General features: G+C 35.6%; 1 protein-coding gene, 1 long non-coding RNA gene, 5 other non-coding genes and 1 pseudogene across 7 annotated transcripts; 4 read left to right on the plus strand and 4 right to left on the minus strand.

Moving 5' to 3' along the window:
- Nucleotides 1–299: 299 nt before the first annotated feature.
- LOC134328355 (zinc finger protein 271-like) lies at nt 300–18701 on the plus strand. The gene is made up of 2 exons (XM_063009459.1): nt 300–518; nt 16650–18701. Exons 1-2 carry the CDS (start codon nt 300–302, stop codon nt 17979–17981), a joined length of 1551 nt encoding a protein of 516 aa, XP_062865529.1. The 3' UTR covers nt 17982–18701.
- trnan-guu (transfer RNA asparagine (anticodon GUU)) lies at nt 5571–5644 on the plus strand. Its single transcript has one exon. It is a non-coding gene; the product is annotated as a tRNA-Asn (tRNA).
- Nucleotides 5840–5912, minus strand: trnak-cuu (transfer RNA lysine (anticodon CUU)). The gene has a single exon. It is a non-coding gene; the product is annotated as a tRNA-Lys (tRNA).
- On the plus strand, nt 6582–6655 carry trnai-aau (transfer RNA isoleucine (anticodon AAU)). The gene has a single exon. It is a non-coding gene; the product is annotated as a tRNA-Ile (tRNA).
- A 3306-nt stretch (nt 18702–22007) lies between the features above and the next one.
- trnan-guu (transfer RNA asparagine (anticodon GUU)) lies at nt 22008–22081 on the plus strand. Its single transcript has one exon. It is a non-coding gene; the product is annotated as a tRNA-Asn (tRNA).
- Nucleotides 22082–33571: 11490 nt separating this feature from the next.
- On the minus strand, nt 33572–35688 carry LOC134329164 (uncharacterized). Its single transcript, XR_010014818.1, has 2 exons — nt 35548–35688; nt 33572–33686 (listed from the first exon to the last, which is right to left on the minus strand). It is a non-coding gene; the product is annotated as an uncharacterized LOC134329164 (long non-coding RNA).
- A 21890-nt stretch (nt 35689–57578) lies between these two features.
- On the minus strand, nt 57579–57651 carry trnam-cau (transfer RNA methionine (anticodon CAU)). The gene has a single exon. It is a non-coding gene; the product is annotated as a tRNA-Met (tRNA).
- Nucleotides 57652–59011: 1360 nt separating this feature from the next.
- On the minus strand, nt 59012–59120 carry LOC134329671 (5S ribosomal RNA; annotated as a pseudogene).
- Nucleotides 59121–63773: the final 4653 nt, after the last annotated feature.

Here is a 63773-nt window from a genome sequence, read left to right on the forward strand (position 1 = left end):
CCAAGGACAATCGCAACAATGCTATATATGTAATTTATATGAACATCAAGTTAAAGATTGCACTAAACTCAAGTGTTGGAAGTGTGGTGACTTTGGACATAAGGGAAAACAATGTACTAACAGTGAGACATGTAATCTATGTGGTGGACAAGGCCATACGTACTTTGGATGTCCAAAATCTTATAGTAACAAAGCAAAAGCTGGACAAGTAAATGTAAAGCACGTAATTGAAAACGACTCTAACGAGACTGCAAAGGAAAAAGAAACAAATGAAGAGAAGCTTGGAGAAGAAACGAAACATGATGATGGCGTTGAAAGTTCCAGCAACAGCAGTGAATCATCTAGTGGAGACTCGAGTGAATCCAGCACCGACGATTCATCAGAATCTTCTGGCACGGATACAAGCAGTGAAGACCCGACATCTCTCACCAAACAACCCAACGAACATCCGACTCAAGCAAGGAGCGGAACACAAGAAGTGGCGGAAGAAGACGCCGGAAAAGACTCTAAAGACAAGGGTGAAACTTTTTTATCTTCTTTAGAAAATGTATTAAATACAGGGACACAGGAACATCCTACAGTTATACAGCCAAAAAAAAAGACGTAAAAGTACAGAATCGTCAGAAAAAAGTGTAAATAAAAAAGCGAAAAGTAAAAGATCGCTTTAAAAAAAAACAAAAAAAAACAAAACAAAACCTTTTGAACAATGCCGGTTAATAATATTAAAGTCGCTACATTAAATGTTAGAGGTATTCAATCAACTGCTAAAAAATTTGAAAAAATAAATAAATTAAGTAAAGAAAATCTAGATATTTTAAGCATTCAGGAAACACGTTTGTCTAGTATTTCTGATATGAATGTCACAGAGCAATCTTGGGTGTGTGGAAAATCTTTCTTTTCTATTGGTGAGAGTAAAGCTGATGGTATAGGGATCTTATTTTACACGTTTGATGTTAAAGTAGTTAGACTACGTGAAGTAATTCCTGGTAGACTTATGTATTTGGATTGTTTTTTATATGGAATTAAAATGAGAATAATAAATGTATATACAGCTCAAAGCAGGGCTAAAAAGATTCAATTATTTAATTCATTGAAACCTCTTCTATGTATTAAATTACCAATAATTCTATGTGGCGACTTTAACACTATTACAGATAAAAAAGATAAGATAACTCTTAAGGAAAATAAAATATATAAAGAAGGTATTGTATTAAAGGAGATAATGGAAAATCATGACATGTATGATATCTTTAGAACTATTTACCCAGACAAAATAGATTTTACAAGATTTGATAATACCTGTAAAACTAGAATTGATAGAATATATATAAATATAAATTTTGACGTAATAACATATAATGCTAAACTTTTGCTAGAGACCGATCATTTAATGGTAATTGGAGTCTTAAAATTTAAATGTAATGATGTAATAAGTTATTGGAAATTAAATACACAAATTTAAAAAAATTCACAAGTAATTATGGACATAAACAATGAAATGATATAAAATCAAATCATTAGAAGTTTTAACTAGTGGTGAGAATGAATTATGGGAGGTATTTAAGATTAGAATGAAAAAAATATGCAAAGTTAAAAGTAAACAAATAAATATAGAAAAGAACAAAAAATATGATTCTTTGATGAAAAGATACATCGAATTAAAACTTAAAAGTGATTTATGTAAACAAGAAGAAAATGAATTAGAAACAATTAAAAATGAGCTCAAAATGTTTAACGATGACCCGTTAAAAAATCTACAAATGCAACTTGGTATTGATTCTGAAGAAACTCTAAATGCAACACAAATCGTCTCTAATTTTATACAAAGAAAGAAAATATCATTTATTGAATCTATTATGAATAAAGATGGAAAAATAGTTACAGAAAATAAACAAATAAGAGACACAATACATGAGTTATGTGCAGAAATGTATAAAGAAGTAGAAACAGACGACGATAAACTTAAATCCTTCCTCAGTTACAAATATGACAAAATGGATGAGTTGTTAAATAATCCAATTACAGAAGAAGATGTTATAACGGCTATAAATTCTCTTAATGTTAAAAAATCACCAGGAAAAGATGGTTTACCTTCTGAATTTTATTTAGCATTTAAAGCAGAAATAGCTCCCTTTTTGAAAAGATTATTTAATGAAGGAATTAAGAGAGGTTTTATGTGTGACACATTTTATGAAGGCATTTTGACTTTATTATATAAAAAAGGTGATATGTCAGATATAAATAATTGGAGGCATATTACAATTATGAATGTAGATTATAAAATTTATGCTAAAATAATTATGAATAGATTAAATAATGTTTTAGAGAATAGTATTGTCCAAGAACAGACATGTGCAGTAAAGGGAAGATTAATGTGGGATAGCCTTAATACATTAAGAGAATTAGTATGTAGTTCTGAAAAAAACTTTTACATTGTAACATTAGATCAAAAGAAAGCTTTTGATTATGTGTCCAGGAAATATATTACAGAGGTTTTAAGAATGTATGGTTTTTCTGAATTTTTTATTAATATGGTTATGTGTTTGTATGCCAAATCAATGGTACAAGTTAAAGTAAATGGTATTTTAACTGATCCTTTTCCAGTTTTGAGAGGGGTTAAACAAGGATGTCCACTCAGTGCAGCATTATATGTACTTGCAATAAGTCCGTTAATACAAAAAATAAAAAATGATGACAGGCTAAATGGAGTACAATTAAATGATGAAAAACTTATTATAACTGCCTATGCTGATGATATTACTGTGTTTATTAAATCAAAAAAAGAATTGGATATAATTTATGAACATTTTAAAAATTATGAAGAAGCTTCTGGTGCGCAATTGAATCTACAAAAGTGTGAATGTGTTTGGATAGGAAATGAAGAACAAAAATTTCAAGTTAATATTACAGAAAGACAACAAATAAAAATTGTAGGTGTTTACATTGATAATCAAAAATGTGTCGACTACAATTGGACTGAAAAGGAAAGGTGTATAAAAAATGAAATAGGTAAGTTTGCTAATATTTCTCTGAGCTATAAAACCAAAATCGCAATAATTAAAACTTTTGTTCTTTCAAAAATCTTGTTTTTAGCATGCATTTTTCCACTCAATAATACATGGGTTAAAAAAATTAATAAACTCAGTTGCAACTTCATTTGGGGAACAACTAGAGAAGTTACTAAACGAGAATTATTATTTAAAAGTAAGGAATTTGGTGGATTAGGTGCAATAGATTTAGGAATTAAAACAAAAATTGCATTTTGTAAAATTATTGCATGCGGACTTCACAGACAAACTAAGTGGATTGGAAAAACCTCAAATTGGAAGGAAAAAAAAGGGAAAATAAGAAATCAAATTCCGTACTATAAAATAGTTTTTTCAGATTTTATCACAAAATTTAAATGTTTAAATATTGATTGGGTTAATTACTCTAATAAACAAATTTACAAATTTATTATAGATAAAATATATGGAAATCTAATAGATTATAGAGAGCTTCAACCCCACGAAAGTGAGGAAGTAGTCAAAAGTATAAATAGTAAAATGCCAGAAACTATTAGAGATGTGGTATGGTTAATCTCTGTTCGAAGACTTCCAGTTAGAGCAGTTGTCAGTTGGAGTTGCTATGTTAAAACTAAGAAATGCCCTATGCCAAACTGTTGCGAAGACGAAACTTTAGAACATTTTTTATTAGAATGTTCTAGATCTAGAGAGGTCTGGACAAAAATGATTCTAATAGGAGCTGATATACAAATAAATATGAAATATATTGCTTTTGGATTGTTTAATAAAACTCTCTCAAAGATGGAAAAGGAAATATTATGGTTAATTATTAATATATATATATATATATATATATATATATATATATATATATGTATATATATATATATATATATATATATATATATATATATATATATATTAATTATGAATAACCATACAACAATAACAAAAAATCTTTATCTCTATATCTGTTTTTTCTCTTTCTATTTTATTCAAAGAGCTTAATTAGTGTGACTGTTGTAGTACTTACAGTATTGCTAAAGCATTGAAAAGACAGAATATGAATGTATATTAAATTTTGGATGTTTATTAGCCGAGAATGAGCCGAAAGAAAGTCGAATGTCCAATATAAAACTAACTTTACCACTGTCCTAACACCTACTTATTTTACGAATGCTTACACAGATGAAAGTAGGCTACATACTACAAAAACTATTTTATAATAATTTTAAGATTAAATGTATTTATTTAAAGAAAGATTAAAATGAAACCGTTGATCAAGCGCCAACTTCAGCTAACGCGTTAGGGAGCGTCATAAAACAGAAAAACGTAGGAAACATTTCATCTGCACTTATTACAGAGAAATAAATCCATTAACGTCTTTTAATATATTGAGGAATCATGTCAAACTATTTTTTATAAACAAATATTAATGTTCCTCACAACCTACAAACCTTGTTTTATAGTTACTGCTTTTATTTTTGTATTATTTATATTATTTATAGTTAAGATCAATGAATCCATAACAAGTGCATATAAGGGATAAATCAATTAAACTCAGATGTAATTTAATATAATAAAGTCAAACTATTTTTAATATAGGGGTCGGGCCTGGTTAGTACTTGGATGGGAGACCGCCTGGGAATACCAGGTGCTGGAAGCTTTTATCCACACACACCCACCTTCACTCCAAACCTCCTGTTACACACTGACCCAGCGACTTTTTCTTCATCAAAGCTACACAATGACACAAAGATCAGCTCAAACTTTCATTCTTACTACAGTAAAACACATTCAACTGACTTTTAAAGTGAAGTTTAACATGTTGTACAGACATCGTCTCCATCTAGTGCTGCTAGAAATAAATTACAGCTTGTTGCTTGGGTACAGATTTTATAATATATAAAAATTAAAGAGTGTTTATGGCTCTTCTGTCCCAAGTGTTTTTGTAACGTGTTGTAGACCTGCAATGGCGACTGTTTTTGGTATACAGGAAAGAAAAGGCCGAATGCAGGTGAAAAAGTGCTATATGGCAACCCAGCACTGTATAAATATTGGACAGAACACATGATGGGTTATTTTACCTTGTTGGGTTGTGCAGTTTAACCATTGTGCTGAGCTGTGAGGTTCTTTTTACCATGGATCAACTATGTAACTTTACTTTATTTAAATGAAAGGTTTACATTGCTGTGTTCAGGATTTCCTCTTTAGTGATATTTAATGTTAATATCTGTTCTGATCTAAATGCTGCTGCCTTTGACCTTTAAAACTGAGTAATTTCTGAGATCATTAAAATAAGTGAAATGTTTATTTTGTACTTTGGTTTTATATTATTTGTACAAACATTTGTTTTATGCAACTTTAAACCTGTAATAATACATTAAAAATTTAAATGTGTCTTTATTTGCTTTAACTAAGCTAAAGTTTTTAACAGGGACAAAAATGACAGTTTGTGTAGCAGGTCTGGACACGTAAATAAAATGTTATACTGTTTATTAGCATGAAGTAAACATTAGCAAGTCATGTGACTCGTGTGTTCACTCATGGGAAAGTGCTGCGTGTGTCTCTGTGGCGCAATCGGTTAGCGCGTTCGGCTGTTAACCGAAAGGTTGGTGGTTCGAGTCCACCCAGGGACGAGTGTCTTTTATTGCACAACCTGCCTGTTGATCAAACAGATATCAGACACAACAACAATTTGTAGTCCCACAGAATAGTGGAAATAAGTAACTGAAAACATCCAGTAAACAACAGTCCTACAAGCACAAATATCCACCTGATAAGTCACTGGAGACCGGCTGTTTTGGTTTCTGTAGATGTTAAATGAAGATACTCGCCCAACGTGGGGCTCGAACCCACGACCCTGAGATTAAGAGTCTCATGCTCTACCGACTGAGCTAGCCGGGCTTATGCAGCAGGTCAGAACAGACAGCTCATCGGTCAGACCATCAGAGAGATGTAGGTTTAATTCACTAACATCACGACCAGATTAAGAACTAATTTACAGTTTACAAACAAACACAATTCAGAATAAGCAACAGAAACAGACACAGACTTACTGTCGCCACAATTACTGAACCCGCTCCATTATGCTTCAAACCTCAGTGTATATTATCTGGAAACTGATGCTCTTCATATAGAAATATACTTTACATTTGCTTGTAAATTAAAATATCAATTCAGGTTCTTTTTAGTTCAATTGAAAAAATATTAACAGTAGCTCAACTTCCTAAAACCCAGAATCTACATGTATAAATCCTACATTCATTCCACAAAGTTTACAAACTACATGATTTAATGAGTGAAGACTTGATGTTTGGAGCCCCTCTGGTGTGCAGGCTGGTACTGTGTATCAGCACTACTTACTGTGTGCAGGACCTGAGTCGTATCTGCTCCAATCACTGGTTGGTGACATTAAGCTCAGTCAAGAACTTTAAGAAATATATAGTTTAGATGGTTCACACATATAAGAACCCACAAAACCTCTTAGATGTGTATTAAGAAAGTCTGTTTCAGCTGTTGAATTGGGTCAGTGTAGAATTATGTACAAGGATCTAAAGAGAGAATAGATGTACTGGCCGGTTAGCTCAGTTGGTTAGAGCGTGGTGCTAATAACGCCAAGGTCGCGGGTTCGATCCCCGTACGGGCCACACCCACTTTTGGACTTAAACTAACAAACAAGTAATCCTTCTCTAACTAGCAGGTCCTATTAACCTGGACTTCAAACATTGTCTCTGACAGTGTGAGGTATTTTACTGCCCCTCTCATTCAGGTCAGAAACATGCCATTATCTCAATTTACCAAACTTAATGACTCTTCTGTAAATGGTTTAATGTGCACACTGCTGCTACTGGCTTGTTTTTCTTTTCTACAATGTAAGTTCAGACCTTCAGGTTCATGTTATTTGAGATCTCTACATAGATTTCTTCCTCATGTACAGAAAGACGCAGTTCAGTTTGAGAAGCGCACAGCGGGAGAGCGAGTGAGTCTGCGCGTTCAAATGAATCCAACGAGTCGATTCCTTAATCCGGTTCTTTAAGTCAAACGACAGGAACAAACTCGAAAGAGTCGATTCACTAATTTGATTGTACTCAGCAACGAGCAGTTGGAAGCTAAGGGAGTCGATTCTTGTTGATAAAGTCAACATTTTATATGTTATACACAATACTTAAAAGAGTCGGATCACTATCGTTAGCTGTCATTTAAAAATACAAAGACAAACCATCTCATCTAACAAAATAGAATAACATAATGTATAACAGTTTAATGATGCACCATACATACAGTGAAGCAAAAATAACATTCAAAGGTCAACAACATAAAAATACATCAAATCACCTAAATATTATCTACATAACACATACAGCAAAAACATGTGAACGTGGAACCATGTGTGTGTGTGTGTGTGTGTGTGTGTGTGTGTGTGTGTGCATGCTTATGAATATTAATAGAATAGATACGTATAGATACATGAAGTACGGTGGCCGAGAAGTGCAAAACAAATTTACATTTCAGAAAACAAAATTACAAAAAAACAAAAACAAATTTACAACAAAAGCAAAAACAAATTTACAAGTGCTCGGGTACCCAGTGTTTGTAAATTTGTTTTGGCATATGTAAAAGTGTTTCAGCACTTGTAAATTTATTTTCGGCATATGTAATTTTGTTTTCTAAAATGTATATTTGTTTTGCACTTCCCGGCCGCACATATTTGACGGAAAAGGCAGGGACAATAAACCCGAAGTGCGTGTTGCTTACCTGCTGTCAATCAAACTGTTTCTCAGCGATAAAGTGAACGGAGTTTGTGATGGTGACGATAAACAAGGTTTTGTCTAGTTTGTGGAAATCATTTTATCCAGTTGACCCGCTATTGTTTTTCTTGTGGAAAGTTTTGTGCAGATGTTTAGACGTGGCGTGTGCATCTCTATCTACCGTCCGCTCTTCTAAACATCTAAGGAATTCCCACAAGAACAACAAAAGCGAAATAATGAAAATAATTAACACAAAATGGACAAAACATTGTTTATTAGGGACGGAACATTTGATACCGAGGCTTTAAAACTTGTTTCACTTTTGTAACACTGGACTCAGTGTATCGGAGCTTATATTAAAGCAGCATGTGCGGGACTGATGAAGCTTTGTGCTGAGTTTTATCTCACTCACTATATAAGAGACAATCAAACCAGGGTTACCCACCGTCCTGTAACATACACAATCCTGCTTTATCTGGAGACTAAACACCGCGTTCAGTACTGAACTGATACAGGACGCTTTGTATTTTTATCAATGGGAGACTGAGGGAATTATATTAAGTAGTGTTCACTTTTATTCTTAGTAACGGTGTGTGTGCGCTGGTTATAGCAGCAGGGGGGGACCTTACACAGTCATGAGAACAAAGGTTTTATTTATGGTGTTTAACATTTATTATTTTCATTCTTTATAATAATAAGTCAGAACCATATTTTAGGCAAAACAACGCACTCCGCCCACTGTGCTACACATACAGCGGTTTATTAAACAGGTTATGTCACGTTACTAAGAATAAAAGTGAACACTATTTAATATAATGAATTAAGCAGCAGTTTCCTTCTGTTTCATACACCACACCGTCTCCCATTGATAAAAATACGGAACAAAGCGTCCTGTATCAGTTCAGTACTGAACGCGGTGTTTAGTCTCCAGATAAAGCAGGATTGTGTATGTTACAGGACGGTGGGTAACCCTGGTTTGATTGTCTCTTATATAGTGAGTGAGATAAAACACAGCGCCAAAGCTTCATCAGTCCCGCACATGCTGCTTTAATATAAGCTCCGATACACTGAGTCCAGTGTTACAAAAGTGAAACAAGTTTTAAAGCCTCGGTATCAAATGTTCCGTCCCTAATAAACAATGTTTTGTCCATTTTGTGTTAATTATTTTCATTATTTCGCTTTTGTTGTTCTTGTGGGAATTCCTTAGATGTTTAGAAGAGCGGACGGTAAATAGAGATGCACACGCCACGTCTAAACATCTGCACAAAACTTTCCACAAGAAAAACAATAGCGGGTCAACTGGATAAAATGATTTCCACAAACTAGACAAAACCTTGTTTATCGTCACCATCACAAACTCCGTTCACTTTATCGCTGAGAAACAGTTTGATTGACAGCAGGTAAGCAACACGCACTTCCGGTTTATCGTCCCTGCCTTTTCCGTCAAATATGTGCGGCCGGGAAGTGCAAAACAAATATACATTTTAGAAAACAAAATTACATATGCCGAAAATAAATTTACAAGTGCTGAAACACTTTTACATATGCCAAAACAAATTTACAAACACTGGGTACCCGAGCACTTGTAAATTTGTTTTTGCTTTTGTTGTAAATTTGTTTTTGTTTTTTTGTAATTTTGTTTTCTGAAATGTAAATTTGTTTTGCACTTCTCGGCCACCGTAATGAAGTGATGTAGACACACATATTAACTCCTCGGCAATAGAGAGATACAGATGTGCTAGTGGAGATTTATTATTGCTAAGCTGCTGTTCAACTCCAGTCCAGTTGGTGGCGCTGGTGCGTCTTAAGTTGTTCTGCCATCTGCCATTAACCATCATAAGAAGAACAAGAAGCTGCTGTGTTTGTACTGTAGATCCTCATCTGTAAGTAAAATATGTATTTAATTATAACCCTTATATTTCATTATAATACATTCTAATTCATAATAAAACTAGAGTTTGTAATACAACATCAATCCTCAAATGTGAGGATTTGAGGAGCTTTAACTCCACTTTCATTTAAACACACAAACTATTAGCTGCTCCGCTAACTGTTAGCATCACACATGATTCAGTACTGATGAACCGATTCATTTCAACCGATCCACCAAAAGGAATCAATTGATTGGAACTGAGTTTCTTCATGATTAAATCTAACATTTTTATATAAACACGTGATATTTTTTTAACGTTGTTTATAGTTGAACTTTGTAAATAGTTGAACTTTGTTTATAGTGGAACTTTGTTTACAGTTGAACTTTGTTTATAGTGGAACTTTGTTTACAGTTGAACTTTGTTTATAGTGGAACTTTGTTTATTGTTGTACTTTGTTTACTGTTAAACTTTGTTTATAGTGGAACTTTGTTTATAGTGGAACTTTGTTTATAGTGGAACTTTGTTTACAGTTGAACATTGTTTACAGTTAAATTTTGTTTATAGTTGAACTTTGTTTACAGTTGAACTTTGTTTATAGTGGAACTTTGTTTACAGTTGAACTTTGTTTATAGTGGAACTTTGTTTACAGTTGAACTTTGTTTATAGTGGAACTTTGTTTACAGTTGAACTTTGTTTATAGTGGAACTTTGTTTACAGTTGAACTTTGTTTATAGTGGAACTTTGTTTACAGTGGAACTTTGTTTATAGTGGAACTTTGTTTATAGTGGAACTTTGTTTATAGTTGTACTTTGTTTATAGTGAAACTTTGTTTACAGTTGAACTTTGTTTATAGTGGAACTTTGTTTACAGTTGAACTTTGTTTATAGTGGAACTTTGTTTACAGTTGAACTTTGTTTATAGTGGAACTTTGTTTACAGTTGAACTTTGTTTATAGTGGAACTTTGTTTACAGTTGAACTTTGTTTATAGTGGAACTTTGTTTACAGTGGAACTTTGTTTATAGTGGAACTTTGTTTACAGTTGAACTTTGTTTATAGTGGAACTTTGTTTACAGTGGAACTTTGTTTATAGTGGAACTTTGTTTATAGTGGAACTTTGTTTAAAGTTGTACTTTGTTTATAGTGAAACTTTGTTTACAGTTGAACTTTGTTTATAGTTGAACTTTGTTTACAGTTGAACTTTGTTTACAGTTGAACTTTGTTTATAGTTAAACTTTGTTTACAGTTAAACTCTGTTTTCAGTTGAACTTTGTTTATAGTGGAACTTTGTTTATAGTTGAACTTTGTTTACAGTTGAACTTTGTTTATAGTTGAACTTTGTTTACAGTTGAACTTTGTTTATAGTTGAACTTTGTTTACAGTTGAACTTTGTTTACAGTTTAACTTTGTTTACAGTTGAACTTTGTTTATAGTTAAACTTTGTTTACAGTTAAACTTTGTTTTCAGTTGAACTTTGTTTGCTACTGCCTGCCGCTGAAAGGCAGTGGGGAGAGGGGGGCACTCGGGCAGTGCATTTATCGCCGTATGTAATGTGTTTTATAGATGCATTGTGCTTTTTCAGCCTTTCAATTCAAAATGTATTAGAACCAGTCACAAATACACTATTGCCGGCCATGGTCTTCCCATGCTCTTTACAGTTAATTATAGTATTATAGTCTAATTATAGCAATTATTTTTTATAAAAATTATAAAAATAATAATAGAGTAAATGTGTATGTATGTGTGTTTATCTATTTATATGTGTGTGTATATTTAAAATTATATGTATATATATGTGTGGGTTTGTGTGTGTGTGTGTGTGTGTGTGTGTGTGTGTATGTGTGTATGGGGCTCTAGAGTGTTAGAGTGTAATCTTAAATGCAGTGCATTATATTATCTGCTTTACTGAATCTTTTACACAGATTCCCAAAATCGCTTGCGGTGCACTCACTGTGTATTTTGACTACATGTATTCTAATATATTATGGTCTTTTAGTTATTTTTATATTTTATTAACGAAAATATTGTCGTGTTTTTACTTTCGCTATCGTCGCACTTTATCGCTAGCATTAGCCCCTTGCTACTAGAGGGTCGTCTCACCTAGCCGCTGTCCGGTGGGGATGCTGCGGGTCTTTTGCTGTGCGGTGGTGGAGGTGTGGGAATAAAGGCACACAACAGGGTAGAGTCACTTTAACTGTTTAGTCAGGACTTAGGTGAGCGTTACAACACTTTAGACTGCCTAGCTCCAGAACCCGAACTTCCATTCTGGGGACATCCGGCGAGTCTCATACAAAACTAAACTTACTGCAGAACATCCGAACGCACATGTATAAACCGGGTGCTGCATTCTGATTGGCTGAGCTGAATGTTGCTTACATATCGCCGCTAGAATATTGTCCCGCCCTTCACTATCTCTGATTGGTTTAGACCATGTTATTGGCCTAATGTGTGTCTGTTGTTTTTCTTTTTCCTTCGGAAGCCTGGTCGCACCGGTGCGACCTGAGATTTTTTTTAGTCGCACCATTGAGAAATTAGGTCGCATGTGCGACCAAATTGGTCGCACTCTAGAGCCCTGATTGGAGTCACTAATCAGTAGAAATAATAAGAGAATGTGGATAGTGGGATTAGAACCTGTACTGTACCGTACTGTCCTGTGCTGCTACACTCCAGTCTGGATTTAAGTTTTAATCTAACTAGGATTTATTTGTGATTGTAAATCAAACCCACAACCTTCAGTTTCCTCCAGTTGTTGAGTTTCTTCTTCTCATATTGATGAATTTCAGGTGAAGTCACTTTAATCCCTCCGGAACTTGTAGCTTCTGTGGAACTGCTCTTCTCAGAGGACCAACAGTGTGGAGGTTTCCAGATGAAGCCTGTGAAGAAGGAAGAACCTGAAGATACAGATGAACTCAGTAAGACTTTTTTATAACGTTTTTTATAAAATAATTTCTCCTCATTTGGTCGTGTCTGAATTACTTGTAATATTTGTGTATTTTAGTGCATAAGTGAGCAGGTGAGTGAAATGAGGAGACAGAAGTAAAGAATATTAAACAGATCATGCTGACTGTACAGTGTGTAGACTAGTATATAATTACAGAGTAATGCCAGGTGAATACAAGTGGCTGAATGATTGGGTAATGAATGAGAATAAATAAAGTCGAGTATATAAGCTGATATATTCAATATATACATGATTGTTTGTGCTGATGGTCCTGGAGAGATGAGTCTGCAGCTTCTGTCCAGATCTTAACTGTCCTTATTGTGGGTATCAGACGTCTGATGACTGGGGTGTACTTGGGGAGCAGGAACAAAGACAGGTGATCAGACTGACCCAGGTGGGGGAGGAGTGTAGCTTCTGATGAAACTTTGGACGTCCAGATCTTAAACTGCAGTGATTAAAATCCCCAGAAACGATAAAGACTCCATCTGGGTTCACAAAGGTCTTTTATAGCTGCGTTAGCATTAGCATCTGGAGGGATATAAACTGCAGCAGTAACAATGCAGGAAACCTCTGGTGGTTATAATACCTGGTTATAAAGGGTTTACACATTATAACCAGGTATTCCAGGTCAACAGGCGTGATTCAAGTGAAAACACATCAAATTGGCAATAAACACTAGATCGCTAAGCCTGGTGAGACGCTCAGGTGCATGCGCCGCCATCTTGCCCAAAGGCGGAAACATGTATTGTGGTCAGATGAATCAGCATTTCAGGTCTTTTTATGGAAAAATGGACAGCATGTGATCCGGACCAAAGACAAAAAGGATCCAGACTGTTATCAGCAACATGTGCTGCCTTCAAGACGTCGTCTTTTCCAGGGATGTCCAGCATTTTTTAACAAGACGATGCAAATCCACCTGCTGCACACATTACAAAGGCGTGGCTGAGGAATAAGAGGGTACAGGTACTGGACCGGCCTGCCTGCAGTCCTGACCTGTCCCCAATAAAGAACGGTCCCAACTTTTTTTGGAATGTATTGCAGGCCTGAAATGCAGGAATGACATCAAATAAAAGTCAAAGACAATATAAGAAACTCTGTGTTTTTATTATTATTTTCCATACTGTCCCATTCTTGTTATTATTATTATTATTAAATCTGTTGAAACCCTGTTTGAACAAAGGTTTATAGATCGTCTTTTTTGACAGGTAGTATAGAAGTACGTGTCTGTTAGTTCTAACTTAAGTGCTTAATAAAGAAGTTGGTCGTTACTACCAACAATAACAACCTTATTATTTTTTCTTCACAAAACAAAAACATTTCAGGTGAAGGATCTTTCATCCCTGTGGAACACGTCACCTCTGAGGAACACCTCACCCCAGTGGACCAACAGTGTGGAGGTTTCCAGATGAAGCCTGTGAAGAAGGAAGAAGCTGAAGATAAAGATGAACTCAGTAAGATATTTTTTATCTTGAGTAAAATAAGATTTGGATTGAATAGAATCAGAGGCAGCTGGGATGAAGCATCATACAGTGAAAGCTTGTATTGTGCTCATGCAGATCAGTGTGAGCAGGAAATGATGAATGCAGGATGAATCACGTTACAGGACTTTAGCATCAGATCTCAGTTTAAGATTTACTAACAATCTTTATTATTTATAATGTTATTAATGTATTTGATTATTTATAATGTTATAAATGTATTTTATTATTTATAATGTTATAAATGTATTTGATGATTTATAATGTTATGAATGTATTTTATTATTTATAATGTTATAAATGTATTTTATTATTTATGATGTTATAAATGTATTTGATTATTTATAATGTTATAAATGTATTTGATTATTTATAATGTTATAAATGTATTTGATGATTTATAATGTTATAAATGTATTTGATGATTTAGAATGTTATAAATGTATTTTATTATTTATGATGTTATAAATGTATTTGATTATTTATAATGTTATAAATGTATTTGATTATTTATAATGTTATAAATGTATTTGATGATTTATAATGTTATAAATGTATTTGATTATGTATAATGTTATAAATGTATTTAATTATTTATAATGTTATAAATGTATTTTATTATTTATGATGTTATAAATGTATTTGATTATTTATAATGTTATAAATGTATTTGATTATTTATAATGTTATAAATGTATTTGATTATTTATAATGTTATAAATGTATTTGATTATTTATAATGTTATAAATGTATTTGATGATTTATAATGTTATAAATGTATTTGATTATTTATAATGTTATAAATGTATTTGATTATTTATAATGTTATAAATGTATTTGATGATTTATAATGTTATAAATGTATCTGATGATTTATAATGTTATAAATGTATTTATTATTTATAATGTTATAAATGTATTTATTATTTATAATGTTATAAATGTGTTTATTATTTATAATGTTATAAATGTGTTTATTATTTATAATGTTATAAATGTATTTATTATTTATAATGTTATAAATGTGTTTATTATTTATAATGTTATAAATGTATTTTATTATTTATAATGTTATAAATGTATTTGATGATTTATAATGTTATAAATGTATTTGATGATTTATAATGTTATAAATGTATTTGATGATTTATAATGTTATAAATGTATTTTATTATTTATAATGTTATAAATGTATTTGATGATTTATAATGTTATAAATGTATTTGATTATTTATAATGTTATAAATGTATTTGATGATTTATAATGTTATAAATGTATTTGATGATTTATAATGTTATAAATGTATTTTATTATTTATAATGTTATAAATGTATTTGATGATTTATAATGTTATAAATGTATTTGATGATTTATAATGTTATAAATGTATTAGATGATTTATAATGTTATAAATGTATTTGATGATTTATAATGTTATAAATGTATTTGATGATTTATAATGTTATAAATGTATTTGATTATTTATAATGTTATAAATGTATTTGATTATTTATAATGTTATAAATGTATTTGATTATTTATAATGTTATAAATGTATTTTATTATTTATAATGTTATAAATGTATTTGATGATTTATAATGTTATAAATGTATCTGATTATTTATAATGTTATAAATGTATTTGATGATTTATAATGTTATAAATGTATCTGATGATTTATAATGTTATAAATGTATTTATTATTTATAATGTTATAATTGTATTAGATTATTTATAATGTTATAAATGTATTTGATGATTTATTATGTTATAAATGTATTTGATGATTTATAATGTTATAAATGTATTTGATGATTTATAATGTTATAAATGTATTTGATGATTTATAATGTTATAAATGTATTTGATGATTTATAATGTTATAAATGTATTTGATTATTTATAATGTTATAAATGTATTTTATTATTTATAATGTTATAAATGTATTTAATGATTTATAATGTTATAAATGTATCTGATTATTTATAATGTTATAAATGTATTTGATGATTTATAATGTTATAAATGTATTTTAATATTTATAATGTTATAAATGTATTTGATGATTTATAATGTTATAAATGTATCTGATTATTTATAATGTTATAAATGTATTTGATGATTTATAATGTTATAAATGTATCTGATTATTTATAATGTTATAAATGTATTTGATTATTTATAATGTTATAAATGTATTTGATTATTTATAATGTTGTAAATGTATTTGATGATTTATAATGTTATAAATGTATTTGATGATTTATAATGTTATAAATGTATTTGATTATTTATAATGTTATAAATGTATTTGATTATTTATAATGTTATAAATGTATTTGATTATTTTCTGTTTCAGAACTGAACAAGGATTTCTCCTGCTCCTCATGTCCACGTTCCTCTACAACCCAAAATCAGCTCCACAATCACATCAAGAGCTGCAACCATGTTAAATATGAGACTCTGGTGAAGATTAAGACTGAACATGAGGATCTGACGCCCACCAGAAGCTCCAGTAATCAGCAAACGTCCTCTGGTACTGTCAGCATTAACACGTCTCTCAGTCCCACACAGGAAGAGGGAAACGTCTGCTCACAGTGTGGGAGGAGCTTCAGTACTCGGGGTGCTCTCAAAATACACCAGCGCATTCACACTGGAGAGAAACCATATCAGTGCTCACAGTGTGGGAGGAGTTTTAATCGACAGAGTAATCTCAAAATACACCAGCGCATTCACACTGGAGAGAAACCATATCAGTGCTCACAGTGTGAGAAGAGTTTTTATACACAGAGTAATCTCAAAATACACCAGCGCATTCACACTGGAGAGAAACCATGTCAGTGCTCACAGTGTGAGAAGAGTTTTAATACACAGAGTGATCTAAAAAAACACCAGTGCATTCACACTGGAGAGAAACCATATCAGTGCTCACAGTGTGGGAAGAGTTTTAATCAACTGAGTCATTTTAAAAGACACCAGCGCATTCACACTGGAGAAAAACCGTATCAGTGCTCACAGTGTGGGAAGAGTTTTAATACACAGAGTGATCTCAAAATACACCAGCGCATTCACACTGGAGAGAAACCATATCAGTGCTCACAGTGTGGGAAGAGTTTTAATCGACAGAGTAATCTCAAAATACACCAGCGCATTCACACTGGAGAGAAACCATATCAGTGCTCACAGTGTGAGAAGAGTTTTTATACACAGAGTAATCTCAAAATACACCAGCGCATTCACACTGGAGAGAAACCATATCAGTGCTCACAATGTGAGAAGAGTTTTTATACACAGAGTGATCTCGAAATACACCAGCGCATTCACACTGGAGAGAACCCATATCAGTGCTCACAGTGTGGGAAGAGTTTCAGTACACAGAGTGATCTAAAAAAACACCAGCGCATTCACACTGGAGAGAAACCATATCAGTGCTCACAGTGTGGGAAGAGTTTTAATCATCAAAGTCCTCTCAAAATACACCAGCGCATTCACACTGGAGAGAAACCATATCAGTGCTTACAGTGTGGGAAGAGTTTTAATCAACTGAGTCATTTTAAAAGACACCAGCGCATTCACACTGGAGAGAAACCATATCAGTGCTTACAGTGTGGAAAGAGTTTTAATCAACTGAGTCATTTTAAAAGACACCAGCGCATTCACACTGGAGAAAAACCGTATCAGTGCTCACAGTGTGGGAAGAGTTTTAATGCACAGAGTGATCTCAAAGTACACCAGCGCATTCACACTGGAGAGAAACCGTATCAGTGCTCACAGTGTGGAAAGAGTTTCAATGGACAGAGTGATCTGAAAAAACACCAGCGCATTCACACTGGAGAGAAACCATATCAGTGCTCACAGTGTGGAAAGAGTTTTAATCGACAAAGTGCTCTCAAAATACACCAGCGCATTCACACTGGAGAGAAACCATAGCATTGCTCTTAGTGTGGGAAGAGTTTTATTACACAAAGTAATCTTAAAACGTATCTGATTGTAAAAGTGAAATCTTAATATCACTAACATAATAACAGAACAAAATCTAAATACTGATTATATAGATTAAACAGCTCTAATACACAGAAATCAATACATATGTGATTTAAACATGCAGTACAAATGTTCTTTAGCTTTGTGTTCAGGATATTGGTATAACATCATTCTTAACACTATATCTCCAGTTTAACACAGTATTAAAATAGAAATGATACATAACTGGTAGACTTACCCGGACAGTCTGTCTGAGGATTTTATTCATAAACATTACAACATGTTGGATTGTCTTTGCTAGAAATCACTTAGTTCTTTTCCAAATTGGATAGATCTGAGATAAAGCAGACCCTAGGCAGGAGGGGGTTCTTTAAATGCATGAAGGCCTCAGCATAAAATTATACAGATAAAGAGAGAAAAATAAAGAATAATTCATGGAATAGTCCAGTCCAGTTCTCAAACTGTGGTATGCGTACCACTGGTGGTACGTGAAGCAGCATGAGGTGGTACGCCAGATAATCTCGGAAAAGTAATTACATGCACCGAAAAAATAAATCATTTAATAATTATTATTAAAAAAAATATGAAACTAAATGTGTAAATTACTAATAAAATCTGTTTCAAAGTTCTTATAATTCTATTTTAATAAAATCAGTTGAATTAAAACGAATGTGTTTTTAAAAATATTCGGGGCTACACAGACACTGTATTTCATTACGTCTATACTTCACGTTCGGGGTTTCCATCTCGAAATTTCCAAAGCATTATCAGTAAAGTTATCAGTAAAGGTATCAGTAAAGTTATCAGTAGCTCTCTCGCTTTTGTCAGAGCAGATCGGCGTTTGAAGCTCACTGATCTCGTTCCTGACATCACAAGGCTGCTCCGCTAAACAGGCGCACCCCTCTCACTCACATGCTCAGTGGTAACGGCAGATATACCAGTTCGCCAACGATCCGATTCTATTGAACGGATCTTTGAAATGAACGAAAGGAACCGAGTCTTTTATTTCTGCACTGTTCTTATTGGCTGTAATCTAATCAACCCTTTTCAGCATTGCATCAGTAGAGAGAATTAATCGTAACCCGTAATAAAAGCTGTTTATTATCGATATTCAAATCCGAAAACTTTCAGTATCACGGAGAGCGAGCAACACACACACACACACACACACACACACACACACACACACACACACACACACACACACACACACACACACACACACACACACATTTAATGCAAAGTTGAGAGAAAATTCAATCTGGTTTTAGTGTGAGTGTGACATCATTTAATGCATTAGTGCCCTGTTCACTGTGTACATACTGGAACTTGCATGGATGTGTGAGCTACTTACCCTAAAAAATACATTTAGGCCGTCTTTGATGGATCCCTGAGGCACAAGACCAAGTGAGAGGTGGTTATAGTTCTCAATCCTGGTTTTCTCAGCTCCACATCTACACACACAAAGTGGACATGTCATTTCTAGTGAAAATAGAACAAATGAAAGAACATAAACATTTAGTTTATTAGTGGTTCTCACCCTTTACATGTGATGATACACAAGAGCTGAAAGTTGAAGTTCTTTTTGACTGTGGATTCAACAGCCATGTCCCCTGCACCACTCATGGTTTGCTCCATTTCCATCAAACAGTGGAACATGAACTGCTGAGCATCCTAAACATTCAAACATTTCAATCTTACTTGCAACTGTGTTAGCTGAGTTCATTTCACATCTTAAAACACAAAACAATCATGTTCAGGGTGTCTGTGTTCTGTTTTCTTACATTCTGAGTGTAAGATGTAAATTCAGGGTTGTTAAGCGCAGCTGCCTCGATCAATTTCAAGACAAGAGAGTTCTTGGTGGACCAATCAGAGCTCTCTCTCATGGACCACAGCTTTGCAAAACATCTGCAAAAGCACAAAACACACTTTACCAGATCAGCATTCTCATCATTCATAATCTAAAATAAGAAATTGAATAGTAAATAATAAATAAACTGAGAAAACATTGTTTCTTCTTCTCTACCCGGTAAGGTTGGCTGATTCATCTGGCATGTCCTCATTTATGTTCTTCATGAGCTGTTTGCAGAAAGATTCTGCGCTGAACAGGCACTGCATACTGGCATTTACGTAGCAGCTGTTTCCCAAGTTTTCAAACCTGCAATTAAATCAGACAGACACAAACACAATACTGATCAGGGTTCATGTTCAGTATTAACCTTTATGAACGTACAGCTATACGCTGCTGCATTTCTTACCCTCTGTCCTGTATCTGCTGTTTTCTGTCGTCGGAGAGGACTGGTGTGGGTGTTTTAGCCTTTTCACTCTGGGCTTCATCCACCCTACATCTCATCATTATAAACCACATGGAAATTAGCACAACATGGCATATTCAACACAGAAGAAATGATTACACTTCTCTGTCTGTTTAAACTAAGAATTAAAGAATTTTACAATAAAAGATATAATAGAACACGACATGCTGTCTAGCTGTACTCAAGGCCATAAACAACCTTAAAAAAATACATGAACATTTTGCTCATATCCATCTGTTGCTTAAAAATCATTTATCTAAAGTTTTCAGTCTTCTGCACTTTTATTACCTTTCTGTAGTGCTGACAGCTTCAACATTTTCTTCTGTTAATGGAATTTTCTTCTTCTTCTACTCAGGAAAACATAAACACACGGTTATGTCCAAGTTCTTGTATTTGAATATGAGCTTTGATTTTTGCTTCTCAAAGGAATATTCAGTACACAGTATACAGTGGTGCAAAATGAAATATACAGTTTACATTAGTACACTATTTAGTATACAGTATGTATTCTTGCAACATGTAGTATACAGTGAATACTTATGCACTGTGTAGTATACAGTATGTATTTTGGCTGTACTGCACAGTATACTAGTGCAATTTAGTATATACTCGTGCAGTATATAAGTACGCTCTTCTACACACAGCTAACATTTGTTGTTTAAGCTATTAAATGTCCACTGATTGATTACTCAGCAGACACAACCAATCAGAGTTAAGCTTTGCATCATTCAGTCAAAATCACAAGAAAAGCATGATGGGTAAAAACACTAAAGGACATAAATGTAATCTTTTATACATGATTGTTGCATTTTCATTATCCATCCAGCTGTTTTAAGATGTAAAATCACTTGTTTCTTACTCTTCTGTCGCGCGGACAGTCTCCACATCATCATTTATTGGATGCACTTTACTGTTCTGCTCATGACAACAAACACATACAACAAAAATGTTGAATTAATACACACAAATGCATCATTCTGCACTAGTTTTGCTTTTTAAAGATATTTTATCTATCATTTTAAAACATGATTCAATGTTTTTTTTTCTATTTTTGAAATTCAATAAACAATATAAACATTTTCATGTTACCTAAAACATTTTATAATAGGCCTAATTAAATATAATAAGGGCAGCACAATGGCTAGCCCTGTTGCCTCACGGCAAGAAGGTCCTGGGTTCGATCCCTAGACCGGCGGTCCAGGTCCTTTATAGAGTGGGGAGTTTGCATGTTCTCCGGGAGCTCCGGTTTCCTCCCACAGTCCAAACACATGCAGTCAGGTTAATTGGAGACACTGAATTGCCCTATAGGTGAATGTGTGTGTGGGTTTGTGGGTGTGTGTGTATGTGTGTCTGCCCTGTGATGGACTGGCTTCCCGTCCAGGGTGTTACTGTGTGCCTTGTGCCCGTTGAAAAGCTGGGATAGGCTCAACAGAACAACAGCAGCACCCGCTGCTCGGTGAGGACAGTAACTGCAGAACGATATGTGCTTTCACATCCGAGTCTCCAAAAGTCTCCAATAACACCAGAAAAGTTGCTAGAGGGTCTGAAAACTCGCTAAATATAGCTAGCAACACTATTATAATGTTTATTAGCCTGACTTAAACGTTAGCCAGTCATGTGACTCGTGTGTACCGTCTAATGAAACTGCTGTGCTTGTGTCTCTGTGGCGCAATCGGTTAGCGCGTTCGGCTGTTAACCGAAAGGTTGGTGGTTCGAGCCCACCCAGGGACGAGTGCTTTTATTGCACAACCATGTCTGTTGATCAAACATACAGTGCCTTGCAAAAGTATTCAGCCCCCTTGAACTTTTCAACCTTTTGCCACATTTCAGACTTTAAACATAAAGATATGAAATTCTAATTTTTTTGTGAAGAATCAACAACAAGCGGGACACAATCGTGAAGTGGAACGAAATGTATTGGATATTTTAAACTTTTTTTAGAAATAAAAAACTGAAAAGTGGGGCGTGCAATATTATTCAGCCCCCTTGCGTTAATACTTTGTAGCGCCACCTTTTGCTGCGATTACAGCTGCAAGTCGCTTGGGGTATGTCTCTATCAGTTTTGCACATCGAGATACTGAAATTTTTGCCCATTCTTCCTTGCAAAACAGTTCGAGCTCAGTGAGGTTGGATGGAGAGCGTTTGTGAACAGCAGTTTTCAGCTCTTTCCACAGATTCTCGATGGGATTCAGGTCTGGACTTTGACTTGGCCATTTTAACACCTGGATAAGTTTATTTGTGAACCATTCCATTGTAGATTTTGCTTTATGTTTTGGATCATTGTCTTGTTGGAAGATAAATCACCGTCCCAGTCTCAGGTCTTTTGCAGACTGCAACAGGTTTTCTTCAAGAATGGTCCTGTATTTGGCTCCATCCATCTTCCCATCAATTTTAACCATCTTCCCTGTCCCTGCTGAAGAAAAGCAGGCCCAAACCATGATGCTGCCACCACCATGTTTGACAGTGGGGATGGTGTGTTCAGGGTGATGAGCTGTGTTGCTTTTATGCCAAACATAACGTTTTGCGTTGTGGCCAAAAAGTTTGATTTTGGTTTCATCTGACCAGAGCACCTTCTTCCACATGCTTGGTGTGTCTCCCAGGTGACTTTTTATAGATATCTTTGAGAAATGGCTTTCTTCTTGCCACTCTTCCATAAAGGCCAGATTTGTGCAGTGTACGACTGATTGTTGTCCTATGGACAGATTCTCCCACCTCAGCTGTAGATCTCTGCAGTTCATTCAGAGTGATCATGGGCCTCTTGGCTGCATCTCTGATCAGTCTTCTCCTTGTTTGAGCTGAAAGTTTAGAGGGACGGCCAGGTCTTGGTAGATTTGCAGTGGTCTGATACTCCTTCCATTTCAATATGATCGCTTGCACAGTGCTCCTTGAGATGTTTAAAGCTTGGGAAATCTTTTTGTATCCAAATCCGGCTTTAAACTTCTCCACAACAGTATCTCGGACCTGCCTGGTGTGTTTCTTGGTCTTCATGATGCTCTCTGCGCTTTAAACAGAACTCTGAGACTATCACAGAGCAGGTGCATTTATACGGAGACTTGATTACACACAGGTGGATTCTATTTATCACCATCAGTCATTTAGGTCAACATTGGATCATTCAGAGATCCTCACTGAACTTCTGGAGTGAGTTTGCTGCACTGAAAGTAAAGGGGCTGAATAATATTGCACGCCCCACTTTTCAGGTTTTTATTTCTAAAAAAAGTTTAAAATATTCAATAAATTTCGTTCCACTTCACAATTGTGTCGCACTTGTTATTGATTCTTCACAAAAAATTACAATTTCATATCTTTATGTTTAAAGCCTGAAATGTGGCAAAAGGTTGAAAAGTTCAAGGGGGCTGAATACTTTTGCAAGGCACTGTATATGAGACACAACAACAATGTCCCACAGAATAGTGGAAATAAGTAACTAAAAACATCCAGTAAACAACAGTCCTACAAGCACAAATATCCACCTGATAAGTCACCAGAGACCGGCTGTCCAAAGTGGAGGAACGTACTTTTGGTTTCCGAAGATGTTAAATAAAGACACTCGCCCAACATGGGGCTCGAACCCACGACCCTTAGATTAAATGTCTCATGCTCTACCGACTGAGCTAGCCGAGCTTAAGCAGCACATCAGAACAGACAGCTCATCGGTCAGACCATCAGAGAGATGTATGTTTAATTCACTAACATCACGACCAGATTAAGAACTAATTCACAGTTTACTAACAAACAAAATGAAACTGGGTGCTGCATTTGTTTTAGATCACGCTATTTCTACTTAATAAAGTTTTAGTGCACATCTAAACCTTGTTTTACGGTACGATGCTCTGACTTTTAGTACAGAGATTAATAAAGTTTTAGTGCGCATTTAAATCCTGTTTTACGGTACGATGCTCTGACTTAGTACAGAGATTAAAACAGAAAGAAGTTTTACAGTTTAATAAACGTATCGAGTCTTGATGCACACAGATGTACCAGAAATAAAGTCTGTTCTAGTCTAAATGTAGAACAATCTACATGTTCCAAATTCAGACCTTCTTTGGTATTAAAAATAAAGAAACCTGCTTTCAGTTAAATCCACTATATTTAAATAAGTGTCTAATTTACTCATAATACCACATCTTCTGTTTTTACCTTGATGATTTAAAAAAAATTAGATGGCAAAATGATGCAAATGGCTACATTTAAAACTCCATAAAATAAGCAAATCAAACTATCATATGAATTCATCATATTTATGAAGAGTTTAAGGATTTTACTGTAGGATTATGAAGTAACAGAATGGTAAACTTATATAAAGTGTTTATTCAATTATGTATAATCAGGGGTGCACATAACATTTTTGGTCTGGTTCTCAAAGGAGCATCTGAGGTTGTTGCTTGGTGCTCACCTTGTACAATGCACGGCTCCCTGATGCCCACAAGTCCCGGGATCTAGAACGAGCGGCCAAGAGCGACATAAACACACGCAGGCGACACAGACTTTATTCTCAATCGTGTATTAAATCTGTTATCTGATATACAATGTAATGCACTGTGTAGGGAACATAAATCTATTGTCTAATTTACTGTTTAGTGCACTAAGTAGGGATCATAAATTCATATCTAAAATACTATCTAGTGCACTATGTGGGGAACATAAATTATTTTCTAATATACAATCTAGTGCACAATGTAGGGAACATACATTTATTATCTTTCACACTATCTAGTGCACTATGTAGTACACATTATTGTGTTTGTGACACAAACAGTTAGCATCTCCTAAAAGTTCTGTTATCACCCAGATCCTTCGGTGTGTGCAAGAGTTTTTTTTTTTTTTTTAGCTTTTTTTGAAGTTGTGGGGTTTGCAACTTGTAATGTCTGATGTAATGTTGTGAAATGTAAAAAGAAGCTTAGTAACTTTACAATGGAGCAAGTAAATATCTCACAGTACGGAAGCATGCAATCAGCTGACTTGGCGCAGTTTTCCAGGGTGTGGGCGGTACACAAAATATGCAATATCCCCGATCGCAACCATCTGACGCAATTTGGGAACAACTCCGTTGTAAACCATAACGTTGACTACAGCTCCGTCTGTGCAAACTGAAAACAACTTTGTCTTTTGGTACGCAAACGCGCTTTTCGTTGTAATGCATGGTGCGCGTCGTTAATTTTGAGCACGCATGCGCACCACTTATGTGCATCCCTGTGTATAATTATGTGTACTGTGTTGGACAGTATGCTCTCAATGGTGCAGCGGTAAAAGTTTGTGAGGATTTGAGGAATCCTCAAGATTTTTAGTCTCCTCAAGAAGTAAACACGCTGCTGCACTTTCTTCACCAGACAGGAGGTGTTGTGGGTCCAGGAAAGAGCCTCAGAGAAGTGGACACCAAAAACTTGAAATGTTGCCCTCTTGTGGCATTTTTGAAGAATTGTAAAAAAGTAATATGATATGGTAATCTCATTTATTTTAAAAAGGTTGTTAAAAGTGTATTATTACTTTAGGAGACATGAGTTCATTAAGTTTTAGTGGTAACGATCACGTCATATTACTGACTTCATACACAAAATGATGAAGAAAAAAATCAGCTATTGTAAAAATGAACATCCAGGCACCTTCATATATTCAGTGAGATAATTTATTTTTTATTTAATGTTATAAGATCTTGAGGCTTGTTGATCCTGGTCATTCATGTTCTACACTTCTCATACAGCTGTGTGGATCAACAAGGGCGGCACCTCAGTGGAGTTCCTCTAACCAGTCACACACAGATACCCAAAATGCATCGTTCTGGTAAAAGAAGAGAGAGAGAGAGGATGGGTTAGAGAGAAACATCTGCAACAATCATTGAAATGTGAAATTGAGATGTAAGGTTTCCTGATTGGATGGCGCCACCATCGTCCCTCCTTTTCACACGACGACGTCTCCTGCTAAATAAAACAAGAAGAGGTGTAAGAACATTCCAGAAGCTGTAGCGTTTGGACAGATGAGCATGTAGAGCAGCATTTATCAGGTAAAATACACTGATTGTGGGAATGTATTTGTGGGAAATACGACTTCAGAGTCAGAGTGTGTCACCTGCCAATGTTAAGTATGGACTCACTCTGAGCAGCATTGGTGAGAACAGTGATGATAACAGTAACGAGTTAATCCAACTAAATTCCTTTAATCCAATCTCCCAAAATGAACTAACTGTGTTGATTAAATCATCGAAGTCATCATCGTGTATACTCGATCCTGTTCCAACTCATTTACTTAAAGATTTACTCCCAGCTATTGTAGAGCCCCTGCTTACAATAATCAATGCATCCCTTAGCCTTGGATATGTACCTAAATTGTTTAAAAGTGCTGTTATTAAACCCCTGATTAAAAAACCTAATCTTGATCCACATGTTTTATCTAATTATAGGCCAATTTCAAACCTTCCTTTTGTCTCAAAGATATTAGAAAAAGTCGTTTCCAAACAATTATGTTCTTATTTGAATGAAAATTGTATTCATGAAAAATTTCAATCAGGATTTAGACCCAACCATAGTACCGAAACCGCATTAATTAGAGTAGTTAACGAGTTGTTAATGTCTTCTGATAATGGATGTGTCTCTTTTCTTGTTCTATTAGATCTTAGTGCAGCGTTTGATACGGTCGATCATAACATTTTACTGGAGAGGCTAGAAAATACAGTAGGTGTTAAAGGACTCGCACTCTCTTGGTTCAAATTTGACTGACCGCTCTCAATTCGTTTATGTAAATAATAAATGCTCGGAAACTACAAAAGTAAAGTATGGTGTTCCACAGGGGTCGGTACTGGGACCGCTATTATTTACACTCTATATGCTTCCACTAGGAGAAATTATTCATAAACATGGCATAAACTTTCACTGCTATGCAGATGACACACAGCTGTATATATCAGCCAAACCAAATGATACTGACACAATCAGTAAGATAGAAGATTGTGTAAACGACATAAAAAACTGGATGTCATGTAATTTTCTTTTACTTAATTCAGATAAAACTGAGGTTTTACTTGTTGGCTCTAAAGCTGCAAGAGACAAGTTGTCTAACCTGGTGCTAAACTTAAACACGTTCTCTGTTACTCCCAGCCCAGATGTAAAAAACTTAGGTGTCACAATAGATTCAGATCTCTCATTTGATACACACGTTAATAATATTACTAGAGTTGCTTTCTATCATTTGCGTAACATTTCTAAAATAAGAAATATACTATCTGTTAATGACGCCGAAAAACTGATCCATGCGTTTATAACTTCTCGGTTAGATTATTGTAATGCTCTGCTAACAGGATGCTCTGGTAGATCCTTAAACAAACTCCAGTTAGTTCAAAATGCAGCAGCTCGAGTGCTAACTAGAACTAAAAAATTTGACCATATTACTCCTGTTCTATCGTCTCTACACTGGCTGCCAGTTAAATTTCGCATTGATTACAAAATACTTTTACTAACTTATAAAGCGCTATATGGTCTGGCTCCACAGTATCTGAGTGAGTTTATTAATCACTACAGCCCAGCGCGTCCACTTCGTTCACAAGATGCAGGGTTACTTATAGTTCCTAAAATTAAAAAGACCACAGCTGGTGGAAGAGCATTTTCCTACAAAGCTCCACAACTTTGGAATAATCTTCCTGCCTCTGTTCGGGATTCGGACACAGTCTCAATGTTTAAGTCTAGACTGAAAACATATTTATTTTCTCAGGCTTTTGATTAGTATAGACAAAGGCGCAGAGCTTGGGGGTTCTTGGTCATAGAAACTTGTGGTGATCAGGGATGTTGGGTTGCTGTCGTCCTGCCTCTCTTGTCCGATCACTCAGGTTTGATGACGGTGGGGAGATGGGCGCTGATGTCCTGTGAAAGCCTTCATGACCTTATTACCTGCTTGCTCTCCCTTTTAGTTATGCTGTAATAATTAGGGCTGCCGGAGTCTAAAACTCTCTGTAAAACTGTTTGTCAACTAGCATTGTACATTATTAACTATAGTTAATGTATACATTCTCTGTTGTTTTACCCCGAGGGCATTCTGATGGAAACCTGTTTACCCGCCGAGGTTAAGGATTAAAGTCGAGACTGCCGGGACAACGATGCTGCTCCTGCCAGATGTGACGGGTCTGGAGTAATTGCAACGACAAGAAATCACTACAGACTTTATTGAAGAGTAGAGCGGATAACAACTCTATTATTATTTAATTGTTTATTTATCTATTTATTACGTTATGACTTTTAGATCATTTAATTCTGTGTTTGTATGATTTGTGTAAATCGTGTATTTATTTAAAGTATCCTCCAGGCCACCCAAGAAGAATTGGCCCTGCTGAGTCTGGTTCCTCTCAAGGTTTCTTCCTGTAATTTTCAGGGAGTTTTTCCTTGCCACAGTCGCCATCGGCTTGCTCAACAGGGGTTTTTGTATCTGTTGGTCCTGGATTTTGTAAAGTTGCTTTGAGACAATGTATATTGTAAAAAGCGCTATATAAATAAAGTTGACTTGAAAGTTGACACCTGGATTTCTTACACATCTGCTCAGCTACACACTGGACTACTGCGCTGCTTCCTTCTCAAGAGCAAAAGATACGTAGCTGTGGTCTGATCAAACTTCCACTGCAGACACACACACACACAATACCCCATGATGACAAAGTGAAAAAAATGTTAAAAATAAACACAAAAATATAACATGTACGTAAGTATTCACAGCCTTTGCTCAATACTTTCTTCATAAAGAAACTGCAAGAATAACAAAATGAATGAATGCAGTTAAATAAAAGCCACACATTCTCTATTGGGAACAGATCAGGACTGCAGGCAGGCCAGTCCAGTACTCTTCTTCCACAGCCATGCCTTTGTAATGTGTGCAGCATGTGGTTCTGCATTGTCTTGCTGAAAAATGAAACACTAAATCACTTGGTCTCCTCTGTGCCAAAACGTCTTTTAAGTGTGGTGAAAAGGAATGGCAACATTACAAAGTGGTAAATGCTTTACTGTCCCAACTTTTTTGGGAATGTGCTGCAGGCCTGAAATGCAGGAATGGATGTTTATTAATAAATGAAATTAAGTTAATTATCTCATGTTCATCCTGTCTGCAATAAAATAAAAGTCAAACTAAATGTAAGAAACTCTGTTTTAATTATTTCCCATACTGTCCCAACTTTATTGGGAATTGTAACCTAACAGAGGAAAGTTGTGAAGTTCTGTCCTCAGTTCTCAGTTTAAACTCCTCCAGTCTAAAACATCTGAACCTGAGTAACAATAACCTGAAAGATTTAGGAGTGAAGCTGCTCTCTGCTGGACTGGAGAATCCACACTGTACACTGGAGATACTGGTGTAAGATCTTCACTTTCACACTGTAGATACAGAAGATCATTCATACAGAAACTGTTATTGACGTGTGTAGGAGTTTGATATTTTACTCATTTTCTCCACACAAGATAAAACACTTTATCATTCATATAATAGAATAGTTTTACATGTTAAAGATTTCTCAGTGATGATGTCTGGTTGTGGATCTGAATGAAGATGAAGGAGGAGGTGGGAGAAGATGATGTAGGATTTTTATTAAATGAGTTTCTTCTGCAGGTTGTGGAGCTGCAGTATTACCGATTAAGGTTTTACTGCTCTGGCTTCAGCTCTGAAATCAAATCTATCATCATTTCTGAGAGAACTGCAACTGAACGAAAATCATCCAGGAGAATCAGGAGTAAAACTGCTCAAAGATCTACAGGTGGATCCACAGTGTAACCTAGAAAAACTAAGGTAACTTGTTGTTGCTTTATACACAGACACACCTAAACAAACATTTAGACACACTCTCTCACACACACAATGGTATTCAAAACTGCTCATTAGCAGAACTTCATCTGTATCAGGGTTCTTCAGTGAACAGTGAATCATGTAAAATGTTCTATCATTGTTCCAGCTGGTGTGTGTGTGTGTGCTGGTGTTTATACTGGTTCAGTTTATGTTAAGTCTGATACGTTACAAACATCTGATCATGTCTGATCTCTTTTACAGCATCTGATTCTAACATACATTGAATTATGAGAAGATGATGAAGAGCTAAACACCATCTACTCTTCACACTGGGATTCTACATGGTGACGCTTTGCTGTTTCTTACTGCTGAAATCTGTAAACATGCTCTCTGTGTAATTTTTTGCTCCTCTCATGACTTCCTGTACAACTGCTGATGGACCTTCATATTCTCCTTCTTTACAACAAAGTACTGAAGTAATGAGATTGGAGAGCCCATCAGGTTAATGGTACCATCTATAATAATCTGGTAGACTGAACACTGAGCGCCTGGTACAGGCAAGTTTGAAGCTGAGAAATGGAGTGAGAGTCTATGAGGACTGCTTTAGAAAACCCTGCATTAGCTTGATGCATTAGCATGCTGTTCACTATCTGGCCCATAATGAAGAAGTTTAAAATGACTGGAGATGTTGAGATTCTGCCTGGAGGAGAAAATGAAGTGGCCAGAGAATCTTCAATGAGGTCTTGAGGTCAGAACTTCTTTCTAAATAACCAAAAGTTGATTAAACTGCAATAGATTAAAATGAGAAACAAAGTGATGATTATTATTAATGTTAAATATAGAAGACGATGATAAATATATGTAAATATTTAATAAAAGGGACAGTAGGTGTAGCAGTTTTGTTAATGACTAATAATAATATCAACACTAATGTGATGAATATTTTGAATAAACCTTGTGTTCATGTTAACTTTAATGACTGGAATTACCATATAATTATTTTTTGGGAATATTGTGTGTGGAGTTCATGCAGTGCAGTGAAAAAGTATTTACCTCCCCTTCCAATTTAACAAATGATAATAAAGACCAAATAAACACAATGTTCTTAAACAATGGATTGATTGTTAGTGTTGAGGTTCTTATTTACAGTAATTGTTAGTGTGGTTATGTTTTAGGTTTATGTTTTATGTTGTTTTAAATAAGGTTGAGTGTTATTTAGGTGTGGTTATGTATATAGTTATTATTATTGATATTGTGTAGGGTTATTTTATATTGAGGTTTTGTGGTTAATATATGAGGTTATTTTTAGGTTTATTAAGAATATATTCAGGGTTGTGTTTATTAAGGCCATGCTAGAAGAGGAAAGTTAATCTGGTAAACTCAAGGAAATACCTGTATGAACATATTTACACACACACACCATCTTTTCTTATGTATACATACACGTGTGTTGTCCTCTGCTTGTCCCCGCCTACACTCACCCCCATGTATTGCATGCAAAAAGTATTAGTTAAGTCCTAATTGGGTTCTTATAAATCTAAAAGAAAAAAAATGGCACCCATAGGCCACTGCAAACCCCTATTAGTACTTTTTTTTTTATCTGCTGTGGGTGTGCCCCAGGACCCTCCGAACCCACCTGAGCATGACTCCAGGTGTATGTCTGTGGGGGCCAAGTATATATACATATAGACACATCCATAAATCCCTGTGTACACAAGCACACTCACCTATATATGACAAATAAGTAATAAATATAGTTGTCTAGTTGCCCACATCATAAAGAAATAAATATCCAAAATGTACATGCATAAATGCTTAGTTTAATCATACAAGTCATCATAGATGCACATACCCACACCCACACATATATTCACTGCAAGCATTTCTTATAGGCAGGATTGACTTTGAATTTTTTAAGCTGTGGATTGTGATTAACGGGATGATGTCTTGGGAGTCCAGTTTACCCACGGGCATCTGTGTGGTTAATTCTCACAAAGTTTCAGCTTTAATTGAGCAGTGAAACTGTTTCGAGTATCCCCGTGGTCGTAACGCTTTAAAGAAAACCTGAGTGACTGCTGTGATTTAATTAGACTTAATTTAGATTAATTAATTAGATTTAATAAGACTTTCAATAGTCTTTTGAAAGTATGTCTGGGGTGATAACATGATTTGTGCAGTAAACTGTGTAGGTAGGATTGAAAAATATTTTTGTATGTAATGTTTTGTGTCCATTTTTAGCCATGAAAAAGATGGTAGTGTCTAAAATAAATAAATAAATAAATCAACACGTTCGTGATGTGAACCGGCCAATTCCAAAAACTGTTCAAATAAGGTACGGTCATGTTGTCAGATGCCAAAGATATCATCCAAGTATCTATAGTACATCATGGGCAAGTGTGTGCATTTAGTGAATAGTGTTTCCTCCCATTCTGCCATGTAGATGTTTGTGTCGGCAGGCGCAAATTTCTTGCCCATGGCTGTAACATGAATTTGTAAATACATTTCTGAGTTGAATTTAGTCATTTCTAGTGAAGTTTAATTCCAACAGTTTTAGAATGCATTTATCTGGGCGAGTTGGATCTGGGTATTTGTTAAAGCATCTCTTCACTGCTTGTACACCAACATTGGTGTCAATATTGGTGTACAAGCTCACAATGAGGATCTGTCTATAAAAAGGAAACATGAGGTTATTGTTTTAATATTGAAAATAGTCCAAAATTTAAAGTTTTTTGTTAAACACATGGATGTCCCTTCTGAGTTCCCCCAGATTGCCATTTTGTGGAACTGGATCAAAGGTTAATCCTTTACTCAGAATGTTTTCTTGAGCATCTGTGAGAGTAAAAGTTTGTGAAAGGTTAATGATGTTTTTCTTTAAAGGTTGTGTTCGGCACTTTAAAATCCTCAAAAGTTTAACTGGTCTAACCAAAATCTGGAGAGCTGCATCCCTGGTCCAATGGACAGGATTCCTAGGGTCCACCTTAAATCTCAATTGGCTTAGTTCCTGTAAAAGGTTGCCCCACTCCCTAATAAAATCATCAAGTATCTTCAAGTTGTGTTGCTGCTGCTCCTGTAAAAGGTCAGAGAAATAAATGAGAGGTGTATAAACGGTGGCAGCTCCTGCAGTTGTTTTTTGGCCATCTTGTACACCTGCTAGTCTTTGCTGTTTATACCCAAGGAAAGGATGACCGTCTGCATGCTGGGGTTCGGGGTCAGCTTCTGCAGGACTTTGGCAATGTGCAAAAAGTTGGCCCCTGGGAAGCTATCCACCTGGATGTCTGGATGGTCAAAATAAGGTATTCTGGCCAAATTCAAATATAATGGGTCTGGTAATGTCAAGTGACCAATCTGTATTTTTTTTTGGTTCTGGGATGTTTTGTAGGCACCTGAAACTTTGACTCTCCCTTGCACAGGGATCTGATATCCTGAATAGAGGTATTAATTCTGCTTTGATTAAGAGGGCTATTATTACAGGGAAATGAAGGGAGGGCTCAGAATAGGCCTTTATTTGACTGCCATTTGGAGAACCTTTGCATCGTCTTGTCCTTCCCCTCTCTCTCGGAGTCTCCTCTGCCCCCTTTCTGCGATGCAGCTAAGGAGAGTAAAGAAATATTGTTTTAGGTAAGTTGACATTACCAATGATTGCATTATGTTTTTTACTGCTACTGACCTGTGGTCTTATAGTATCTTGTTTCTGTGTTGATTTAGGTTGTGGGTGGACTTCAGTGTGTATTGTTTTAGTCCTGCAGAGGCTGACCTTGTTTTGACCCATGTCAGATGACCCTGTCTCATTTGAAACCAATCTGGCTGTCAGTGTTGTTTTGGTTCTATGCAGAATTTCATCCTTAAGTTTATGTTTGAATCTATTTCCCAATCAGGTAGTTTAAATTGTTTAATGGATTTGTTCAATTTTGTTTAAACCTCACTGTAATGTTCTTTTAGAATTTGCATGTTAATCATTATCCAGTTGTGTGTGGTTTTTTTTACTTTGGTGGTGGTATTTTGACTATGACATGATGGCTTAATAATTGTTGTGAGGTCGTTTGCCTGTTTTGACATGCCTTTAGGAAAATTACCAGTTCTGATTTCACTGTGTTCTGATTTTACTAATTTCACTGTGGTGTATAGTCTGAATTCATTTAAAATAAGACTTCCAAAGAGTTCTAGATATCTGCATTTATTTAAAATGTACTCGTGTCTTTGCCTTGTTATTTCATCGCCTTTAAAGTCTCTAAAATAGAAAGTCTACTGCTTACTGAAACCATTGCTGTAAAACCAAGAAATTAAAAGAAGAGGTAAAAAAACATTATTTAGTAAAATAACTAATGCAATCAATTGTTTGGTTCCTCAGACTTAAAATAAACTTGGGGGGGAGATCCAAGATGTTTGGAGAGTGCTTGGAGTAAACAAGCCGAGTTCTGGGTTAGGGTTACAGTCAGGGAAAAATTAGGGTTAGAACTAAGATTATGATTAGCTCTATGGTTAATTAGGGTTGGGGGGCCCTAGATTATCTGCTAGGGCACCAGTGCTGGGATTTTGATCTCTCACAGTTTGAATCTCTGGCCGGGCTGGCCACGACTGACAGTGCAGACAGTGCAGCAGACAAAAATCGCCCACTAGTCTGCTGGGTTGGGCAAAGACCGGAATAAAAAGTGGGCGGGGTCTGCAACACTGTAAGGACCCTGGTTAGTAGCCCAAGATGCCTTTACAGAAGTGGAGATCTGCGTGCGACTCTCCGTAAGTGAGAAAAGGCTCATGCAATTTCACTGTCTGTATTTCACAACACTGTACATAGTATTGTATTTCCAGGCTTGTGGGTCACATACAGTATTCAGGTGCTTGTGCGGTCTGTTGGATCTTTCCGGACCTAAATTTCGATCTTCTCCGGTGCATCGTCACCAAAAATCAATATGTTCCGAAACAGGAACCTTCATTCACAACTGAATACAAAGAATTGTAGTTTTTTTTGCGGGAATTGTGACGTCACGATCAAGTTTTAGAGTGAACAGAAAGCAACAACGTTGTGTATCGACTTCAATGATTATGCGTTTTTGGTTTCATTAAAAATAGCACATAGGTTCTAAGAAGTGAACAGAACCGAAATAACAGAAATGTGAGGAGTGCAAAATGTTTGGGACATTAAAGCATGTCATATTTTTTTTAGCATATTATTATATTTTTAAGCATACAGTCATACAGATGCAGGTTGTGTTGTGTTTAGTCATTTAGCTGCGTACTATATAAAAGTGAGAACTTTTAATCCACCATAAATAAAGCCAAAAAAATAAAAGACATGCCCACTAGCAGCAGGCCAATACTAGTTAGTAGCTAGTTTTTTTGTCAAAATAAATAAAAACCACCAGCTAATATGACACTTTTTCTTGCCACCCTGACTGAGGTAAACCGATGACTGAAGAGTGAATGGACACCCACGACCTTGCTCACACACCCACCTTGTTGCTCATGCTGGAGAGGAAGTTGGTGATGAAGAGGCACATGCACAGGTGGTGATGGATGGTGGTACGAGTTTATTTGATGAAGCAGCAGAAGACAAAGGTGAGGATGCAGAGGACCAGACAGACCAGATAGAGGGACAGGCTGACCCGAGTGATCCACACCTACTGAAACTGCAGCCCTGCAGAGAGAGACTAATTAATTTTGGGACAACAGGTTTTATAATGACATGGTTTGATGAGTACATTGAGGAGGAACTCCTATGGCCTGCACACAGCCTTGACCTCCACCCCACTGAACATCTTTGGGATGAATTGGATGAATGGAAATAGTGACTGTGAACCAGGCCTACTTTGTGGAAAGTCAGTGGAAAGCCCTCTGAGAAGAGTGAAGGCTGTTGTATTAATGCAGATGTTTTTGGACTGCGATGTCTAACAAGCTTATGATCATGTGTTTACATACTTTTGGCTATATAGTGTATAGGCAAACAAAACCAACACATAGTAAAAAAACACCACCATTGGACACCTAATCCAATCTTTAGGGATGAATTGGAACACTTTTGGTAGAGAACTGAAGGGTATGTTTACCTTGATGGGATAAAGGGCCATTAAAACAGTGAAGCTGCTCAGGTGATTCCAGGTGCAAGCAGCATGTGTGATGTGTGGAGTTAAACCCCACCTTCCTACAGCCCATCCTGACCACGCACCTTTGGTCTGTTCCAAATACAGGCAGCTGTAGTTCACTTCACCTTCCTGTGGGACAGAAGCAGGCGCAAGAAGAGAATTAATAATTGTCACAGTGTTAGAAATGCATTTTTTCTGACCTCACACAGGCACAAATTATCACAGACACACTCCAAAGTCTTTTTGGCCTTTTAGAGAGGATAAGGCTATTAGAGCCAAAGTTGTATAACAAGCTGATGGTCAGGTATCCACATACTTTTGGCCATATTTACATTTACAGCATTTAGCACTATTAGCTTGAGGGGCCTTGCTCAGGGGCCCAACAATGGCACCCTGGTGGTGGTTGGACTTGAACTGGCAACCTTCTGATTACTAGTCTGCTTCTGGAGGGTATATACATGTTATTGTTGTACCTGCAGTTCGGACAGAGACTGTGTGTCCTTGTTACTGATGAGCACCGTAACCACCCGGGAATTGAGCGTGTAGGTGGTGTTTCTGTCTGATGACTCGACACCCTGGTTCTGTTTCAGAGTGTTGCTAAAGTTTGGAGATTTATAGCTGACCAAGGCCACGAACACATAACCTGAACAAGAGCAGAAAGAAAAAATTGTGACATCAGAAACAAAAACTATGACATCACAAAAACTATGAAATCGGAAACAAACTAACATCAGAAATATAAACAATGACATCGTAGTTTCTACATTTTTCTCCTTTCTGCTGATATCCGATTTCACAAGAAGGTTTACCTTTAGGTAACAGTCAGAAAGACTTAAAAAAACAAGAAAACATGTCAACTTTAAATACAAAAAGTGTTGGTTTATAGACTATATGGTCAAAAGTATTTGGACACCCGACCATGAACTTGTTGGATGTCTTGGTTTAAAAACAAACTGTAATAAAATGAGTGACCTTTGGGTGATCTTTTCAGCTAGAACAACATCAGTTCTACAGTGATCCTGACAGTAATTCCACTTCGAGGTGTGGTATCTCCTTCAAGAATCTTATCAGCCACTTCAGCACCAAATTTATGTACACAGTCTCAGGTGTAAACAGGACATTTTCAGGAGAGTGGGTCTGTGCTTTCTTCAGAATATATGAAAACATGTGTACATCTGTTGTTGTCAAACTACAAGGAAGTGGTGCTTGCCACTAGTGTAGTGGCTTCTATTGTTTGTGATCTGGAAGAATTCACAAAGAGGTGCACCCACATATTAAGCATAACGTTCTCTCAGTAGTTCCTGAAACATTTCTTATAAGGTCAGTTGTAGAACAAAACTTGGAAGATTTTGAAAACCTCTTTGCATGTTTTAATTCTGACGCTAAAAGGGAGAAGTGGGGAATTGTGCCAGTGGAAATTGTTTTGGGAGTTGGGTGTGATAGTAAACGCGATAGTATTACACTTACAGTAAAATGCCTGTGAATGACACATTCGTCTATATTCCTATTTTGGAAAGTTTGAAATTCATGTTCAGAAATTCAGAGATTTGTGATGATCAAAGCACATACCTCATCTCTTGGGAGTGTGTACAAGGACTGCAGTGATGGAAGTTACTTTAAAAACCATCCTCTGTTCTCTGTTTACAAATGCCTTGCAAATCCAGTTCTATTATGACGACTTTAAGACGGCCAATCGTATGGACCAGATGATGGCATGTATGTGGTGTTGTTGCATTGTTCGTTTTAGTCTGTATTCATATTTCAAACGTATAAATCTGACCATTGTAAACCATACTGCTCCTCAGGCTTTCAGGTCAGCACAGCATGTATTTTTCCCCACACAAATGTTTTTCTACTGCAGAAAATCCATTTAATAAAACAATGGATGAAACACTTAATTATGGTTTTTTAATATAAAACCTGTGTTAAATTTACTAATAAAAAAGTGTTAAATTAACTCTAGTCAGTGAGAAATATATCAACGCTATAAAAGTATTACTGATAACACTGGTATTGTTTTTTTTGTTTTTTTATCTCTGCAAGATATAACCTACTTATATCTTAAGTAAGTGTTAAAGTGTTAAAATACTTTAAGTGTTAAAATAACTCTGGTCAGAGTTTTCCTTTAACACTATAGAGTAACTAGATTGACACTAAAACTACCAAGAGTGTTAAAATAACTTTAGCCAGTGAGAATTATATAAACACTTTAAGTGTTAAAATGAACACTTACAGAGTTGATTTAACACTGAGGATTTTGCTGTGTGTGCACCAGTTGAGCAAAACACGAAACTGCAGCTATAGCGCCAAATTATGTCCAAATAGCTCTACTGATGAACTATTATGTTATTATTGTTTAGGGACACTGAATTGAAAGTAATAAGAATATCTGACCTTAAATGCATTTGTTAGAAGTAACTATTTATTTAAGGTTAATAATATACAGTAGTTGCATGGTTTTAAAAAAAATCTTACTTTATACATGTTAACATGGTGCCTCCAATTACATTACTTTGCCAATCCACCCACAACCCCCAAACCAAACTTTCACCCAAGTGCAGGTATCCGCCAGGCCCATGCTGCCATCCTGCAATGTGCTTTTTTTTTGAAAACCAAAACAGGACCCTAACTAGGAGCACTTGCTCCCATTTTCAAGACATCTGCAGATGTTTGCCATCTGTAAACCCTCCCAGCATCTCACGATTACAAGGTACAGCCATGAAGGTTATTACCACACCACATTATTATAAAAAACAAAAAAACAACTCAAATAAGAATAAACTGAGGCAAGTTCCTTCCACCCCCTTAGTATAAATGTATTTAAGAAACTGGACTAAAAGTAATATTGCATAATATATAAAACAATTACTTACTAAACTTTGCCTTTAATCACCTCGACAGCAGTAATGAGATTTCATATGAACGCCAACTGGGGTCAAGATAAAAAGGAACTGGTTATCCAAGGCCTTTAACTGGTCTTCCACAAGCTGTGATTTTAGCTGCCTCAGCAGCAGAGACACTGGTTTGATTCTGGTTTGGACAACTGCAAACCTTCAGAGATGGAGTTTATGTCCATTTCCAAGCAGGCAGGTCAAACAAAACAAAAAGTAGAGCTAAAACAAATGCAACACTAAGTTTCAACTATAAGAAGGCTTTATTAATCCCTTTTCTAACAAGCCAAGCCAAGCCAAATCAATAACAAACGAACCCTACACTCAGTAAGTTTTCTCCACACACACCTCAGTGAACTGAGAACTCAAACGAGCCTCAGGTGAATTTAATAAGAGCTACTAATGCAGCTGGGTCCTGATGTTACTGTTAATAGCAGTGCTGCTGGGTCCTAGTGTCCTATAGTTCACCTACCATTCTGCTGTCCTTTCGTCTCCTACCCGTTACATACATTCAATCAAGTTTAGCTCATTTGAGCATCATGCACACTTCTGAAACACAATAACATTAAACTAGGTCACGTAATAATGATAGTACATTTAATTAAACATTCAACTTGTTAAAGAATTTAAATTAAATCCACACCCGCTGCTGGTACCACGGTAACCACACACACTGCTCAGCTGCTGCTGCTGATCCTCTTTCACCTGCATTTAGTACAAAAACAAAACAACAAATCATCTGGATTCAACCTTTTCTTAACCAGGTACCAGAAAAGTTGCTCACTGCTGTTGTCAAAACCAAGCGGTAAAGTTAGTTTAATATTCAACATTCGTTTAACCTACAACCGTTGTTTATAAGAATTATTTATTTTCAGTATAAAAGTATTATGCATTTTTTTGATCATAACTATAAATTAAAATAAAATACAAATAAAAGTAGCTTCTATAAAACAAGGTTTGTAGGATGTGAGGGACATAAATATGTGTTTAGTAAAAATAGTTTGACTTTATTATATTAAATCATGTCAGAGTTTAATAGATTTATTTCTGATACACACTTATTATGGATTTACCGATATTAACTTTAAATAAAACAAATATAAAAGTAGTATCTATAAAACAAGGTTTGTAGGATGTGAGGTACATTATTATGTGTATATTAAAAATATGTATATTAACAATATATTATTAAAAATTAAAAGTTTGTATATTAAAAATATATTAAAAATAGTGGCCCTGTCCATGCTGCCCTCTGCTCCTCTGTTATTGCTGGACCTGAAGCCGGTGATGGTCCTCATTCCACTCCAGACCTCCCTCATGTTGTTCTGCTAGGGTTTCCACTCCAGCTTCCTCCTATATCTGTTCTTAGCCTCCCTGATAGGTTTGTAGGTTGTGAGGGACACTAATATGTGTTTATAAAAAAATAGTTTGGGTTTATTATATTAAATCATATCAGAGTTTAATAGATTCATTTGTGTCAAATATAAAAGTAATATGTATTTATTAATTTTAACTATAAATAAAAAAATAAAAAAAATAAAAACAGTATCTATAAAACAACTTTTGTAGGATGTGAGGGACATTAATATTTGTATATTAAAAATTGTTAAACTTTATTATATTAAATCATATCAAAGTTTAATAGATTTTTTCAGTTACAATATAAAAGTATTGTGGATTTACTGATTTTAACTGTAAATTAAAATAAAATTAAAATAAAAGCAATATCTATAAAAAAAACAGTTTAGTAGGTTGTGAGGAATATTAATATGTGTATATTAAAAATAGTTTGACTTTATTATATTAAATTACATCTGAGTTTAATAGATTTATCCCTTATATACACTTGTTATGGATTCATTGATCTTAGCTATAAATAAAAATAATACAAAAATAAAAGCAGTAATTATGAAACAAGTTTTGTAGGTTGTGAGGGACATTAACATGTGTTTATAAAAAATAGTTTGACATGATTCCTCAATATATTAAAAGACTTTAATGGATTTATTTCTCTGTAATAAGTGCAGATGAAATGTTTCCTACGTTTTTCTGTTAGTTTTATGACGCTCCCTAACGCGTTAGCTGAAGTTGGCGCTTGATCAGTGGTTTCATTTTAATCTTTCTTTAAATAAATAAATTTGACCTTAAAATTATTATAAAATATTTTTTGTAGTATGTAGCCTACTTTCATCTGTGTAAGAATTCGTAAAATAAGTAGGTGTTAGGACAGTGGTAAAGTTATTGGACATTTGACTTTCTTTCGGCTCATTCTCGGCTAATAAACATCCAAAATTTTATTACACTGCATGAACTGATACACTGAACAAACTACAATCAAATTTGTTTAAAATGTTTTTCTGTTCATTTTTTATTTCATGTTATTTTGTAAATGTTAGGTGCGTCTGCGTTGAAATGCTAAGCAAGTGCTAAGAGAGCGTCTATAAAGTGCATGAAGCTGAGGTGTAGTAATTACCCAGTGGCATGTACTATCTAATACACCTGTATTAAGTCCTAGAGTATGGTTACAGTAAACATCCAGAAACACAATGTTTGATATGATGAGGGTTGTAGTAGTGAACTAAGCATCTGCACTAGTTACTACAACTACAATACACATTAAAAGTCCCACAGTATAGGTACAAAAGTTAATTAAATAATGTAAAATAATAACAAAAATAAAAAATGCAAATGTTGATATGATGTTAATTAGTCACCTGTACTAGTTACTACAACCACAATTCCATTTTTTATTTTTTACATTTTATTTTTTATATTTCAGAAAAATGCGTTTGAATAAAGAGCAATAAATTGAAATCATACTGATGGCCAGGTTTCCAAAACAATGGCAGTCATGTACAGCATATAATTTAAATACAAATGTTTTTTTATAAAAAAATAAAAATGTTTATTTTTCCTATGTATGGAAACTTATGGCCCACCCTGTAGTTACTACAACCACAATACAAATTAAAAGTCCCACAGTGTAGGTGCAGTAGGTAATCAAATAATGTGAAATATTAACAAAAATCAAAAAATGCAAATTTTGATATGACAAGGGTTGTAATAGCTAACAAGTCACCTGTACTAGTTACTACATCCACAATATAAATTTAAAGTTCCACAGTATAGGTGCATTAATGAATCAAATATTTAAAAAAAAATTACAAAAATTGAGAAAGTAGTACCCTGTACTAGTTACTACAGTCACAGTACAAATTAAAAGTCCTACAGTTTGGGTACAGTAAGTAATCAAATTATGAGAAAAAATTAACAAAAACGAAAAAGGAAAATTTTCTTATGATGAGGGATGTAGTAGTTAACTAAGCATCTGCACTAGTTACTACAACCACAATACAAATTAAAAGTTCCACAATATAGGTACAGTAATTAATTAATCAAATAAAAAATTAACATTAAATTGTTAATTTTTCACAATTTTTGAATACTTACTGTAACTATACTGTAGGATGTAATACATTAGTATTAGATAGTACATGCCACTGGGTAATTACTACACCTCAGCTTCATGCACTTTGTAGATGCTCTCTCAGCACTTCCTTAGCATTTTAACGCAAATGCATCTAACATTTACAAAATAACATTAAATTAAATATTATCAGAAAAACTTTTTAAACAAATTTGATTGTAGTTTGTTCCATGTTTGCTGAGATATCCGTTTATGCAATGTATATACAGTATATATATAGTTTAAATTCTTATATGGATGATCTCTGTTCTAGTTTCCTTAATTTCACGTCCTCTTTTCTGTACCTTAAACAATAAGATTGTTACTGGTTTCATCTGAATCCCTCCCAGAAAAGGTGCTTTACCACTACCAGTTACAAACTGTCCGATTCTGACCAATCAGAGTAGTTTCATTACCCAAGGAGATTGCAGCTAATTGTGAATACGAGCTGTGTGATGTTGGAGGATTCTCCTCCTCTGTTACTATTTCACATCTACCAGTGATCAGTGAAGTCTCTTACATGCTTTCTGGCCATTTATAGTAGCTCTTTTATGCTTATCTACTAATACTCACTCATACTCATTATTACTCTACTAATACCCACTCATACTCATTATTACTCTACTAAAACTCTCATACTCATTAATACTCCAGTAATACTCACTCATACTGTTAGGTGGAAAGGAGGAGGACTCAAAATGCAGATTAAAAAAATTAAAAGTTTATTTATTTAAATCAAAAGAACCAAAAAAAGGTAAAAACTGGAACAAAAAACAATCGGGCGACCCCGATTGACGCCGCCGATAACCGCTGGCAAGAGTAACTGAAAAAGAGAAAAAAAAACACAAACGACGAGTCACGAACCCCGATCGCCAAGTTGCGAGGCGGTCGCGCTCACCATTCACCACACTGGCAGTACACTGTACAACACACATAAATTATTTAAGTTTTTTTGCTCTACTATAAAATGCAGAGTACATTGTACTCATTTGAGTACACATTTAAATGTGCTAAAAGATTTAAGTTTACTAAACAAAAAAAATTACTTTTCTATCAGATTAACTTAAAAAAGTTAAGGTAAGGTAATAAAACAGAAAAACGCCCCCATTTACATGTAAGTCCGCCTTTTTTCAGCTTGCTGTTGGTGAATCAGGCAGCCATTTGTTTTAACTTTTGAAACCTGTTGTTGCAAATTACTTTTAACTTTTCATTTAAGGCTTTTTGCAAAAGTAAACTTGTCTTCCTGAAATGTCTTTTGTGAAGTGGAACCTTTGTTAAACTAAGTGGACAAACATTTTCTTCCTCATTATGCAATTTTTGAGTAGCATGTACACCAGTCTGATGGGGCTTTTTCATCTTCCGTCTAATTTTGGTAAGTGTTGTACTTTACTTAACAATTTTGTTTAAAATAAATGATCTTAATGTTGACACTAAATAAATAATCAAACAGTGCTGCTTTATTTGCCGTATTTAGGCTACATGCTAGCATGTTAGCATGCTAGCCTTCATACGAAGCAAAGAGTGTGCTGGCTTGCTTTATTTTAATCCTTAAATTAATGCTATTAATGTTGATTTTAATACTTCTGTTTCTTGTTTCTTTTTGTTGTTTTACAGGTTCATGGTTACTGTGAGGAGCTGTTTGTGTTTCATCAGAACTTTATATACAGTTTGTACAGTTTTAAAGATGTTTTCTTGACATGTTGTATTTTAAGTAAATACTTCTGAAGTGAAATAAAGAAAAATAATTTTATAATTGTGTCTGTTTCTCTATAAACATTTGTAATTCATATTTAAAATGTAATTAACATTAAAACTAAGAAAAAATCAAGTTTTTTTTCCATTGAGCTTAAGATAATAAGTAGAATTATTGGGAAAAGCAGTTGGTATAACAAAAAAAAGAAAGTTTAATCAACTTGCCTTTTAGGTGTAATAACTTAATGTTTTAAGTTATGATAACTCAAGTTTTCATTATACATTACTTAACTTTTTTAAGGCAACCGGTTTCCTCAAATTTTTTAAGTAGATTGAACTTATCCGGGCTTACAGTGTATGGAAAGAAAAGCTCGGCGCGCTTAAGAACTGCTAATTAGGGAAAAAAGTGAAACTAAAAAATAGTTTCAGTGATAAAGAAGCCGGGCGCCGAAAGCGCGTCTAGTCTCACCATGAGACACGTTGGTATCGGGGAGAGACGACCTATAACAGATAGAAAGAAGCAGAAATTAGATAAAACTCAGAGAGCAGATTCGAACCAGGAAAGCCAGCATCAGAGGCATGCAAAGCCCAACTGCACCACCCAGAGATTAGAGAACTGCAAAGCCCTGAGTAAATATAAAGACCGGCAAAACCGGCAAAATGGCCACCGCTAGCCTCCTGTGGTTGCTACAGGAGAACGCTAGCAGGTTTGCGTCAAACAAACTCAGCTCGAGGGCTGAACGGAGTCGCACCGCACTTTCCCTGCCAGAAGTAAAAGAAATACCTATCTTTACCTCGGCCTTTCAGCCTACACACCCAACCGACCTACAAGTCGCCTGGGGTAACCGGCTTGCCCTCAAAAAGTGAGTGGAGACCGCTAACATGCCACAAACAAAAGCCAAAGGTGCGACGCCCACTGCTGCACTGCGCAGGCTTAAATAGGCCAGCTGCAGCTGCGGGTCGTCAGCCCTAATTACAAGGCCTCTTATTTAAGGCCTTTTGTTTGGTTGGTCTGTAACGCCTGCTTCGCTGGGAACCCGGGGTAAGTTCACCAGCTACCGCAGGCACCCTAAAACAAACTCATTATTACTCCACTAATACTCACTCATACTCATTAATACTCCAGGAATACTCACTCATACTCATTATTACTCCAGTAATACTCACTCATACTCATTATTACTCCAGTAATACTCACTCATACTCATTATTACTCCACTAATACTCACTCATACTCATTATTACTTCTTTACACTCACTCAAACTCATTATTACTCCAGTAATACTCACCCATACTCATTATTACTCCACTAATACTTACTCATACTCATTATTACTCCACTAATACTTACTCATACTCATTATTACTCCAGTAATACTCACTCATACTCACTATTACTCCGCTAATACTCACTCATACTCATTATTACTTCATTAATAGTCACCCATGCTAATTATTACTCTACTAATACTCAATCATATTTATTATTACTCAACTAATACCATACTCATTATTACTCCAGTAATACTCATTATTACTTCACTATACTCATCCATACTCATTATTACTCCACCAATACTCACTCACTTATTATTACTCCAATAATACTCACTCATACTCATTATTACTCGACTAATACTCACACACTTATTATTACTCTACTAATACTCAATCATACTCATTATTACTCAACTAATACTTACTCATACTCATTATTACTCCAGTAATACTCATCCATACTCATTATTACTCCACCAATACGCACTCACTTATTATTACTCCAATAATACTCACTCATACTCATTATTACTCGACTAATACTCACACACTTATTATTACTCTACTAATACTCAATCATACTCATTATTACTCTACTAATACTCACTCGTACTCATTATTACTCTACTAATACTCACTCACTCATTATTACTCCACTATACTCACTCATACTCATAATTACTCTACTAATACTCATTCGCTCATTATTACTCTAGTAATACTCACTCACTCATTATTACTTTACTAATACTCACTCACTCATTATTACTCAAATAATACTCACCCATACTCATTATTACTCCACTAATACTCACTCATTCAATATTACTCCAAAAATACTCACTCATACTCATTATTACTTCATTAATAGTCACCCATGCTCATTATTACTCTACTAATACTCAATCATATTTATTATTACTCAACTAATACCATACTCATTATTACTCCAGTAATACTCACTCATACTCACTATTACTTCACTAATACTTACTCAAACTCAATATTACTCTACCAATACTCACCCATACTCATTATTACTCCTGTAATACTCACTCATACTCATTATTACTCCACTAATACTAACTTTTACTCATTATTACTCAACTGATACTTACTCATACTCACTATTACTCCAGTAATACTCAATCATACTCATTATTATCCCACTAATACTTATTCATACTCATTATTACTTTGCTATACTCACTCATACTCATTGTTACTCCACTAATACTCACTCATACTCATTATTACTCCACTAATACTTACTCATACTCATTATTACTCCTGTAATACTCACTCATACTAATTATTACTCTACTAATACTCACTCATATTTATTATTACTCTACTAATACCATACTCTTTATTACTCCAGTAGTACTCACTCATACTCATTATTACTCCACTATACTTATTATTACTCAACTAATGCTCACTCATACGCCTTAATACTCCAGTAATACTCAGTCATACTAATTATTACTCTACCAATACTCATCCATACTGTTATAATGATTGGCTTTGGACCCAAAGATGCAGAGATAAAAATAATTTTATTTAACAATTATAAATAATAAACAACATAAAGGTTAAAAAAGGAAAACAAAAACAATCCGGGGAAATCCCGAATTAGCCACTGGCGCCGCAATCAACTGAAAAAGGGAAAACACAAAATCAAAGAGAAAACACACACGAAGCGCGAACCCTGGTTGCTCACTTACGGGGCAATTACTTATCTCGCTACGTAGCTGAGGAAGAAAAGAGCCCTTTACATTTAAAGGGAGCATAGAGGGAGGCAAAGTCCGGATAATAATTCGGGTATAAAACGAGACTATAGAAAAAAGGTTTTTACAAAAAGTCGGCATTGTCACCAGTCAGCGTCTGCTGCTGGGAAGGAGCCGACTTAAGAGAGAAACATAGTGTCAGTACAGATGAACAGATTCAAACCGGGGTTGTACCGGTGGAGAAAGCAGCGGCTTAATCCTCTAAGCCAAATCAGCAGTGGTGAACCCTGGAATCAAAAAGGCTATTGAAGGCTGCTGAGGTTGGCAGTTAGTCTAGCGCTAGCCCACTGCTTGCTGCGCAAGCGGTGGCTAGTTAACAACACCAAAAACAAACAGCAGCTCGATGGCTGCACGGAATCGCACCAGCTTTCCCTAAAAGAGAAACAAAACCCTAGGTTACCTCGGCCTTACGACTTACTCACCCAAACGCCCTAACAGCGCCTGGGGTAACCGGACTTTCCCTAAAAAGGAAGAGGTAGTGCTGTGCAGTAGAGCCAAACAAGAGACAAAGGTGCGACGCCTGCAGTCTGGCAACGCCCCCTTAAATAGAGAGATCGCAGCTGCAGGTCATTCGCCCTAATCAGCTGACCTCCTATTTGAGGCCATGCTGTTTGTCACTTGGTAACGCCTGCGATGCTGGGAACTGGTGGTACATTCACCAGACGTCGCAGGCACCCTAACACATACTCATTATTACTCCGCTAATACTCACTCATACTCATTATTACTCCACTAAAACTCACTCAAACTCATTTTTACTCCAATAATACTCACCCATACTAATTATTACTATTATTAGAGTAATAATGAGCATGAGTGAGTATAGTGGACTAATAATGAGTATAAGTGAGTATTACTGGAATATTAATGAGTGTGAGTATTAATGGAGTATTAATGAGTGTGAGTGAGTTAATTGAGTAATAATGAGTATGAGTGAGTATTACTGGAGAAATAATGAGTATGAGTAAGTATTTGTAGAGTAATAATGAGTATGGTATTAGTGGAGTAATAATAAATGTTAGCAAGTATTAGTAGAGTAATAATGAGTATGAGTTAGTATTAGTGGAGTAATTATGAGTATGAGTGAGTATTACTGGAGTAATAATGAGTGAGTGAGTATTAGTGGAATAATAATGAGTTTGAGTGAGTATTACTGGAGTAATAACGAGTATGAATAAGTATAGTGGAGTAATAATGAGTATGAGTGAGTATTACTAGAGATAATAAGTATGAGTGAGTATTAGTGGAGTAATAATGAGTATGAGTGAGTATTAGTAGAGTAATTATGAGTATGAGTGAGTATTACTGGAGAAATAATGAGTATGAGTGAGTATAGTGAAGTAATAATGAGTATGAGTGAGTATTAGTGGAGTAATATTGAGTATGAGTGAGTATTAGTGGAGTAATAATGAGTATGTGTGAGTATTAGTGGAGTAATTATGAGTGAGTATTAGTAGAGTAATAATGAGTACGAGTGAGTATTAGTGAAGTATTAACATGTATGAGTGAGTATTAGTAGAGTAATAATGAATGAGTGAGTATTAGTGGAGTAATAATGAGTATGAGTGAGTATTACTGGAGTGATAATGAGAATGAGTGAGTATTACTTGAGTAATAATGAGTTTGAGTGAGTATTACTGAAGTAATAAAGAGTATGAGTGAGTATTAGTGGAGTTATAATGAGTGAGTGAGTATTAGTAAAGTAATAATGAGTGAGTGAGTATTAGTAGAGTAATAATGAGTGAGTTAGTATTAGTAAAGTAATAATGAGTATGAGTGAGTATTAGTGGAGTAATAATGAGTGAGTATTACTGGAGTAATAATTAGTATGAGTGAGTATTAGTAGAGTATTAATGAGAACGAGTGAGTATTAGTGGAGTAATAATGAGTGAGTGAGTATTAGTAGAGTAATAATGAGTGAGTTAGTATTACTAAAGTAATAATGAGTATGAGTGAGTATTAGTGGAGTAATAATGAGTGAGTATTACTGGAGTAATAATTAGTATGAGTGAGTATTAGTAGAGCAATAATGAGTATGAGTGAGTATTAGTGGAGTAATAATGAGTGAGTGAGTATTAGTAGAGTAATAATGAGTGAGTTAGTATTAGTAGAGTAATAATGAGTATGAATGAGTATTAGTAGAGTAATAATGAGTATGAGTGAGTTTTAGTGGAGTAATTATGAGTATGAGTGAGTATAGTGAAGTAATAATGAGTGAGTATTAGTGGAGTAATATTGAGTATGAGTGAGTATTAGTGGAGTAATAATGAGTATGTGTGAGTACTAGTGGAGTAATAATGAATGAGTGAGTATTAGTGGAGTAATAATGAGTATGAGTGAGTTTTACTGGAGTAATAATGAGTATGAGTGAGTATTACTGGAGTGATAATGAGAATGAGTGAGTATTACTTGAGTAATAATGAGTTTGAGTGAGTATTACTGGAGTAATAAAGAGTATGAGTGAGTATTAGTGAAGTTATAATGAGTGAGAGTATTAGTAGAGTAATAATGAGTGAGTGAGTATTAGTAGAGTAATAATGAGTGAGTTAGTATTAGTAGAGTAATAATGAGTATGAGTAAGTATTAGTAGAGTAATAATGAGTATGAGTGAGTATTAGTAGAGTATTAATGAGTATGAGAGTTTTAGTAGAGTAATAATGAGTATGAGTGAGTATTAGTAGAGTAATAATGAGTATGAGTGAGTATTAGTAGATAAGTATAAAAGAGCTACTATAAATGGACAGAAAGCATGTAAGAGACTTCACTGATCACTGGTAGATGTGAAATAGTAACAGAGGAGGAGGATCCTCCATCATCACACAGCTCATATCCAGAATTAGCTGCAATCTCCCTGGGTAATGCAACTACTCTGATTGGTCAGAATCTGACAGTTTGTAACTGGTAGTGGTAAAGCACCTTTTCTGGGAGGGATTCAGATGAAACCAGTGTAGATCATTTGGTTAAATGAAGTTTACTTTTGCAAAAAGCCTGCAATGAAAAGTAAAAAGTAATTTGCAACAACAGGTTACAAAAGTTAAAACAAATGGCTGCCTGATTCACCAACAGCAAGCTGACAAAAGGCGGACTTACATGTAAATGGTGACGTTTTTCTGTTTTATTACCTTAACTTAACTTAAGTTAATCTGATAGAAAAGTAATTTTTTTTGTTTAGTAAACTTAAATCTTTTAGCACATTTAAATGTGTACTCAAATTAGTACAATGTACTCTGCATTTTATAGTATAAGTCACCATGGAGAGACACACACAAATTTCACTACACAAATTATTACACAGTATAAAGATCTGTTCAGTGAGGAGCTTGGAGAACTTCCAGTCGTATACTCCATATTATATTTCTGTTCTGTGTGAATGATAAGATTAAACAGTCTTCATGTGTTTTTACTGAAGAACAGAAATACAACTCATCGAACAACAATGTATCTGCATGTGAACTCTGCACTCAAACTAGCAGCTGCTATTTTTATTACAGCAGCCCAAACCAGTGTTGCTCACACTGTTATAATGTGTTTCCTCAAATAGACTGAGTAACAAACCATATTTGTTATTATGTAAATAAAATAATGATAAATAAAATAAAAATAAATAAATGTCTTACAGGAACCTCTAGCATTGGTCTTGGCTATTTGATGCACATAGTCATTAAGGAAATAAGGTAAAATAAGGTAAGGTGCATTCATAGCTTTTTTTTTTTTTGATAAACTGACATGAGCATCTACATGCACCTTGAGTTTCCGTTTTCCTTCTTATGATCCAAATTAAAACCATGTAAACATAAAATGATTAAAACACTAATTATCACTTTTGTGATACAGTTGCAGTTGTGCACATTTTGGAAAGCTAAACTATGCAAGAGACAACAAAACATTTAAGAAATATGGATGAATTATTTTATTATAGAACATGCATTTTCTGTATATTTGTACACCAGAAGTTTGATGTTAGTTCATAAACTAATTTCATTTCTCAGATCCTGGTGATGGTGTACAAATACTTCTCCTGTCTTGCTGCAGTGAGAGACACAAACATGGAGCCTCACATGACAAATTACAATTCAGCTTCAGATATGAGACGTAAATCCCGTCAACATGTAGCAAAACGTTTAAAAACATTATTTTCTGAAATGCAGGATGAAACCCTTTTTACAGCTATTGATAGAGCTAGCAATGTTGACACTGACATAAATGAAATGATGCCAGTAGACCCTGACACAAACAATGAATGTGTAAATCTTCACAGTGGCTCAGGTCATGATGATCTAAATAATGAATTCAGTGAAGACTCAGTTAGTGAGAGTGAGGATGACTTTGATGGACAGGACCACGGGCTTGATCTAGTTGCATCCTTGGCAAAATGGGCAGTACAGTTTGGTGTAACATTAGTTGCCCTCTCTGCCCTCCTGTCTATTCTTAGAATTCACCATCCTTACTTGCCAAAGGATGCTAGGACATTACTTGGGACAAAGACAAAGTATGTGATACAAAGGAAAGCAGGAGGGGTCTACCACTACTTTGTGCTTCTGACCACCTTAATGTCATTTCTGATGCGATTTGGGACACACGTAAAGAACAACCACATTTTTAAAATGCAAATAAACATTGATGGTCTCCCACTTTTCAAAAGCTCTAAATACCAGTTTTGGCCTGTTTTAGGACTAGTACATGAATTACATAGACAGTCTTTCCTAATAACTCTTTATGGTGGAGTTTCAAAGCCAACATCTTTAACTGATTATTTGGGAGAGGTTGTTGCAGAGCTGAAACAGACAATCAGGATTTATGCATAATGGGAAACGATTGTTCCTGAAAGTGAGTGCAGTTATCTGTGATGCACCAGCAAGAGCCTTTGTCAAGGGTATTAAGTCCCACACAGGTTATTCTGGGTGTGATAAATGTATCCAGTCCGGTGTATATATTCAGCATAGAATGACTTTCCCACAAAAACATGCAGCTCTGAGAACAGATGAAAATTTGGTTTGCTTGGGTGTTTCACAGAATTTATTAGAACTATGGACTAATGGACCACTACATGATATGTACTGAAATCAGATTTGGGGCTGAAAACTACATGCCTCAGCTTAAGAAAGCAAAAAAATGCACACAAATGCCAAGATGCTCTATGCACGCAATATACCAAGTACAAATGCATGAAATACCTTTTTAGCTTTGCATCGTATATAGATTTTACATACAAACCAATTCATTTTTTTTATGTTTCCACAGGGCTTTGGACTGTTCATGTTTTTTTTCAAAATTGGTTTAGTACATGTTAAAACATGATATTTGTTGTGCATCATTAAATGTTTGTATTTTACTTTATTTATTTCTAAAATGTATTTTTCTATACATCTGGCTGTTAATGAAATGTCACTCTCAGTGAAATGCATGACTGGACACATGAACAACTCCTAATTAGTTACATTTAGAATAAAAAAAAGCAATTTAATAGTTTTATCAACCTAAAAGGACAATTAAACCATGTAGGAAAAAAGTCTTGATTCATGTTGATATAATTCATGCATGAAAGGGTTAACATGGTCACAAGATCTCATATTACCAACTCATATTACTTTTTATTTACAATTCTTCAAAAGTACCACAAGGGCGACATTACAAGGATTTTTTTAACATGGTCACAGGCTCTAGTATTACATTTAGCAGACACTTTCATCCAAAGCGACAGTATACAGAGTAAGCAATTGAGGGTTAAGGGCCTTGCCCAAGGGCCCAGCAGTTGCAACCAGGCAGAGGTGAGGCTTGAACCGGCAACCTTCTGAGTACTAGTCCAGTACCTTAACAACTAGACTTCAACTGTCCTAATATAATATTACCATATTATATTACTTTTATTAACAATTCTCCAAACGTGCCACAAGAGGGACAACTGTTTTGTATTACACTATATAATATGTACACGTGTGTGTGTGCTTGTGCGTGTTTGATCATACTGTTTTCTTTAGTGAACACACCGTTTATACTTTGGTTACCTTCAGGATGAGTCTGTGTTGCTTCATCCTCCATCAGTTTCCTCCGCTGCTGATCGGTGAAGCTGTTATAGAAATAATAAACACCTGCGGTGACAGTAGTTTCACCCTGCTGCCGGCCACGAACAGCAGGGGCGCAAGTTCACCTGCCTCAGTCCAGCGGAGAGATTCCACATAAATGCTTCATATTTAATATAATAAATATAGTTTTAAGAGAGAGAAAGAAAACACAGTGAACGCTGCGGGGGGTCTCAACACAACTGATCCTTCACCCCTCCTACTCCCCGCTTTATAGAACACCTTACTGTGACGTCACAAAGCTGCTGTTTAAATGTGAGCTCCTGAGTTTTAACTGTAATGCAGATCAGACGTTACTAACTTACCACTACTAGAGTTATCTGCTGACTTCACTCAACTTCTGCTGATAGGTTTGTTACATTTTCTCTGTTTACCTTTATATATTAGACCTTTTAAGGTCTGAAAAATATAATTTTATATGAATATTACTACTACTTAATATTATTATTATTATTAATAATAATAATAATAATATAAATTATTTTAATTCAAACTTATTCGACAAAGTGCAAAAATGCAATTATACATTGAATTTACTTGATATTAATGTGTACATCCCACATGATCAGAATATGGCCAACTGATATATTTTTCCTTGTCATGCCAAAATATTTCATTTATTCACAAGATTTTAATTGTAATGTCAGCTACATTTTTATTGCCATTATATGTTATTTCATTATTTCCATGGTACCGTAATCAGGTCTGAAAATCTAACTTGTTTTATTAAAATGAACTCCATTCAATCAGCCTCGGCAACTTTTCTGCAGCTTCTACAGATCCACTGTGAAGAGCATCCTGACAAGCTACATCACAGTCTGGTATGGCATCACCACTGCTGCTGAACACAAGACCCTTCAGAGAGTGGTGAAAACTGCCCAGCACATCACAGCAGCTGCACTCCAGTGTTAATTTTGACAGCAAATTTTGATTTAGTTTTAGTCATAGTCTTTTGACTAAAATGTCATTTAGTTCTAGTCATAATTTAGTCATCTAAATTATTTTTAGTTTTAGTCTAGTCTTAGTCGACTAATTATCATGAGAATATAGCTGACTAAAACTACAGTCGATTTAGTTGACTAAAATATACAGGGTGTAAAATGTAAATGTTGTTCATCAGTTCCCTTGAATTATTTAAGTCATTATATACACTTACACAAAATTAAACATTTTTTAACCAGTTAGGAAATATTAATAATGTTTAAATGTGCAATACACACAAAAACAGATTGAACTTATTTTAAACATTTTTATTTACAAATAGCATTTTACATTTATTTCTAAAACTTTGGTACTGTGAAAGAAGAAGTGTCATTAGTGCAAAAATAAAACACCAAACATATAACAAAACAGCTAACCTATTAATAATTTAGTATTTCACAGGGTAATTATTTTAACAGCTGAAATTCCCCCAAACATTCAAAAAGAAAATGCATAAGCTATAATGCCATCAGGCCTGCTCTCCCTGAGCTATCAATGTGACCACAGAGTACAAAAGATTTATTTGGTTCTATTCATTTTAAGGAAAGCACTTCGGGCTAATGTAACCCTTGCTCTATTGCACCGGCCTCTGGTGAGGTCACCTGTAACACTGAATACATTCTCTGCAAAAGCTTGAGAAGCTGGCATAGCCAATAAGTCTAATGCAAAAGGTTTTAAGTAAAATATAAAATATATTATACAGTAAAATAAAAAAGCTACATTTGTATTAGTCTTTATTTTACCCATTTTCTTGATTACACATAATTAACACACATTGTGTAAGAACAACACATTGTGTGTGTTAATTATCCTAACACGGTGGGTGTGCAAAAACAGGATGACACATTTACTGTGTTTAAATCAACATACAGTATGTGTCGTCCCTGAGCACACTCCTCACATGTGTTGAAATTCCACACAGTGTGTGTCGTTTTTAACACATTTCTTTTTAGAGTGTATGATTGTTCCTGAGTTCAAACTCCTTGCCTCACAGCAAGACGACCCTGGTCCTTTCTGTGTGGAGTTTGCATGTTCTCCGCATGTCTGTGTGGGTTTCATCCGGGAGCTCCGGTTTTCTCCCACAGTCCAAAGACATGCAAGTGAAGTAAATTGGAGCCACAAAATTGTCCATGACTGTGTTTGACATTAGAAGCTTGAAGTAGGGCTGGGCGATTTTGCAAAAAAAAAAAAATCTCGATTATTTTAAAATTATAACCGATTCTCGATTTAATTTTTTTTTGTTCTTGTATAATGCAGTTGAAATAAGACTCAAATTTCTTTTTTTGCATCATAATTACACCTATAATCATCCTTTTAAGGAACTCAAACTTTATAACAATAACGATATCACAATAATTAACAATAATTAAAACAAAATAGAAATCTGAATTATCTATATCCTTTATAAGAATAGCTCACAAACAACCTCTTATTTTAAATAATGTGCAGCAGAACCTCCTTACATTAGGAAAAGAACTACAAAAAGTTCTTTACAGGTTTCTTAAAAGAGACACGAGGCTGTTTACTGTTTCCACCACTGACTGAGTCTGTATCAGTATCTACACTGGGGGGGCATCAAGTAATCACTCAGCTCAGCTTTGATTTTGTCCTCTTGTTATTGGGGGTGGATGGAGGGGGCACGTTCTGCTTCTAACAATATGGACTACAATTCCCATGCTCCCATGGACTGTCATGTGACTATCACATATCCCAGTCAGCCAATCATGATTGCACCCATCGGCTCCGGAGTTTTGATTCAGTTCAGCTGTGTTTGATTCAGTGAATCTTAATTAAATTCTTCTGTTTGTGTCTCGTTTTGCCGATCGTGTTTGTGCTCCTTATTTCTTAATCTAACCATTACCGTGTATGACACTTGTTGTCTTCCGTTTACTGTTTTAGTCTTTCTGGTTTTAGACTCTACCTGATTTTGTACACTGTTTTGCCCTTTTGATATTAAACTTTCCCTGATTTATATTCCACGAGCGTCTGGTCAGTTTCTGCCTCGTGACATGTTGGTATTTTAATTAAAATATAAAGTATGTAAACAATTGTGATTGTCTCATTTCTAACATCGTGTGAAAACATTCATGCAAATTAACCGAATTAATCGTGAAAATCGCCCAGCACTAGTTTGATTCTCATCCAGTTCTTGATGCTTACATTTAGATTCTGCTTTTCAATATTATTATCAGATGTCTCACTGTAAATAGAACAGGTAGTGACCATACACTTACAGTCAGAAGGGTGTGAGTTTGATTCTCATCCAGTTCGTGATGCTCACATTCAGATTCTGCTTTTCAACATTGTGCCTAAACTACAACTACAAAAACTGTCAGATTCAGTCTAGACGTGTTGCTGTCAGCCTCCTTAGCGCAGTAGGTAGCGCGTCAGTTTCATAATCTGAAGGGCGTGAGTTTGATCCTCACACGGGCCAAGGCAGTTGAGGGATCAGTTTAGTTACTGTGCCCAATCCAGTGTTTCTCAAAGTGAGTGGCATGACAGGGGAGCCAAGTCTGACGGCCAGAGAAATGAAGTACAAAACCAATGCTTTAACATCAGAATCTTTTTTTTACGGTGAATAATAAGCAAACTGCTTTCAGATTGGCAGTATTCATTCTGATAGAGAGTCTAGATCAGGGGTGCACACTACGTCGATCACACAGTACATGCTGGTATATCATTCCTCATTCAAACAGGTCAGCGTGACTGACATGAAATGTGGCCACTGTTTCTTTAATTTGCGGTTTGTTACCATAACTATGCCTCAGCACGTCTAATCACTGCTAATCTAGAAAGTTTTCATTTAGCCAGTTTGCTGACAGAGACATTTTAACCCCAAAATCTGACATTCTTATGAAACGCTGCACTTAGATAAGACAAGACACTTAAATTACTAATATAGAAAATTTCACTGGATCCTGTAAAAACTACATTTCTACAACTCTACATGAAAAGGTGCTTTAACCATAAACAAATTAGATAGTAAAGCAATAAGGCACCAGAGACCGTGCACTACTGCTATGATTTTATCACGGGGAAAGTTATCTTTAACATGAAACCCATCTGCAAACTGGGCTTAGATCAGAATCTAAATTCTAAAACTCACACCCTTCTGACTGTAAATGAATGTTTGCTACCTGTTTTATTTATGATGAAAGTCACTAAATGACATGAAACCAGTCTGCTAACTGGGCTTGGATTAGGCACAGTGACTAAATGAGGCCTTGCCCCGTGTGAGGATCAAACTCACGACCTTCAGATTATGAGACTGATGCGCTACCAACTGCGCTAACGAGGCTGACAGCAACAGGGCTAGACTGAATCTGGCAGTTTTTGTAGTTGTAGTTTAGGCACAATGTTGAAAAGCAGAATCTAAATGTAAGCATCAAAAACTGGTTGAGAATCAAACTTACACCCTTCTGACTGTAAGTGTATGGTCACTACCTGTTCTATTTACAGTGCTGATTAAAGTCACTAAATGACATGAAACCAGTCTGCTAACTGGACTTAGATTAGGCACAGTAACTAAACTGGTACATCAAGGTCCTTGCCCCATGTGAGGATCGAACTCATGACCTAAATGTAAGCATCAACTGGATGAGAATCAAATAGGGGTGCACGATATATCGTTTCAGCATCGTCATCGCGATGTGTGCATGCGCAATAGTCACATCGCAGGACGTGTGATGTCACTTCATGCAAATTAAATCAAATCCGTCATGCTACAACTTTTTTGCTGCTTGAACTAAAATTCACACCTTCTCATTTTCCATGACATCTACCAGTGTGTTCAAAAACCTAGTGAGCTAGTTAGCGATTCCATCAGGTTTCGCGTTTAGCATTTAGCATCTTGCCATTAAAAACAATGGAATGAGGTGGGACGGCACTAACATGTCAATATAACCTCTCGATTCATGTACAGAAAACTGTTTCATTTGCTGACAAGCCCAAACTTGCAAATAAAAACACTCGTTAAAAATCAATAATTATTTATTTACGTTTAAAAAATAACGTCCTGTCCGCACCGTCAGCCATGTTTATTTTTCTGTGAGAGAAGATATGCCGCAATGAATTCTGGGATTGCCTTCATCACTAGGGACGCTTCCGATTCTCACTCGTTCTTTAGTAAAAATAACATTGAAATATTAAGATGCCTCAGTAGTGAGCTTAGTAACTAAGGCATCTCGGATTTTGAACAGGTGTATTAGGTGTACTACTTGAAGAGGTTTTGATTGTGAAATAAAATAATAAATGACCAATTTTGTCAATCCTGTTAATTCCCTTATGTGATATTGAAGCTTTCTTAGTTTAATGCTCAGTTTCAACCCAGTACAAAGATGTAGCTTGTCATAATCTTTTGTATCACTTGTAGGCACCACCCTTTTTCACAGATGAGCCCTTTATTTAGAGTAAGATATTATTAATAATGTGGTGAAAATTCTTGCACTTTTTTTAATATTGCAATATATATCGCAGGGAAAAGAAAAGTCACAATGTCAGTTTTTTCCAATATCATACAGGCAGGATGGATAAGTGTTTTACTCAGAATGAAAGTGTCAGCTGGCCTTTTTCTTCACGTGTTGCTTTGATGATGATGAAGAAAAAAGAAAATGTTCGGCTCCTTTGGCAGGAGGTTGAAGTAAAGATGTGTGATGAAAAGCTTCCAGCACCTGGTATTCCCAGGCGGTCTCCCATCCAAGTACTAAACAGGACCGACCCTGCTTAGCTTCCGAGATCGGACGATCTCAGGGTGGTATGGTCATAAGCAAGAGACCCTACAAACAGCTTCACTTTTCTAGTCGTCCATCGTTCAGCCTTTCACTTCGCGAGTTGTAGTCTTTATTTTTCTTTTATTCTACACGCCCCGTTTTAAAATGCGTTCGATAGTGGCAAAACACAACAAGAACAACACACACCACACAGCTGCTAAACCCCTTTTCACCTCAACTGCTCATTTCATGCCTCTTCAACATCTTACAAAAACACTTGGGACGGGGGAGCCTTTATAAACTAATCAAGCTCGCAGTTCATTCTTTTATAGACGGTGGTGTTTATGCTTTTGCACTTCAACCCAGGACAAGATAGTGTTTACTTTTTCTGAAGAGCAGAGACTAATGGTACCATCTCAAATGATATCCACCGCCCTATGTAGTGCACTATGATATGATAGATAACTACTTATTAATCATTCAGTGACTGCTAAAAGAAATGGTTTGTACTGTTAGGGAGTACCCCAAGTAGGGCATAGGCGACATTTGAGATGGGCCCACAGTCTCCTCCTAAACGGCGTTACTAACGAAGCAGAGGCTCTGAACTCTAACTCACCTTCTTTGCTCTTTGGCTATGCTGTAGTTCCTCACTGCCAAACAGGTTGTGTTAGGTTTTTCAGAACAAAGACGTACATTTAATATGGGAAGTTTTACGGCATTTTCCAAGCTTTACGACATGCATGCCGCATGGCCGCCACATGGTCTATTCAAAATGGCGGCTGCCATAATCTCTTGGCAGAGGGCGGAGCCTGGGCCTCTTTAGCACATTTCATTGGCTCCAATAGCAGCGGCGGAGGAGGAGCCTAGACTAGTTTAAAAAAGGACGGCGGGCTGAGAGAAGTTCTTCTTGCTTGCTTACGTGGTTGTGTGTCTAGACTGCAGGAGTAAGGAGCGCCGATCGGCTTAGCTCTGATATATATTCACAGATTATTTTTACACTTAATAAAGTGTTTTAAAGAGTACTTTCTGGACTTCCCGACTGCTTTCTTCAGGACCTTTTTGAACCAAAAGATTCATCCTAACAAATGGTAGCAGAGGATGGTTCGTAGAGGTCTGAGAATTGCATCAGAATTAATTCAGCTGATCAAAGTAAGACCTGGAATTCTGAAAATCTTTTGTACTCAGTACAGGGCGCGCGCCTTCTTAAGGTAAACAGACGTTCTCTGTATATATATTAGCTGCATTTATTATTTAGCGTACTGAGTGTGAAAGTGAATCTCAGAATCCGTAAGTGTCTGATTAAATTACTAAAGTATCATTAGATAGTTTAAAACTGTGAATATATGTTGGAGCTAAAAATGTGTGTTTCCTGATATCTGAATTTGAACCAAACCGGTTAAAATAAATGTTAAGGGCGCCATTGTGTATGGAACACTATTGGAGGGAAAGGGGAGTCTGTCTGCTATGGGAGCGAGACTCGTCTAATTCGAATTGTTCTACATTTTAATTAGCCTGTCTGTTATGGGAGCGGGGCTTAATTAATTTGATAGTTCTAAATTATATGGAATTTGTCTGTTATGGGAGCGGAATTCGTAATTCGTGTGGGAAATCTTGAAAGAATCTGCCGGTGCTGGAAATGGGATTCGATCTATAAGATTGTCCTATATACGGGCTTGTCTGTTAGGGCAACGGAGCGCCGTTTAATCTTGAAAGAATCTTTTGGTGCTGGGAACTAGATTTGATCAATAAGATTATTCTAAATTCGGACCTGACTGTTATGGGAGCGGGGTTCGGTTCATTAGACTACTTTAAATTCTAAATCAGGTTCGAAAAACAGTACATCAGGAGTTTTGTTCGTCAGTAAGTCTCTGTGTATGTTTGTCTGTGAAACCGTGTGCTGGATGCGCAACGTGGTTTCTTTTGTTTGTCGGCGCCATTTTGTTTCTTGAGAACGCAGCGTGGTTTTCTATCTGTCCGCCATTTTGTTTCTTGAGAACGCAGCGTGGTTTTCTATCTGTCCGCCATTTTGGCTCTGTCTGTCTGCCATTTTGGCTCTGGGAGAGCTGCGCGTGTTCTCTGTCTATCCGCCATTTTGACTCTGAATGGGCAGCGTGTTTCTGTCCGTCGGCCATTTTGGTGCATGTGCGCGGCTTGCCGTATCTTGTCCATCGGCTATCTTTGTCTTTGTATGCCTGGATTGGGTAAGTGCTGCAGTTAATTTTATAATCAACTTTATTTTTATAATCTTAAGATAACTGAGTTAAGATGAAGTATTTATGGTACCTTATTAAGTGTGTTTTAATGTGGGTAGCGTCATACATCAGTGCATGATGACGTACGCCGCATACACGAATCCAGTGCTTAGTGTTACCGCTCTGATCACACTGGTTACAGTAACAAAGTAGTTTTTAAAGCACATTTCACAGACTGTAATTTAGCTTTTGCTTAAGTATGTTTTGTACATTTTGAATAGCATCTGTTACCGAGCAAAATAAAAATAAAAAACGCTAAAGAAATCGCGAATTCAGTGAGTTGCGACAGGGAGTCGAGTCTTTTGTCTCGGTTCCTTTTGAAGAGCCGCGTATTTACATGGCGACTCCCTGAAGAGTCGATTCCTTTGTTTCGGTTAGAAGAGCCGGTTCATAGATTCGAATCATTTTGCGACACATCGCTAGTGTTTATACAGTTTGAAAAAGTTTTATGTCATTTGAAATGACGCATTACACATCCCTAAGTGTTGCATCAACATGTTTCTTTTATTGCATTTGAGTTAAGGACAACGTTTCTTCTATTACATTTGAATTAAATACTACTGTTGTGAGGTTTGTATCCACTCCTGTTTACATTACACAGAGGAGACCTCCTGCTGTTTACTGTGAGTACATTTTAAATGAGTTACTTTCTACTTTTTGCTTGAGTAGATTTTTAGAGTAGTAACTTTACTTGTAATTGAGTAAAGATTCATTAAGGTAATAGTACTTTTACTTGAATACAATTTTTTGTACTCTTTCCACCTCTGATTAGGACATATGGTAATATATTAGATTATATATTGTCAAAGCTTATGTTTATTTTGAGAGTGATGTCATGTTATTCTCTGTATACAAATGCTGAATACAAGTAAAAGATAAAAGCTATTATAATACTGTATCTAAAATATTGTGTAGTTGTGAAGGGTGAGATTTCATAGACTGTTGCAAGGTTCAAAGGTTCGCAAGGGAGGCCTTACAATGTTGTTGTATTTGGCAATTTTTCTGAGATTTATGTTGTTCGTGTCAATGTCGGAATTGTGTCGAGTCGACCGAAAATAGAAATCATATCGTGATATAAATTTTAGCCATATCATCCAACCCTAGTGTGGGGTTTGTGGAGCCAGGAAACACGTGGCTACGTGATTTAAAAAAAAAAAAAAAAAAAAAAAAAAAAAAAGTTTAAGGCTTCCATTGCAAATGTTAATGATAAACTTTAGAAATTCTGTATGTGGCCCCTTTTTGCAGTAAGTAGTGAATTGGAGGAATCCCACCAGAAAGCCCTGGACGACCCTCAAGAGGCAGAGCTAAAGTGACGACACGAGTGACTAACATCATCTGCGACTCCCCACCTCTGAGTAAGACAAATTCCTCCTCAGGTGAATAACTTGGTGTGTGTTGCCTTTTAGCTTGACACATTATACAGTCCATCACACTCGTGTTTGACTTTAACTGCCCCGTTAACAATAATTAACATTAGTGTAACCTAAAATGGGAGATCTAACAGCAGGACAATTGCAGCAGGTAGTTATTAATAGGATTAAAGACACCACTCCAACAAAAGGTAGAGACAAGGAAGGGGAGAAATATAAAAAATTATTTCATAGTTGGGTAACTAGGGGATTGTATCCAATTTCAAGTGAGCCTGTTCCTCCAGCTGCACAAAGATTAAAAATTTTGGAATACCAGCAGGGAGAAGTTGGGATACAACAGGAGAGATTAGATCAAGGAGGGCTACTGAAGTCATTAGCATACAGGCGACAGTTGATAAAACTACAAGACCAATTAGCTAGAACTAAGGTATGTTTACAACATATGAAAATTGTAATAAGCAAAGCAGATAGGGAAATGAACAAAGGCCTGGTGGCTCCAAACGTTGACACACCTCAACCTAAATTACCAGTCCCTGATCCACCCGCTTTGGATTCTGGTGCAATACCCCTGCCCAAGGCCCCTCCTCCATATGAAAAAGCAAATAATATGTTGAAAGCTCTCCAGCAGATGTCGCTAAGGAATGGGGAGCATTCGGACCCTACCAAGCAGGATGTTGCTTCACCCTCACATTACCGTCCGGAAGCCCAAGAGACTACGATGGTAGTGACCGGAGGGCAGTTAAGTGTACACTTGGCCATGTTGGACGACTTAAACGCCGAGATGGATAACCTAAGACAGGAACACAAACAAACCATAGATAAACAGACTGATCTACAACAGTCACCAACTGGCACAAAACGACAGAGACCTGAAAAGAACATGGTAAGATTCCCCGAACAGGTACCTACACACTCACCTCAAGGCAATCGTAGTGATTGTGGTGAGTCGGAACAAGATAGTGTAGGCTCTGACCAGACCAGATCCTCTTTTCAAGCTCTCCCAACCATATCTCCCACATCCAAGCCACCTGGTCCCCCTGAACAGATAACAGTGACTGGTTATCATTTGACATCAACTGACCCCCACCC

The sequence above is a fragment of the Trichomycterus rosablanca genome, chromosome 15 (assembly GCF_030014385.1).
Source record: "Trichomycterus rosablanca isolate fTriRos1 chromosome 15, fTriRos1.hap1, whole genome shotgun sequence".
NCBI classification, from domain to species: Eukaryota; Metazoa; Chordata; class Actinopteri; order Siluriformes; family Trichomycteridae; genus Trichomycterus; species Trichomycterus rosablanca.

What these genes read in the sequence shown, in the direction of transcription:
- LOC134328355 (XM_063009459.1), top strand. Translation starts at nt 300, where the DNA reads ATGATGATGGCGTTGAAAGTTCCAGCAACAGCAGTGAATCATCTAGTG. An exon ending in AAAAGACTCTAAAGACAAGG is followed by an intron (nt 519 to 16,649) that starts GTGAAACTTTTT and finishes GTCTGCTCACAG; the next exon opens with TGTGGGAGGAGCTTCAGTAC.